Raw genomic sequence first — 72,089 nt, forward strand, 5'->3', positions numbered from 1 at the left:
ATGGTATCGATAAATAGTAAATTAGCCCTGGTATTGATTGGAGAGAGCTGGTATTGATAAATAGTAAATAGTGCTGGTTTTGATAAATGGTAAAAAGCCCAGGTATGGATCATTAGTATGTAGCCCTATATTGATAAATGGTAAATTGCCCTCATATTGATAATTAGTAAATAACCCTGGTATTGATAAGGGAGAACTGGACATAAGCAGGAGCCCCATTGGAAGTAATTTGATAGAATTCTAAGTAGCACAGTATTGACTAGTAATTCATCTGATATGATTTACATTTCTAAGTGGTTCTGTATTGGATAAGTAAATACATGGCCACACTGATGAACTACTTCTGTGTTGAACAGGTGATCGTGTTGAAGAAGAGTGAGGCTGAGATCACCTGATCACCATAACAACCATCAGAATGGAACTCATGGAATTCTAATATAGAACTGTGAGTCACAATGCTGTATGTTGTTACATTGTAGCTCCACCTGCTGGAACAATGGTGGCATTTGATCAAATGTGATCTATTAACTGATACATGTATTATTCTGATTGGAATGTGTTTTAATATAATGTGTGTTGTATTATTCATTCAGCAGCTGTCCTTTAACATCAGTCATATACTGGTCATATACTGTATAGCATTATGGTTGATACATTGTAAATGCCTTCACTTTTCATGTCTATACAGATCAACTGATAGGTGTTGTGGTTCAGGCATTATTGTTACAGGTTCAGTATAATGTTATACCATTACATGTTACAGAGATAGAAAACATACAGGAGAGGAGAATTCAATTATTATAATTATTTACTATATTTTCCCATTTTGGTCTCATTATGTTATTTTGTTTCAACGTAACTAATGTAGGGCTTTTGTTTTATTGTGTTTTGTGCAAAACCATTATTTTTCAATTAATCATCCTGGTAAGATATTGCTTTTGTCTTTGTAGCATATAGAATTAAATAAATGATTTTCTTCAATCATGTAGCCTGTTATTAATCTGTTCTGAATGACATCACAACCACTCTGTTTTTAATTTCATTCACTTCCCTTGAGTATCTTCTAAATCCTCCATTCCAGGTTCCCCCTACAGCCCCCAGGGCCTTTAGTATCTTCTGAATGCTCCATTCCAGGTTCCCCCTACAGCCCCCAGGGCCTTGAGTATCTTCTAAATGCTCCATTCCAGGTTCCCCCTACAGCCTCCAGGGCCTTGAGTTTCTTCTGAATGCTCCATTCCAGGTTCCCCCTACAGCCCCCAGGGCCTTGAGTTTCTTCTGAATGCTCCATTCCAGGTTCCCCCTACAGCCTCCAGGGCTTTGAGTTTCTTCTGAATGCTCCATTCCAGGTTCCCCCTACAGCCCCCAGGGCCTTGAGTTTCTTCTAAATGCTCCATTCCAGGTTCCCCCTACAGCCCCCAGGGCCTTACGATAAGCTGTAGACCACACTATATACCAAGAGAGTTCTCATCTATATTATTCATACTATTTACCACCACAGAACGAAGCTGGCACTAAGACCAACTCTATAAGGCCATAAGCAAAGGAGAAAATAGGAGCGCTCCTAGTGGTCTACACCTATTGGTTAAGGGCTGGTCATGTGACCATTTCACTGTGAGGTCTACACCTATTGGTTAAGGGCTGGTCATGTGACCATTTCACTGTAAAGTCTACACTTGTTTTATTCGGTGCATGTGACAAATAAAGTTTTTAGTCAGTTAAGAACAAATTCTTATTTACCATTACGGCCAACCAAAAGGCCTCCTGCGGATTAAAAATACAAATAAATTAAATAAAAATATAGGACAAGAAACACATCACGCCAAGAGAGACAACACAACACTACATAAAGAGAGACCTAAGACAACAACATAGCAAGGCAGCATCACATTATAACACAGCATGGTAGCAACACAACATGACAACATCTCTGATAAAATTAGTGTAATTTCTGCCATACTGCTCACATCAGCTAGACTACAACTGACAGTGAAAGTCACATTTTATATGATCAACATTCATAGGAAAATTTCACATCGCAAGTTTGTTGCAAGTTGAAATAATTACTACAGCCTACTTGTTGTCACATTTATTTCACGATTCCTATTTGTGCACGTCTGTTTTTAGGACATTTGACAAAGCCTGTCTGTATCAGGGCTTCCTAATATTCACTATTGTTCCAATATGTCCCGAGAGGCGCAGCGGTCTCAAGGCAGTGCTTGAGGCGTCACTACAGACACAGCCTGGAATCAAACCAGGGTATCACAGCCTGCCGTGATTGGGAGTCCCATAGGACTTTAAATTGGTCCAGCGTCGTCCGGGTTTAGCCGGAGTAGGTTGTCTTAATTGTTCTTAACTGACTTGCCAAGGTTACATTTAAAAAAAAATCTGAACAGTAGACAGAGCTAGATATCGCGAGATGACATGAAGTTAATGTCCATATCAGAACACTAGATGGAACTAGATATCGCGAGATGACATGAAGTTAATGTCCATATCAGAACACTAGATGGAGCTAGATATCGCGAGATGATATGCAACTAGAAGCACTGTAAGTGAAAGTGAAAGTAAAGTGTGAAACTCCACCACCCTTTTCCTCCGTTATTTCTGGAACAGACGTCGTGTTACATTCTGTTTGTTGCCAAATTAGCCTTTCAACTGTTTTGGTTTATGTTTCTAAACTCCTAATAGTTTTATTCACCAGTTACAAACAGCTTTACCTTGGAGACAGACTTGTTTTGTTCGTGAAATGAAGACTTTTCCGACCTCGGCGGTCTGGTGTTTTGGGATTCTGTTCATCAGTGTTTCATTGATAACGATAGGTAGGACACAACATTATTCCTTCATTGTTTAGCCTGTAGGCTGTTTTATTATCTGAACATAATATTAATATTATTAAATATTATTAAGAAAGAAACGGGGAGAATTCAAGTGCAGGATCAAAACCGAGTGCAGGAAATGTAGATGTCTTGTCGTTGAATCAGACGGGGCAGTTTGGGTGTGGTGCTGTAGGGTGGTGGTGCTATAGGGTGGTGTCCGTGGAAGACAGGACAGTTTGGGGTGTGGTGGTGCCTTAGGGTAGTGGTGCTGTAGGGTGGTGTCCGTGGAAGACAGGACAGTTTGGGGTGTGGTGGTGCTGTAGGGTGGTGGTGCTGTAGGGTGGTGTCTGTGACCGACAGGACAGTTTGGGGTGTGGTGGTGCTGTAGGGTGGTGGTGCTGTAGGGTGGTGGTGCTGTAGGGTGGTGGTGTTGTAGGGTGGTGGTGCTGTAGGGTGGTGTCTGTGACAGACAGGGCAGTTTGGGGTGTGGTGGTGCTTTAGGGTGGTGGTGCTGTAAGTTGGTGTCCGTGGAAGACAGGACAGTTTGGGGTGTGGGTGGTGCTGTAGGGTAGTGGTGCTGTAGGGTGGTGTCCGTGACCGTCAGGACAGTTTGGGGAGTGGTGGTGCTGTAGGGTGGTGGTGCTGTAGGGTGGTGTCCGTGACAGACAGGACAGTTTGGGTGTGGTGGTGCTGTAGGTTGGTGTCCGTGGAAGACATGACAGTTTGGGGTGTGGTGGTGCTGTAGGGTGGTGGTGCTGTAGGGTAGTGGTGTTGTAGGGTGGTGGTGCTGTAGGGTGGTGCTGTAAGGTGGTGGTGCTGTAGAGTGGTGTCTGTGACAGACAGGACAGTTTGGGGTGTGGTGGTGCTGTAGGGTGGTGGTGCTGTAGGGTGGTGTCTGTGACAGACAGTGCAGTTTGGGGTGTGGTGGTGCTGTAGGGTGGTGTCCGTGACAGACAGGACAGTTTGGGGTGTGGTGGTGCTGTAGGGTGGTGGTGCTGTAGGGTGGTGGTGCTGTAGGGTGGTGTCCGTGGAAGACAGGACAGTTTGGGGTGTGGTGGTGCTGTAGGGTGGTGGTGCTGTAGGGTGGTGTCTGTGACAGACAGGGCAGTTTGGGGTGTGGTGGTGCTGTAGGGTGGTGTCCGTGACAGACAGGACAGTTTGGGGTGTGGTGGTGCTGTAAGGTAGTGCTGTAGGGTGGTGGTGCTGTAGGGTGGTGGTGCTGTAAGGTGGTGGTGTTGTAGGGTGGTGTCCGTGACAGACAGGACAGTTTGGGGTGTGGTGGTGCTGTAAGGTGGTGCTGTAGGGTGGTGGTGTTGTAGGGTGGTGGTGCTGTAGGGTGGTGGTGCTGTAGGGTGGTGGTGCTGTAGGGTGGTGGTGCTGTAGAGTGGTGGTGCTGTAAGGTGGTGGTGCTGTTGGGTGGTGGTGCTGTAGGGTGGTGGTGCTGTAGGGTGGTGGAGCTGTAGGGTAGTGGAGCTGTAGGGTGGTGGTGCTGTAGGGTGGTGGAGCTGTAGGGTGGTGGTGCTGTAGGGTGGTGGTGCTGTAGGGTATTGGTGCTGTAGGGTGGTGGTGCTGTAAGGTGGTGCTGTAGGGTGGTGGTGCTGTAGGGTGGTGTCCGTATTTACACAATACTTCAATATGGCAGTGACTGTTTCATAGCAGGTTAGGATAATTAGTTTAATTAATTTAATGTTAGGAAAAGGGTTAGTGAACACCGAGGTAAAGACAGATTCAGGTCTGAATTGAAGAGATACAAAGAATTCAGATTGTAAAACGTCTTGTCTTTAGTCATAAATATGGCTGAAGCTAAGGTCTTTATATCAGTACCATTATAGATTAGGGTAATGACTATAGAGATAGGTCTTTATATCAGTACCATTATAGATTAGGGTAATGACTATAGAGATAGGTCTTTATATCAGTACCATTATAGATTAGGGTAATGACTATAGAGGTAGGTCTTTATATCAGTACCATTATAGATTAGGGTAATGACTATAGAGATAGGTCTTTATATCAGTACCATTATAGATTAGGGTAATGACTATAGAGATAGGTCTTTATATCAGTACCATTATAGATTAGGGTAATGACTATAGAGGTAGGTCTTTATATCAGTACCATTATAGATTAGGGTAATGACTATAGAGATAGGTCTTTATATCAGTACCATTATAGATTAGGGTAATGACTATAGAGATAGGTCTTTATATCAGTACCATTATAGATTAGGGTAATGACTATAGAGATAGGTCTTTATATCAGTACCATTATAGATTAGGGTAATGACTATAGAGATAGGTCTTTATATCAGTACCATTATAGATTAGGGTAATGACTATAGAGATAGGTCTTTATATCAGTACCATTATAGATTAGGGTAATGACTATAGAGATAGGTCTTTATATCAGTACCATTATAGATTAGGGTAATGACTATAGAGGTAGAGGACTCATCTTTATAGCTGTGACATTATATTGTCTGGTCAACTTCAAAACATACAGAATGCTGCAGGGTACTGACCAAGACCAGACAGAGAACACATTACACTGGTTTTAAAGTCTCTGTACTGTAAAACATACAGAATGCTGCAGGGTACTGACCAAGACCAGACAGAGAGAACACATTACACTGGTTTTAAAGTCTCTGTACTGTAAAACATACAGAATGCTGCAGGGTACTGACCAAGACCAGACAGAGAGAACACATCACACCGGTTTTAAGGTCTCTGCACTTACTGCCTGAGAGCGATTGGGCACCTCAATACATATCAGACATGTTTTTTTAGTTATGTACCCAGGTAGCACAAACATCTGGGCTGATTTCCTGTTACTACAGATCTAAAACCGCTCTGGTCTGGTAGCTGGGTCCGGTCTGAGTCCCAAATGAATTACTGTACAGACTAGGCCCTGGTCTGGTAGCTGGGTCCGGTCTGAGTCCCAAATGAATTACTGTACAGACTAGGCCCTGGTCTGGTAGCTGGGTCCGGTCTGAGTCCCAAATGAATGACTGTACAGACTAGGCCCTGGTCTGGTAGCTGGGTCCGGTCTGAGTCCCAAATGAATTACTGTACAGACTAGGCCCTGGTCTGGTAGCTGGGTCCGGTCTGAGTCCCAAATGAATGATTGTACAGACTAGGCCCTGGTCTGGTAGCTGGGTCCGGTCTCAGTCCCAAATGAATGACTGTACAGACTAGGCCCTGGTCTGGTAGCTGGGTCCGGTCTGAGTCCCAAATGAATGACTGTACAGAGTAGGCCGGAGTCATTCAGCCCAGATCTGGCAGCCTGCCATTTAAGGGCCAGATCAGCCCATCAATGCACCAAATCCACTTGATTCTACCTTCTCTTCCGCCACTAAAAATAATATATGAAATGTAGGTAGTGATATTTATATGAAATGTAGGTAGTAATATTTATATTAAATGTGCCACCCCTCAACAGGCATTATATATTAACAGTAGCATAGATGTATCCAAATAAATGTCACTAGAAAACAGATTAAACAAATGCAGCTACTTTGATGGGATTCTATCTGACATGACCATGTAAGCCGTAGTTTTCTAGCTAGCAAGCAAGGGATAAGAACGTAACCAGCCTGCATAGCAATCAAACCAATAGAACTAACTAACTGATAGAACTAACAACAAGTCTACCCCTAACAACTTAACTGATAGAACTAACAACCAGTCTGCTCCAATAGTAACCTAACTGATAGAATTAACAACCTAACTGATAGAACTAACAACCACTCTGCCTCTCTAACAACCAGTCTGCTTCTCTAACAACCTAACTGATAGAACTAACAACCAGTCTGCCTCTCTAACAACATTAACTGACAGAACTAACAACCAGTCTTCTTCTATAGCAACCTAACTGATAGATCTAACAACCAGTCTGCTTCTCTAGCAACCTAACTGATAGAACTAACAACCAGTCTGCTTCTAAAGCAACCTAACTGATACATCTAACAACCAGTCTGCTTCTCTAACAACCTAACTGATAGAACTAACAACCAGTCTGCTTCTCTAACAACCTAACTCACAGAACTAACAACCAGTCTTCTTCTATAGCAACCTAACTGATAGAACTAACAACCTAACTGATATAACTAACAACCTAACTGATAGATCTAACAACCAGTCTGCTTCTCTAACAACCTAAGTGATAGAACTAACAACCAGTCTGCTTCTCTAATAACCTAACTCATAGAACTAACAACCAGTCTGCCTCTCTAACAACCTAACTGATAGAACTAACAACCAGTCTTCTTCTATAGCAACCTAACTGATAGATCTAACAACCAGTCTGCTTCTCTAGCAACCTAACTGATAGAACTAACAACCAGTCTTCTTCTATAATAACCTAAATGATAGAACTAACAACCAGAATGCTTCTCTAACAACCTAACCGATAGAACTAACAATCAGTCTGCTTCTGTAGCAACCTAACTGATAGAACTAACAACCAGTCTTCCTAACAACTTAACTGATAGAACTAACAACCAGTCTGCTTCAATAGTAACCTAACTGATAGAACTAACAACCTAACTGATAGAACTAACAACCAGTCTGCTTCTCTAACAACCTAACTGATAGAACTAACAACCAGTCTGCCTCTCTAACAACCAGTCTGCTTCAATAGTAACCTAACAGAACTAACAACCAGTCTGCTTCTCTAACAACCAGTCTGCTTCTCTAACAACCTAACTGATAGAACTAACAACCAGTCTGCTTCTCTAACAACCTAACTGATAGAACTAACAACCAGTCTGCTTCTCTATCAACCTAACTGATGTAACTAACAACCAGTCTGCCTCTCTAACAACCAGTCTGCTTCAATAGTAACCTAACAGAACTAACAACCAGTCTGCTTCTCTAACAACCAGTCTGCTTCTCTAACAACCTAACTGATAGAACTAACAACCAGTCTGCTTCTGTAACAACCTAACTGATAGAACTAACAACCAGTCTGCCTCTCTAACAACCTAACTGATAGAACTAACAACCAGTCTGCTTCTCTAACAACCTAACTGATAGATCTAACAACCAGTCTGCTTCTCTAACAACCTAACTGATAGAACTAACAACCAGTCTGTTTCTCTAACAACCAGTCTGCTTCTCTAACAACCTAACTGATAGAACTAACAACCAGTCTGCCTCTCTAACAACCTAACTGATAGAACTAACAACCAGTCTGCTTCTCGAGCAACCTAACTGATAGAACTAACAACCAGTCTGTTTCTCTAACAACCTAACTGATAGAACTAACAACCAGTCTGCTTCTCTAACAACCTAACTGATAGAACTAACAACCAGTTTGCTTCTCCGAAAACCTAACTGACAGAACTAACAACCAGTCTGCTTCTCTAACAACCTAACTGATAGAACTAACAACCAGTCTGCCTCTCTAACAACCCAACTGATAGAACTAACAACCAGTCTGCCTCTAACAACCTAACTGATAGATCTAACAACCAGTCTGCTTCTCGAGCAACCTAACTGATAGAACTAACAACCAGTCTGTTTCTCTAACAACCTCGCTGATAGAACTAACAACCAGTCTGCTTCTCTAACAACCTAACTGACAGAACTAACAACCAGTCTGCTTCTCTAACAACCTAACTGATAGAACTAACAACCAGTCTGCCTCTCTAACAACCTAACTGATACAACTAACAACCAGTCTGCTTCTCTAATAACCCAACTGATAGAACTAACAACCTATCTGACAGAACTAACAACCAGTCTGCCTCTAACAACCTAACTGATAGAACTAACAACCAGTCTGCTTCTCTAACAACCTAACTGATAGAACTAACAACCAGTCTGCTACTCTAACAACCTAACTGATAGATCTAACAACCAGTCTGCTTCTCTAGCAACCTAACTGAGAGAACTAACAACCAGTCTTCTTCTACAGCAACCTAACTGATACATCTAACAACCAGTCTGCCTCTCTAACAACCTAACTGATAGAACTAACAACCAGTCTGCCTCTCTAACAACCTAACTGACAGAACTAACAACCAGTCTTCTTCTATAGCAACCTAACTGATAGATCTAACAACCAGTCTGCTTCTCTAGCAACCTAACTGAGAGAACTAACAACCAGTCTTCTTCTATAGCAACCTAACTGATACATCTAACAACCAGTCTGCTTCTCTAACAACCTAACTGATAGAACTAACAACCAGTCTGCTTCTCTAACAACCTAACTGATAGAACTAACAACCAGTCTGCCTCTCTAACAACCTAACTGATAGAACTAACAACCAGTCTGCCTCTCTAACAACCCAACTGATAGAACTAACAACCAGTCTGCTTCTCTAATAACCTAACTTTTAGAACTAACAACCAGCCTGCTTCTCTATCAACCTAACTGGTATAACTAACAACCAGTCTGCCTCTCTAACAACCTAACTGATAGAACTAACAACCAGTCTGCTTCTCGAGCAACCTAACTGATAGAACTAACAACCAGTCTGTTTCTCTAACAACCTAACTGATAGAACTAACAACCAGTCTGCTTCTCTAACAACCTAACTGATAGAACTAACAACCAGTCTGTTTCTCTAACAACCTCGCTGATAGAACTAACAACCAGTCTGCTTCTCTAACAACCTAACTGATAGAACTAACAACCAGTTTGCTTCTCCGAAAACCTAACTGACAGAACTAACAACCAGTCTGCTTCTCTAGCAACCTAACTGAGAGAACTAACAACCAGTCTTCTTCTACAGCAACCTAACTGATACATCTAACAACCAGTCTGCTTCTCTAACAACCTAACTGATAGAACTAACAACCAGTCTGCCTCTCTAACAACCTAACTGACAGAACTAACAACCAGTCTTCTTCTATAGCAACCTAACTGATAGATCTAACAACCAGTCTGCTTCTCTAGCAACCTAACTGAGAGAACTAACAACCAGTCTTCTTCTATAGCAACCTAACTGATACATCTAACAACCAGTCTGTTTCTCTAACAACCTAACTGATAGAACTAACAACCAGTCTGCTTCTCTAATAACCTAACTGATACAACTAACAACCAGTCTGCTTCTCTAATAACCCAACTGATAGAACTAACAACCTATCTGACAGAACTAACAACCAGTCTGCCTCTAACAACCTAACTGATAGAACTAACAACCAGACTGCTACTCTAACAACCTAACTGATAGATCTAACAACCAGTCTGCTTCTCTAGCAACCTAACTGAGAGAACTAACAACCAGTCTTCTTCTACAGCAACCTAACTGATACATCTAACAACCAGTCTGCTTCTCTAACAACCTAACTGATAGAACTAACAACCAGTCTGCCTCTCTAACAACCTAACTGACAGAACTAACAACCAGTCTTCTTCTATAGCAACCTAACTGATAGATCTAACAACCAGTCTGCTTCTCTAGCAACCTAACTGAGAGAACTAACAACCAGTCTTCTTCTATAGCAACCTAACTGATACATCTAACAACCAGTCTGTTTCTCTAACAACCTAACTGATAGAACTAACAACCAGTCTGCCTCTCTAACAACCTAACTGATAGAACTAACAACCAGTCTGCTTCTCTAACAACCTAACTGATAGATCTAACAACCAGTCTGCTTCTCTAACAACCTAACTTTTAGAACTAACAACCAGTCTGCTTCTCTATCAACCAGTCTGCTTCAATAGTAACCTAACAGAACTAACAACCAGTCTGCTTCTCTAACAACCAGTCTGCTTCTCTAACAACCTAACTGATAGAACTAACAACCAGTCTGCTTCTCTAACAACCTAACTGATAGAACTAACAACCAGTCTGCCTCTCTAACAACCTAACTGATAGAACTAACAACCAGTCTGCTTCTCTAACAACCTAACTGATAGATCTAACAACCAGTCTGCTTCTCTAACAACCTAACTGATAGAACTAACAACCAGTCTGCCTCTCTAACAACCTAACTGATAGAACTAACAACCAGTCTGCTTCTCGAGCAACCTAACTGATAGAACTAACAACCAGTCTGTTTCTCTAACAACCTAACTGATAGAACTAACAACCAGTCTGCTTCTCTAACAACCTAACTGATAGAACTAACAACCAGTCTGCTTCTCTAACAACCTAACTGATAGAACTAACAACCAGTCTGCCTCTCTAACAACCTAACTGATAGAACTAACAACCAGTCTGCCTCTCTAACAACCCAACTGATAGAACTAACAACCAGTCTGCCTCTAACAACCTAACTGATAGATCTAACAACCAGTCTGCTTCTCGAGCAACCTAACTGATAGAACTAACAACCAGTCTGTTTCTCTTAACAACCTAACTGATAGAACTAACAACCAGTCTGCTTCTCTAACAACCTAACTGATAGAACTAACAACCAGTTTGCTTCTCCGAAAACCTAACTGACAGAACTAACAACCAGTCTGCTTCTCTAACAACCTAACTGATAGAACTAACAACCAGTCTGCCTCTCTAACAACCTAACTGATACAACTAACAACCAGTCTGCTTCTCTAATAACCCAACTGATAGAACTAACAAACTATCTGACAGAACTAACAACCAGTCTGCCTCTAACAACCTAACTGATAGAACTAACAACCAGTCTGCTTCTCTAACAACCTAACTGATAGAACTAACAACCAGACTGCTACTCTAACAACCTAACTGATAGATCTAACAACCAGTCTGCTTCTCTAGCAACCTAACTGACAGAACTAACAACCAGTCTTCTTCTATAGCAACCTAACTGATAGATCTAACAACCAGTCTGCTTCTCTAGCAACCTAACTGAGAGAACTAACAACCAGTCTTCTTCTATAGCAACCTAACTGATACATCTAACAACCAGTCTGCTTCTCTAACAACCTAACTGATAGAACTAACAACCAGTCTGCTTCTCTTACAACCTAACTGATAGAACTAACAACCAGTCTTCTTCTATAGCAACCTAACTGATAGAACTAACAACCAGTCTTATTCTATAGCAACCTAACTGATAGAACTAACAACCAGTCTGCTTCTCTAACAACCTAACTGATAGAACTAACAACCAGTCTGCATCTCTAATAACCTAACTGATAGAACTAACAACCAGAATGCTTCTCTAACAACCTAACCGATAGAACTAACAATCAGTCTGCTTCTGTAGCAACCTAACTGATAGAACTAACAACAAGTCTGCTTCTCTAGCAACCTAACTGATAGAACTAACAACCAGTCTGCTTCTCTAACAACCTATCTGATAGAACTAACAACCAGTCTGCTTCTCTAACAACCTAAATGATAGAACTAACAACCAATCTGCTTCTCTATCAACCTAACTGATATAACTAACAACCAGTCTGCCTCTCTAACAACCAGTCTGCTTCAATAGTAACCTAACAGAACTAACAACCAGTCTGCTTCTCTAACAACCAGTCTGCTTCTCTAACAACCTAACTGATAGAACTAACAACCAGTCTGCTTCTCTAACAACCTAACTGATAGAACTAACAACCAGTCTGCCTCTCTAACAACCTAACTGATAGAACTAACAACCATTCTGCTTCTCTAACAACCTAACTGATAGATCTAACAACCAGTCTGCTTCTCTAACAACCTAACTGATAGAACTAACAACCAGTCTGCCTCTCTAACAACCTAACTGATAGAACTAACAACCAGTCTGCTTCTCGAGCAACCTAACTGATAGAACTAACAACCAGTCTGTTTCTCTAACAACCTAACTGATAGAACTAACAACTAGTCTGCTTCTCTAACAACCTAACTGATAGAACTAACAACCAGTCTGCCTCTAACAACCTAACTGATACAACTAACAACCAGTCTGCTTCTCTAATAACCCAACTGATAGAACTAACAACCTATCTGACAGAACTAACAACCAGTCTGCCTCTAACAACCTAACTGATAGAACTAACAACCAGTCTGCCTCTAACAACCTAACTGATAGAACTAACAACCAGTCTGCTTCTCTAACAACCTAACTGACAGAACTAACAACCAGTCTTCTTCTACAGCAACCTAACTGATACATCTAACAACCAGTCTGCTTCTCTAACAACCTAACTGATAGAACTAACAACCAGTCTGCCTCTCTAACAACCTAACTGACAGAACTAACAACCAGTCTTCTTCTATAGCAACCTAACTGATAGATCTAACAACCAGTCTGCTTCTCTAGCAACCTAACTGAGAGAACTAACAACCAGTCTTCTTCTATAGCAACCTAACTGATACATCTAACAACCAGTCTGCTTCTCTAACAACCTAACTGATGGAACTAACAACCAGTCTGCCTCTCTAACAACCTAACTGATTGAACTAACAACCAGTCTGCCTCTCTAACAACCTAACTGATAGAACTAACAACCAGTCTGCTTCTCTAACAACCTAACTGATAGATCTAACAACCAGTCTGCTTCTCTAACAACCTAACTTTTAGAACTAACAACCAGTCTGCTTCTCTATCAACCTAACTGATATAACTAACAACCAGTCTGCCTCTCTAACAACCAGTCTGCTTCAATAGTAACCTAACAGAACTAACAACCAGTCTGCTTCTCTAACAACCAGTCTGCTTCTCTAACAACCTAACTGATAGAACTAACAACCAGTCTGCTTCTCTAACAACCTAACTGATAGAACTAACAACCAGTCTGCCTCTCTAACAACCTAACTGATAGAACTAACAACCAGTCTGCTTCTCTAACAACCTAACTGATAGATCTAACAACCAGTCTGCTTCTCTAACAACCTAACTGATAGAACTAACAACCAGTCTGCCTCTCTAACAACCTAACTGATAGAACTAACAACCAGTCTGCTTCTCGAGCAACCTAACTGATAGAACTAACAACCAGTCTGTTTCTCTAACAACCTAACTGATAGAACTAACAACCAGTCTGCCTCTCTAACAACCTAACTGATAGAACTAACAACCAGTTTGCTTCTCCGAAAACCTAACTGACAGAACTAACAACCAGTCTGCTTCTCTAACAACCTAACTGATAGAACTAACAACCACTCTGCCTCTCTAACAACCCAACTGATAGAACTAACAACCAGTCTGCCTCTAACAACCTAACTGATAGATCTAACAACCAGTCTGCTTCTCGAGCAACCTAACTGATAGAACTAACAACCAGTCTGTTTCTCTAACAACCTAACTGATAGAACTAACAACCAGTCTGCTTCTCGAGCAACCTAACTGATAGAACTAACAACCAGTCTGTTTCTCTAACAACCTAACTGACAGAACTAACAACCAGTCTGCCTCTAACAACCTAACTGATAGAACTAACAACCAGTCTGCTTCTCTAACAACCTAACTGATAGAACTAACAACCAGTCTGCTACTCTAACAACCTAACTGATAGATCTAACAACCAGTCTGCTTCTCTAGCAACCTAACTGAGAGAACTAACAACCAGTCTTCTTCTACAGCAACCTAACTGATACATCTAACAACCAGTCTGCTTCTCTAACAACCTAACTGATAGAACTAACAACCAGTCTGCTTCTCTAGCAACCTAACTGAGAGAACTAACAACCAGTCTTCTTCTATAGCAACCTAACTGATACATCTAACAACCAGTCTGCTTCTCTAACAACCTAACTGATAGAACTAACAACCAGTCTGCTTCTCTTACAACCTAACTGATAGAACTAACAACCAGTCTTCTTCTATAGCAACCTAACTGATAGAACTAACAACCAGTCTTATTCTATTGCAACCTAACTGATAGAACTAACAACCAGTCTTCCTATCGAACAACCTAACCGATAGAACTAACAACCAGTCTGTTTCTCTAACAACCTAACTGATAGAACTAACAACCAGTCTGCTTCTCTAACAACCTAACTGATAGAACTAACAACCAGTCTGCTTCTCTAACAACCTAACTGATAGAACTAACAACCAGTCTGCTTCTCTAACAACCTAACTGATAGAACTAACAACCAGTCTGCTTCTCTAATAACCTAACTGATAGATCTAACAACCAGTCTGCTTCTCTAACAACCTAACTGATAGAACTAACAACCAGTCTGCATCTCTAATAACCTAACTGATAGAACTAACAACCAGAATGCTTCTCTAACAACCTAACCGATAGAACTAACAATCAGTCTGCTTCTGTAGCAACCTAACTGATAGAACTAACAACAAGTCTGCTTCTCTAGCAACCTATCTGATAGAACTAACAACCAGTCTGCTTCTCTAACAACCTAAATGATAGAACTAACAACCAATCTGCTTCTCTATCAACCTAACTGATATAACTAACAACCAGTCTGCCTCTCTAACAACCAGTCTGCTTCAATAGTAACCTAACAGAACTAACAACCAGTCTGCTTCTCTAACAACCAGTCTGCTTCTCTAACAACCTAACTGATAGAACTAACAACCAGTCTGCTTCTCTAACAACCTAACTGATAGAACTAACAACCAGTCTGCCTCTCTAACAACCTAACTGATAGAACTAACAACCAGTCTGCTTCTCTAACAACCTAACTGATAGATCTAACAACCAATCTGCTTCTCTAACAACCTAACTGATAGAACTAACAACCAGTCTGCCTCTCTAACAACCTAACTGATAGAACTAACAACCAGTCTGCTTCTCGAGCAACCTAACTGATAGAACTAACAACCAGTCTGTTTCTCTAACAACCTAACTGATAGAACTAACAACCAGTCTGCTTCTCTAACAACCTAACTGATAGAACTAACAACCAGTTTGCTTCTCCGAAAACCTAACTGACAGAACTAACAACCAGTCTACTTCTCTAACAACCTAACTGATAGAACTAACAACCAGTCTGCCTCTCTAACAACCCAACTGATAGAACTAACAACCAGTCTGCTTCTCTAGCAACCTAACTGATAGAACTAACAACCAGTCTGCCTCTAACAACCTAACTGATACAACTAACAACCAGTCTGCTTCTCTAATAACCCAACTGATAGAACTAACAACCTATCTGACAGAACTAACAACCAGTCTGCCTCTAACAACCTAACTGATAGAACTAACAACCAGTCTGCCTCTAACAACCTAACTGATAGAACTAACAACCAGTCTGCTTCTCTAACAACCTAACTGACAGAACTAACAACCAGTCTTCTTCTATAGCAACCTAACTGATAGATCTAACAACCAGTCTGCTTCTATAGCAACCTAACTGATAGAACTAACAACCAGTCTTATTCTATAGCAACCTAACTGATACATCTAACAACCAGTCTGCTTCTATAGCAACCTAACTGATACATCTAACAACCAGTCTGCTTCTATAGGAACCTAACTGATAGAACTAACAACCAGTCTTCCTATCTAACAACCTAACCAATAGAACTAACAACCAGTCTGCTTCTCTAACAACCTAACCGATAGAACTAACAATCAATCTGCTTCTGTAGCAACCTAACTGATAGAACTAACAACCAGTCTGCTTCTCTAACAACCTAACTGATAGAACTAACAACCAGTCTGCCTCTCTAACAACCTAACTGATAGAACTAACAACCAGTCTGCTTCTCTAACAACCCAACTGATAGAACTAACAACCTATCTGACAGTTAACATCCAGTCTGCCTCTAACAACCTAACTGAAGAACTAACAACCAGTCTGCTTCTCTCAACCTAACTGATAGAACTAACAACCAGTCTGCTTCTCTAACAACCTAACTGATAGAACTAACAACCAGTCTGCTTCTCTAACAACCTAACTGATAGAACTAACAACCAGTCTGCCTCTCTAACAACCTAACTGATAGAACTAACAACCAGTCTGCTTCTCTAACAACCTAACTGATAGATCTAACAACCAGTCTGCTTCTCTAACAACCTAACTGATAGAACTAACAACCAGTCTGCCTCTCTAACAACCTAACTGATAGAACTAACAACCAGTCTGCTTCTCGAGCAACCTAACTGATAGAACTAACAACCAGTCTGTTTCTCTAACAACCTAACTGATAGAACTAACAACCAGTCTGCCTCTCTAACAACCTAACTGATAGAACTAACAACCAGTTTGCTTCTCCGAAAACCTAACTGACAGAACTAACAACCAGTCTGCTTCTCTAACAACCTAACTGATAGAACTAACAACCACTCTGCCTCTCTAACAACCCAACTGATAGAACTAACAACCAGTCTGCCTCTAACAACCTAACTGATAGATCTAACAACCAGTCTGCTTCTCGAGCAACCTAACTGATAGAACTAACAACCAGTCTGTTTCTCTAACAACCTAACTGACAGAACTAACAACCAGTCTGCCTCTAACAACCTAACTGATAGAACTAACAACCAGTCTGCTTCTCTAACAACCTAACTGATAGAACTAACAACCTATCTGACAGAACTAACAACCAGTCTGCCTCTAACAACCTAACTGATAGAACTAACAACCAGTCTGCTTCTCTAACAACCTAACTGATAGAACTAACAACCAGTCTGCTACTCTAACAACCTAACTGATAGATCTAACAACCAGTCTGCTTCTCTCGCAACCTAACTGAGAGAACTAACAACCAGTCTTCTTCTACAGCAACCTAACTGATACATCTAACAACCAGTCTGCTTCTCTAACAACCTAACTGATAGAACTAACAACCAGTCTGCTTCTCTAGCAACCTAACTGAGAGAACTAACAACCAGTCTTCTTCTATAGCAACCTAACTGATACATCTAACAACCAGTCTGCTTCTCTAACAACCTAACTGATAGAACTAACAACCAGTCTGCTTCTCTTACAACCTAACTGATAGAACTAACAACCAGTCTTCTTCTATAGCAACCTAACTGATAGAACTAACAACCAGTCTTATTCTATTGCAACCTAACTGATAGAACTAACAACCAGTCTTCCTATCGAACAACCTAACCGATAGAACTAACAACCAGTCTGTTTCTCTAACAACCTAACTGATAGAACTAACAACCAGTCTGCTTCTCTAACAACCTAACTGATAGAACTAACAACCAGTCTGCTTCTCTAATAACCTAACTGATAGATCTAACAACCAGTCTGCTTCTCTAACAACCTAACTGATAGAACTAACAACCAGTCTTCTTCTATAGCAACCTAACTGATAGATCTAACAACCAGTCTGCTTCTCTAACAACCTAACTGATAGAACTAACAACCAGTCTGCTTCTCTAATAACCTAACTGATAGAACTAACAACCAGAATGCTTCTCTAACAACCTAACCGATAGAACTAACAATCAGTCTGCTTCTGTAGCAACCTAACTGATAGAACTAACAACCAGTCTGCTTCTCTAACAACCTATCTGATAGAACTAACAACCAGTCTGCTTCTCTAACAACCTAAATGATAGAACTAACAACCAATCTGCTTCTCTATCAACCTAACTGATATAACTAACAACCAGTCTGCCTCTCTAACAACCAGTCTGCTTCAATAGTAACCTAACAGAACTAACAACCAGTCTGCTTCTCTAACAACCAGTCTGCTTCTCTAACAACCTAACTGATAGAACTAACAACCAGTCTGCTTCTCTAACAACCTAACTGATAGAACTAACAACCAGTCTGCCTCTCTAACAACCTAACTGATAGAACTAACAACCAGTCTGCTTCTCTAACAACCTAACTGATAGATCTAACAACCAATCTGCTTCTCTAACAACCTAACTGATAGAACTAACAACCAGTCTGCCTCTCTAACAACCTAACTGATAGAACTAACAACCAGTCTGCTTCTCGAGCAACCTAACTGATAGAACTAACAACCAGTCTGTTTCTCTAACAACCTAACTGATAGAACTAACAACCAGTCTGCTTCTCTAACAACCTAACTGATAGAACTAACAACCAGTTTGCTTCTCCGAAAACCTAACTGACAGAACTAACAACCAGTCTACTTCTCTAACAACCTAACTGATAGAACTAACAACCAGTCTGCCTCTCTAACAACCCAACTGATAGAACTAACAACCAGTCTGCTTCTCTAGCAACCTAACTGATAGAACTAACAACCAGTCTGCCTCTAACAACCTAACTGATACAACTAACAACCAGTCTGCTTCTCTAATAACCCAACTGATAGAACTAACAACCTATCTGACAGAACTAACAACCAGTCTGCCTCTAACAACCTAACTGATAGAACTAACAACCAGTCTGCCTCTAACAACCTAACTGATAGAACTAACAACCAGTCTGCTTCTCTAACAACCTAACTGACAGAACTAACAACCAGTCTTCTTCTATAGCAACCTAACTGATAGAACTAACAACCAGTCTTATTCTATAGCAACCTAACTGATACATCTAACAACCAGTCTGCTTCTATAGCAACCTAACTGATACATCTAACAACCAGTCTGCTTCTATAGCAACCTAACTGATAGAACTAACAACCAGTCTTATTCTATAGCAACCTAACTGATAGAACTAACAACCAGTCTTCCTATCGAACAACCTAACCAATAGAACTAACAACCAGTCTGCTTCTCTAACAACCTAACCGATAGAACTAACAATCAATCTGCTTCTGTAGCAACCTAACTGATAGAACTAACAACCAGTCTGCTTCTCTAACAACCTAACTGATAGAACTAACAACCAGTCTGCCTCTCTAACAACCTAACTGATAGAACTAACAACCAGTCTGCTTCTCTAATAACCCAACTGATAGAACTAACAACCTATCTGACAGAATTAACATCCAGTCTGCCTCTAACAACCTAACTGATAGAACTAACAACCAGTCTGCTTCTCTAACAACCTAACTGATAGAACTAACAACCAGTCTGCTTCTCTAATAACCTAACTGATAGAACTAACAACCTAACTGATAGATCTAACAACCAGTCTTCTTCTATAGCAACCTACCTGATAGAACTAACAACCAGTCTTCTTCTATAGCAACCTAACTGATAGAACTAACAACCAGTCTTCCTATCGAACAACCTAACCGATAGAACTAACAACCAGTCTGCTTTTCTAACAACCTAACTGATAGAACTAACAACCAGAATGCTTCTCTAACAACCTAACCGATAGAACTAACAATCAGTCTGCTTCTGTAGCAACCTAACTGATAGAACTAACAACAAGTCTGCTTCTCTAGCAACCTAACTGATAGAACTAACAACCAGTCTGCTTCTCTATCAACCTAACTGATATAACTAACAACCAGTCTGCCTCTCTAACAACCAGTCTGCTTCAATAGTATCCTAACAGAACTAACAACCAGTCTGCTTCTCTAACAACCAGTCTGCTTCTCTAACAACCTAATTGATAGAACTAACAACCAGTCTGCTTCTCTAACAACCTAACTGATAGAACTAACAACCAGTCTGCCTCTCTAACAACCTAACTGATAGAACTAACAACCAGTCTGCTTCTCGAGCAACCTAACTCATAGAACTAACAACCAGACTGTTTCTCTAACAACCTAACTGATAGAACTAACAACCAGTCTGCTTCTCTAACAACCTAACTGATAGAACTAACAACCAGTCTGCTTCTCTAACAACCTAACTGATAGAACTAACAACCAGTCTGCCTCTCTAACAACCTAACTGATAGAACTAACAACCAGTCCTCCTCTAACAACCTAACTGATAGAACTAACAACCAGTTTGCTTCTCCGAAAACCTAACTGACAGAACTAACAACCAGTCTGCCTCTCTAACAACCTAACTGATAGAACTAACAACCAGTCTACCTCTCTAACAACCCAACTGATAGAACTAACAACCAGTCTACTTCTCTAGCAACCTAACTGATAGAACTAACAACCAGTCTGCCTCTAACAACGTAACTGATACAACTAACAACCAGTCTGCTTCTCTATTAACCCAACTGATAGAACTAACAACCTATCTGACAGAACTAACAACCAGTCTGCCTCTAACAACCTAACTGATAGAACTAACAACCAGTCTGCTTCTCTAACAACCTAACTGATAGAACTAACAACCAGTCTGCTACTCTAACAACCTAACTGATAGATCTAACAACCAGTCTGCTTCTCTAACAACCTAACTGATAGAACTAACAACCAGTCTGCTTCTCTAACAACCTAACCAATAGAACTAACAACCAGTCTGTTTCTCTAATAACCTAACTGATAGAACTAACAACCTAACTGATAGATCTAACAACCAGTCTTCTTCTATAGCAACCTAACTGATAGAACTAACAACCAGTCTTCCCATCGAACAACCTAACCGATAGAACTAACAACCAGTCTGCTTCTCTAACAACCTAACCGATAGAACTAACAATCAATCTGCTTCTGTAGCAACCTAACTGATAGAACTAACAACCAGTCTGTTTCTCTAACAACCTAACTGATAGAACTAACAACCAGTCTGCTTCTCTAACAACCTAACCAATAGAACTAACAATCAATCTGCTTCTGTAGCAACCTAACTGATAGAACTAACAACCAGTCTTCCTATCGAACAACCTAACCGATAGAACTAACAACCAGTCTGCTTCTCTAACAACCTAACTGATAGAACTAACAACCAGTCTGCCTCTCTAACAACCAGTCTGCTTCAATAGTATCCCAACAGATCTAACAACCAGTCTGCTTCTCTAACAACCAGTCTGCTTCTCTAACAACCTAACTGATAGAACTAACAACCAGTCTGCTTCTCTAACAACCTGACTGATAGAACTAACAACTAGTCTGCCTCTCTAACAACCTAACTGATAGAACTAACAACCAGTCTGCTTCTCGAGCAACCTAACTCATAGAACTAACAACCAGTCTGTTTCTCTAACAACCTAACTGATAGAACTAACAACCAGTCTGCTTCTCTAACAACCTAACTGATAGAACTAACAACCTAACTGATAGATCTAACAACCAGTCTTCTTCTATAGCAACCTAACTGATAGAACTAACAACCAGTCTTCCTATCGAACAACCTAACCGATAGAACTAACAACCAGTCTGCTTCTCTAACAACCTAACCGATAGAACTAACAATCAATCTGCTTCTGTAGCAACCTAACTGATAGAACTAACAACCAGTCTGTTTCTCTAACAACCCAACTGATAGAACTAACAACCAGTCTGCTTCTCTAACAACCTAACCGATAGAACTAACAACCAGTCTGCTTCTCTAACAACCTAACTGATAGAACTAACAACCAGAATGCTTCTCTAACAACCTAACCGATAGAACTAACAATCAGTCTGCTTCTGTAGCAACCTAACTGATAGAACTAACAATCAGTCTGCTTCTCTAACAACCTAACTGATAGAACTAACAACCAGTCTGCTTCTCTAATATCCCAACTGATAGAACTAACAACCTATCTGACAGAACTAACATCCAGTCTGCCTCTAACAACCTAACTGATAGAACTAACAACCAGTCTGCTTCTCTAATAACCTAACTGATAGAACTAACAACCTAACTGATAGATCTAACAACCAGTCTTCTTCTATAGCAACCTAACTGATAGAACTAACTACCAGTCTTCCTATCGAACAACCTAACCGATAGAACTAACAACCAGTCTGCTTCTCTAACAACCTAACTGATAGAACTAACAACCAGTCTGCTTCTCTAACAACCTAACTGATAGAACTAACAACCAGTCTGTTTCTCTAATAACCTAACTGATAGAACTAACAACCTAACTGATAGATCTAACAACCAGTCTTCTTCTATAGCAACCTAACTGATAGAACTAACAACCAGTCTTCCTATCGAACAACCTAACCGATAGAACTAACAACCAGTCTGCTTCTCTAAAACCTAACTGATAGAACTAACAACCAGTCTGCTTCTCTAACAACCTAACTGATAGAACTAACAACCAGTCTGTTTCTCTAATAACCTAACTGATAGAACTAACAACCTAACTGATAGATCTAACAACCAGTCTTCTTCTATAGCAACCTAACTGATAGAACTAACAACCAGTCTTCCTATCGAACAACCTAACCGATAGAACTAACAACCAGTCTGCTTCTCTAACAACCTAACCGATAGAACTAACAATCAATCTGCTTCTGTAGCAACCTAACTGATAGAACTAACAACCAGTCTGTTTCTCTAACAACCCAACTGATAGAACTAACAACCAGTCTGCTTCTCTAACAACCTAACCGATAGAACTAACAACCAGTCTGCTTCTCTAACAACCTAACTGATAGAACTAACAACCAGAATGCTTCTCTAACAACCTAACCGATAGAACTAACAATCAGTCTGCTTCTGTAGCAACCTAACTGATAGAACTAACAATCAGTCTGCTTCTCTAATAACCTAACTGATAGAACTAACAACCTATCTGACAGAATTAACATCCAGTCTGCCTCTAACAACCTAACTGATAGAACTAACAACCAGTCTGCTTCTCTAACAACCTAACTGATAGAACTAACAACCAGTCTGCTTCTCTAATAACCTAACTGATAGAACTAACAACCTAACTGATAGATCTAACAACCAGTCTTCTTCTATAGCAACCTACCTGATAGAACTAACAACCAGTCTTCTTCTATAGCAACCTAACTGATAGAACTAACAACCAGTCTTCCTATCGAACAACCTAACCGATAGAACTAACAACCAGTCTGCTTTTCTAACAACCTAACTGATAGAACTAACAACCAGAATGCTTCTCTAACAACCTAACCGATAGAACTAACAATCAGTCTGCTTCTGTAGCAACCTAACTGATAGAACTAACAACAAGTCTGCTTCTCTAGCAACCTAACTGATAGAACTAACAACCAGTCTGCTTCTCTATCAACCTAACTGATATAACTAACAACCAGTCTGCCTCTCTAACAACCAGTCTGCTTCAATAGTATCCTAACAGAACTAACAACCAGTCTGCTTCTCTAACAACCAGTCTGCTTCTCTAACAACCTAATTGATAGAACTAACAACCAGTCTGCTTCTCTAACAACCTAACTGATAGAACTAACAACCAGTCTGCCTCTCTAACAACCTAACTGATAGAACTAACAACCAGTCTGCTTCTCGAGCAACCTAACTCATAGAACTAACAACCAGACTGTTTCTCTAACAACCTAACTGATAGAACTAACAACCAGTCTGCTTCTCTAACAACCTAACTGATAGAACTAACAACCAGTCTGCTTCTCTAACAACCTAACTGATAGAACTAACAACCAGTCTGCCTCTCTAACAACCTAACTGATAGAACTAACAACCAGTCCTCCTCTAACAACCTAACTGATAGAACTAACAACCAGTTTGCTTCTCCGAAAACCTAACTGACAGAACTAACAACCAGTCTGCCTCTCTAACAACCTAACTGATAGAACTAACAACCAGTCTACCTCTCTAACAACCCAACTGATAGAACTAACAACCAGTCTACTTCTCTAGCAACCTAACTGATAGAACTAACAACCAGTCTGCCTCTAACAACGTAACTGATACAACTAACAACCAGTCTGCTTCTCTATTAACCCAACTGATAGAACTAACAACCTATCTGACAGAACTAACAACCAGTCTGCCTCTAACAACCTAACTGATAGAACTAACAACCAGTCTGCTACTCTAACAACCTAACTGATAGATCTAACAACCAGTCTGCTTCTCTAACAACCTAACTGATAGAACTAACAACCAGTCTGCTTCTCTAACAACCTAACCAATAGAACTAACAACCAGTCTGTTTCTCTAATAACCTAACTGATAGAACTAACAACCTAACTGATAGATCTAACAACCAGTCTTCTTCTATAGCAACCTAACTGATAGAACTAACAACCAGTCTTCCCATCGAACAACCTAACCGATAGAACTAACAACCAGTCTGCTTCTCTAACAACCTAACCGATAGAACTAACAATCAATCTGCTTCTGTAGCAACCTAACTGATAGAACTAACAACCAGTCTGTTTCTCTAACAACCTAACTGATAGAACTAACAACCAGTCTGCTTCTCTAACAACCTAACCAATAGAACTAACAATCAATCTGCTTCTGTAGCAACCTAACTGATAGAACTAACAACCAGTCTTCCTATCGAACAACCTAACCGATAGAACTAACAACCAGTCTGCTTCTCTAACAACCTAACTGATAGAACTAACAACCAGTCTGCCTCTCTAACAACCAGTCTGCTTCAATAGTATCCCAACAGATCTAACAACCAGTCTGCTTCTCTAACAACCAGTCTGCTTCTCTAACAACCTAACTGATAGAACTAACAACCAGTCTGCTTCTCTAACAACCTGACTGATAGAACTAACAACTAGTCTGCCTCTCTAACAACCTAACTGATAGAACTAACAACCAGTCTGCTTCTCGAGCAACCTAACTCATAGAACTAACAACCAGTCTGTTTCTCTAACAACCTAACTGATAGAACTAACAACCAGTCTGCTTCTCTAACAACCTAACTGATAGAACTAACAACCTAACTGATAGATCTAACAACCAGTCTTCTTCTATAGCAACCTAACTGATAGAACTAACAACCAGTCTTCCTATCGAACAACCTAACCGATAGAACTAACAACCAGTCTGCTTCTCTAACAACCTAACCGATAGAACTAACAATCAATCTGCTTCTGTAGCAACCTAACTGATAGAACTAACAACCAGTCTGTTTCTCTAACAACCCAACTGATAGAACTAACAACCAGTCTGCTTCTCTAACAACCTAACCGATAGAACTAACAACCAGTCTGCTTCTCTAACAACCTAACTGATAGAACTAACAACCAGAATGCTTCTCTAACAACCTAACCGATAGAACTAACAATCAGTCTGCTTCTGTAGCAACCTAACTGATAGAACTAACAATCAGTCTGCTTCTCTAACAACCTAACTGATAGAACTAACAACCAGTCTGCTTCTCTAATATCCCAACTGATAGAACTAACAACCTATCTGACAGAACTAACATCCAGTCTGCCTCTAACAACCTAACTGATAGAACTAACAACCAGTCTGCTTCTCTAATAACCTAACTGATAGAACTAACAACCTAACTGATAGATCTAACAACCAGTCTTCTTCTATAGCAACCTAACTGATAGAACTAACTACCAGTCTTCCTATCGAACAACCTAACCGATAGAACTAACAACCAGTCTGCTTCTCTAACAACCTAACTGATAGAACTAACAACCAGTCTGCTTCTCTAACAACCTAACTGATAGAACTAACAACCAGTCTGTTTCTCTAATAACCTAACTGATAGAACTAACAACCTAACTGATAGATCTAACAACCAGTCTTCTTCTATAGCAACCTAACTGATAGAACTAACAACCAGTCTTCCTATCGAACAACCTAACCGATAGAACTAACAACCAGTCTGCTTCTCTAAAAACCTAACTGATAGAACTAACAACCAGTCTGCTTCTCTAACAACCTAACTGATAGAACTAACAACCAGTCTGTTTCTCTAATAACCTAACTGATAGAACTAACAACCTAACTGATAGATCTAACAACCAGTCTTCTTCTATAGCAACCTAACTGATAGAACTAACAACCAGTCTTCCTATCGAACAACCTAACCGATAGAACTAACAACCAGTCTGCTTCTCTAACAACCTAACCGATAGAACTAACAATCAATCTGCTTCTGTAGCAACCTAACTGATAGAACTAACAACCAGTCTGTTTCTCTAACAACCCAACTGATAGAACTAACAACCAGTCTGCTTCTCTAACAACCTAACCGATAGAACTAACAACCAGTCTGCTTCTCTAACAACCTAACTGATAGAACTAACAACCAGAATGCTTCTCTAACAACCTAACCGATAGAACTAACAATCAGTCTGCTTCTGTAGCAACCTAACTGATAGAACTAACAATCAGTCTGCTTCTCTAACAACCTAACTGATAGAACTAACAACCAGTCTGCTTCTCTAATAACCCAACTGATAGAACTAACAACCTATCTGACAGAACTAACATCCAGTCTGCCTCTAACAACCTAACTGATAGAACTAACAACCAGTCTGCTTCTCTAATAACCTAACTGATAGAACTAACAACCTAACTGATAGATCTAACAACCAGTCTTCTTCTATAGCAACCTAACTGATAGAACTAACTACCAGTCTTCCTATCGAACAACCTAACCGATAGAACTAACAACCAGTCTGCTTCTCTAACAACCTAACTGATAGAACTAACAACCAGTCTGCTTCTCTAACAACCTAACTGATAGAACTAACAACCAGTCTGTTTCTCTAATAACCTAACTGATAGAACTAACAACCTAACTGATAGATCTAACAACCAGTCTTCTTCTATAGCAACCTAACTGATAGAACTAACAACCAGTCTTCCTATCGAACAACCTAACCGATAGAACTAACAACCAGTCTGCTTCTCTAAAAACCTAACTGATAGAACTAACAACCAGTCTGCTTCTCTAACAACCTAACTGATAGAACTAACAACCAGTCTGTTTCTCTAATAACCTAACTGATAGAACTAACAACCTAACTGATAGATCTAACAACCAGTCTTCTTCTATAGCAACCTAACTGATAGAACTAACAACCAGTCTTCCTATCGAACAACCTAACCGATAGAACTAACAACCAGTCTGCTTCTCTAACAACCTAACCGATAGAACTAACAATCAATCTGCTTCTGTAGCAACCTAACTGATAGAACTAACAACCAGTCTGTTTCTCTAACAACCTAACTGATAGAACTAACAACCAGTCTGCTTCTCTAACACCCTAACTGATAGATCTAACAACCAGTCTTCTTCTATAGCAACCTACCTGATAGAACTAACAACCAGTCTTCTTCTATAGCAACCTAACTGATAGAACTAACAACCAGTCTTCCTATCGAACAACCTAACCGATAGAACTAACAACCAGTCTGCTTCTCTAACAACCTAGCTGATAGAACTAACAACCAGAATGCTTCTCTAACAACCTAACCGATAGAACTAACAATCAGTCTGCTTCTGTAGCAACCTAACTGATAGAACTAACAACCAGTCTGCTTCTCTAACAACCTATCTGATAGAACTAACAACCAGTCTGCTTCTCTAACAACCTAACTGATAGAACTAACAACCAGTCTGCTTCTCTATCAACCTAACTGATATAACTAACAACCAGTCTGCCTCTCTAACAACCAGTCTGCTTCAATAGTATCCTAACAGAACTAACAACCAGTCTGCCTCTCTAACAACCAGTCTGCTTCTCTAACAACCTAATTGATAGAACTAACAACCAGTCTGCTTCTCTAACAACCTAACTGATAGAACTAACAACCAGTCTGCTTCTCGAGCAACCTAACTCATAGAACTAACAACCAGTCTGTTTCTCTAACAACCTAACTGATAGAACTAACAACCAGTCTGCTTCTCTAACAACCTAACTGATAGAACTAACAACCAGTCTGCCTCTCTAACAACCTAACTGATAGAACTAACAACCAGTCTGCCTCTCTAACAACCTAACGGATAGAACTAACAACCAGTCTGCTTCTCTAGCAACCTAACTGATAGAACTAACAACCAGTCTGCCTCTCTAACAACCTAACTGATAGAACTAACAACCAGTCCTCCTCTAACAACCTAACTGATAGAACTAACAACCAGTCTGCTTCTCTAACAACCTAACTGATAGAACTAACAACCAGTCTGCTTCTCTAACAACCTAACTGATAGAACTAACAACCAGTCTGCCTCTCTAACAACCTAACTGATAGAACTAACAACCAGTCTGCCTCTCTAACAACCTAACTGATAGAACTAACAACCAGTCTGTTTCTCTAACAACCTAACTGATAGAACTAACAACCAGTCTGCCTCTCTAACAACCCAACTGATAGAACTAACAACCAGTCTGCTTCTCTAGCAACCTAACTGATAGAACTAACAACCAGTCTGCCTCTCTAACAACCTAACTGATAGAACTAACAACCAGTCCTCCTCTAACAACCTAACTGATAGAACTAACAACCAGTCTGCTTCTCTAACAACCTAACTGATAGAACTAACAACCAGTCTGCTTCTCTAACAACCTAACTGATAGAACTAACAACCAGTCTGCCTCTCTAACAACCTAACTGATAGAACTAACAACCAGTTTGCTTCTCCGAAAACCTAACTGATAGAACTAACAACCAGTCTGCCTCTCTAACAACCTAACTGATAGAACTAACAACCAGTCCTCCTCTAACAACCTAACTGATAGAACTAACAACCAGTCTGCTTCTCTAACAACCTAACTGATAGAACTAACAACCAGTCTGCTTCTCTAACAACCTAACTGATAGAACTAACAACCAGTCTGCCTCTCTAACAACCTAACTGATAGAACTAACAACCAGTCTGCCTCTCTAACAACCTAACTGATAGAACTAACAACCAGTCTGTTTCTCTAACAACCTAACTGATAGAACTAACAACCAGTCTGCCTCTCTAACAACCCAACTGATAGAACTAACAACCAGTCTGCTTCTCTAGCAACCTAACTGATAGAACTAACAACCAGTCTGCCTCTCTAACAACCTAACTGATAGAACTAACAACCAGTCCTCCTCTAACAACCTAACTGATAGAACTAACAACCAGTCTGCTTCTCTAACAACCTAACTGATAGAACTAACAACCAGTCTGCTTCTCTAACAACCTAACTGATAGAACTAACAACCAGTCTGCCTCTCTAACAACCTAACTGATAGAACTAACAACCAGTTTGCTTCTCCGAAAACCTAACTGACAGAACTAACAACCAGTCTGCCTCTCTAACAACCTAACTGATAGAACTAACAACCAGTCTGCCTCTCTAACAACCCAACTGATAGAACTAACAACCAGTCTACTTCTCTAACAACCTAACTGATAGAACTAACAACCAGTCTGCTACTCTAACAACCTAACTGATAGATCTAACAACCAGTCTGCTTCTCTAGCAACCTAACTGAGAGAACTAACAACCAGTCTTCTTCTACAGCAACCTAACTGATACATCTAACAACCAGTCTGCTTCTCTAACAACCTAACTGATAGAACTAACTACCAGTCTGCCTCTCTACAACCTAACTGACAGAACTAACAACCAGTCTTCTTCTATAGCAACCTAACTGATAGATCTAACAACCAGTCTGCTTCTCTAGCAACCTAACTGAGAGAACTAACAACCAGTCTTCTTCTATAGCAACCTAACTGATACATCTAACAACCAGTCTGATTCTCTAACAACCTAACTGATAGAACTAACAACCAGTCTGTTTCTCTAATAACCTAACTGATAGAACTAACAACCTAACTGATAGATCTAACAACCAGTCTTCTTCTATAGCAACCTAACTGATAGAACTAACAACCAGTCTTATTCTATAGCAACCTAACTGATAGAACTAACAACCAGTCTTCCTATCGAACAACCTAACCGATAGAACTAACAACCAGTCTGCTTCTCTAACAACCTAACCGATAGAACTAACAATCAATCTGCTTCTTTAGCAACCTAACTGATAGAACTAACAACCAGTCTGTTTCTCTAACAACCTAACTGATAGAACTAACAACCAGTCTGCTTCTCTAACAACCTAACCGATAGAACTAACAATCAATCTGCTTCTGTAGCAACCTAACTGATAGAACTAACAACCAGTCTTCCTATCGAACAACCTAACCGATAGAACTAACAACCAGTCTGCTTCTCTAACAACCTAACTGATGGAACTAACAACCAGAATGCTTCTCTAACAACCTAACCGATATAACTAACAATCAGTCTGCTTCTCTAACAACCTATCTGATAGAACTAACAACCAGTCTGCTTCTCTATCAACCTAACTGATATAACTAACAACCAGTCTGCCTCTCTAACAACCAGTCTGCTTCAATAGTATCCTAACAGATCTAACAACCAGTCTGTTTCTCTAACAACCTAACTGATAGAACTAACAACCAGTCTGCTTCTCTAATAACCTAACTGATAGAACTAACAACCTAACTGATAGATCTAACAACCAGTCTTCTTCTATAGCAACCTAACTGATAGAACTAACAACCAGTCTTCCTATCGAACAACCTAACCGATAGAACTAACAACCAGTCTGCTTCTCTAACAACCTAACCGATAGAACTAACAATCAATCTGCTTCTGTAGCAACCTAACTGATAGAACTAACAACCAGTCTGTTCTCTAACAACCTAACTGATAGAACTAACAACCAGTCTGCCTCTCTAACAACCTAACTGATGGAACTAACAACCAGTTTGCTTCTCCGAAAACCTAACTGACAGAACTAACAACCAGTCTGCTTCTCTAACAACCTAACTGATAGAACTAACAACCAGTCTGCTTCTCTAACAACCTAACTGATAGAACTAACAACCAGACTGCCTCTCTAACAACCTAACTGATAGAACTAACAACCAGTCTGCTTCTCTAGCAACCTAACTGATAGAACTAACAACCAGTCTGCCTCTCTAACAATCTAACTGATAGAACTAACAACCAGTCTGCCTCTAACAACCTAACTGATACAACTAACAACCAGTCTGCTTCTCTAATAACCCAACTGATAGAACTAACAACCTATCTGACAGAACTAACATCCAGTCTGCCTCTAACAACCTAACTGATAGAACTAACAACCAGTCTGCTTCTCTAACAACCTAACTGATAGAACTAACAACCAGTCTGCTTCTATAGCAACCTAACTGATAGAACTAACTACCAGTCTTCCTATCGAACAACCTAACCGATAGAACTAACAACCAGTCTGCTTCTCTAACAACCTAACTGATAGAACTAACAACCAGTCTGCTTCTCTAACAACCTAACTGATAGAACTAACAACCAGTCTGCCTCTCTAACAACCTAACTGATAGAACTAACAACCAGTCTGCTTCTCTAATAACCCAACTGATAGAACTAACAACCTATCTGACAGAACTAACATCCAGTCTGCCTCTAACAACCTAACTGATAGAACTAACAACCAGTCTGCTTCTCTAATAACCTAACTGATAGAACTAACAACCTAACTGATAGATCTAACAACCAGTCTTCTTCTATAGCAACCTAACTGATAGAACTAACTACCAGTCTTCTTCTATAGCAACCTAACTGATAGAACTAACAACCAGTCTTCCTATCGAACAACCTAACCGATAGAACTAACAACCAGTCTGCCTCTCTAACAACCTAACTGATAGAACTAACAACCAGAATGCTTCTCTAACAACCTAACCGATAAAACTAACAATCAGTCTGCTTCTGTAGCAACCTAACTGATAGAACTAACAACAAGTCTGCTTCTCTAACAACCTAACTGATAGAACTAACAACCAGTCTGCCTCTCTAACAACCTATCTGATAGAACTAACAACCAGTCTGCTTCTCTAACAACCTAACTGATAGAACTAACAACCAGTCTGCTTCTCTAACAACCTATCTGATAGAACTAACAACCAGTCTGCTTCTCTAACAACCTAACTGATAGAACTAACAACCAGTCTGCCTCTCTAACAACCTAACTGATAGAACTAACAACCAGTCTGCTTCTCGAGCAACCTAACTCATAGAACTAACAACCAGTCTGTTTCTCTAACAACCTAACTGATAGAACTAACAACCAGTCTGCTTCTCTAACAGCCTAACTGATAGAACTAACAACCAGTCTGCTTCTCTAACAACCTAACTGATAGAACTAACAACCAGTCTGCCTCTCTAACAACCTAACTGATAGAACTAACAACCAGTCTGCCTCTAACAACCTAACTGATACAACTAACAACCAGTCTGCTTCTCTAATAACCCAACTGATAGAACTAACAACCTATCTGACAGAACTAACAACCATTCTGCCTCTAACAACCTAACTGATAGAACTAACAACCAGTCTGCTTCTTTAACAACCTAACTGATAGAACTATCAACCAGTCTGCTACTCTAACAACCTAACTGATAGATCTAACAATCAATCTGCTTCTGTAGCAACCTAACTGATAGAACTAACAACCAGTCTGCCTCTCTAACAACCTAACCGATAGAACTAACAATCAATCTGCTTCTGTAGCAACCTAACTGATAGAACTAACAACCAGTCTGTTTCTCTAACAACCTAACTGATAGAACTAACAACCAGTCTGCTTCTCTAACAACCTAACTGATGGAACTAACAACCAGTTTGCTTCTCCGAAAACCTAACTGACAGAACTAACAACCAGTCTGCTTCTCTAACAACCTAACTGATAGAACTAACAACCAGTCTGCCTCTCTAACAACCTAACTGATAGAACTAACAACCAGTCTGCTTCTCTAGCAACCTAACTGATAGAACTAACAACCAGTCTGCCTCTCTAACAATCTAACTGATAGAACTAACAACCAGTCTGCCTCTAACAACCTAACTGATACAACTAACAACCAGTCTGCTTCTCTAATAACCCAACTGATAGAACTAACAACCTATCTGACAGAACTAACATCCAGTCTGCCTCTAACAACCTAACTGATAGAACTAACAACCAGTCTGCTTCTCTAACAACCTAACTGATAGAACTAACAACCAGTCTGCTTCTCTAATAACCTAACTGATAGAACTAACAACCTAACTGATAGATCTAACAACCAGTCTTCTTCTATAGCAACCTAACTGATAGAACTAACAACCAGTCTGCTTCTCTAATAACCTAACTGATAGAACTAACAACCTAACTGATAGATCTAACAACCAGTCTTCTTCTATAGCAACCTAACTGATAGAACTAACAACCAGTCTTCTTCTATAGCAACCTAACTGATAGAACTAACAACCAGTCTTCCTATCGAACAACCTAACCGATAGAACTAACAACCAGTCTGCTTCTCTAACAACCTAACTGATAGAACTAACAACCAGAATGCTTCTCTAACAACCTAACCGATAGAACTAACAATCAGTCTGCTTCTGTAGCAACCTAACTGATAGAACTAACAACAAGTCTGCTTCTCTAGCAACCTAACTGATAGAACTAACAACCAGTCTGCTTCTCTAACAACCTATCTGATAGAACTAACAACCAGTCTGCTTCTCTAACAACCTAATTGATAGAACTAACAACCAGTCTGCTTCTCTATTACCCTAACTGATATAACTAACAACCAGTCTGCCTCTCTAACAACCAGTCTGCTTCAATAGTATCCTAACAGAACTAACAACCAGTCTGCTTCTCTAACAACCTAACTGATAGAACTAACAACTAGTCTGCTTCTCTAACAACCTAACTGATAGAACTAACAACCAGTCTGCCTCTCTAACAACCTAACTGATAGAACTAACAACCAGTCTGCTTCTCTAATAACCCAACTGATAGAACTAACAACCTATCTGACAGAACTAACATCCAGTCTGCCTCTAACAACCTAACTGATAGAACTAACAACCAGTCTGCTTCTCTAACAACCTAACTGATAGAACTAACAACCAGTCTGCTTCTCTAATAACCTAACTGATAGAACTAACAACCTAACTGATAGATCTAACAACCAGTCTTCTTCTATAGCAACCTAACTGATAGAACTAACTACCAGTCTTCTTCTATAGCAACCTAACTGATAGAACTAACAACCAGTCTGCTTCTCTAACAACCTAACTGATAGAACTAACAACCAGTCTGCTTCTCTAACAACCTATCTGATAGAACTAACAACCAGTCTGCTTCTCTAACAACCTAACTGATAGAACTAACAACCAGTCTGCCTCTCTAACAACCTAACTGATAGAACTAACAACCAGTCTGCTTCTCGAGCAACCTAACTCATAGAACTAACAACCAGTCTGTTTCTCTAACAACCTAACTGATAGAACTAACAACCAGTCTGCTTCTCTAACAGCCTAACTGATAGAACTAACAACCAGTCTGCTTCTCTAACAACCTAACTGATAGAACTAACAACCAGTCTGCCTCTCTAACAACCTAACTGATAGAACTAACAACCAGTCTGCCTCTAACAACCTAACTGATACAACTAACAACCAGTCTGCTTCTCTAATAACCCAACTGATAGAACTAACAACCTATCTGACAGAACTAACAACCATTCTGCCTCTAACAACCTAACTGATAGAACTAACAACCAGTCTGCTTCTTTAACAACCTAACTGATAGAACTATCAACCAGTCTGCTACTCTAACAACCTAACTGATAGATCTAACAATCAATCTGCTTCTGTAGCAACCTAACTGATAGAACTAACAACCAGTCTGCCTCTCTAACAACCTAACCGATAGAACTAACAATCAATCTGCTTCTGTAGCAACCTAACTGATAGAACTAACAACCAGTCTGTTTCTCTAACAACCTAACTGATAGAACTAACAACCAGTCTGCTTCTCTAACAACCTAACTGATGGAACTAACAACCAGTTTGCTTCTCCGAAAACCTAACTGACAGAACTAACAACCAGTCTGCTTCTCTAACAACCTAACTGATAGAACTAACAACCAGTCTGCCTCTCTAACAACCTAACTGATAGAACTAACAACCAGTCTGCTTCTCTAGCAACCTAACTGATAGAACTAACAACCAGTCTGCCTCTCTAACAATCTAACTGATAGAACTAACAACCAGTCTGCCTCTAACAACCTAACTGATACAACTAACAACCAGTCTGCTTCTCTAATAAACCAACTGATAGAACTAACAACCTATCTGACAGAACTAACATCCAGTCTGCCTCTAACAACCTAACTGATAGAACTAACAACCAGTCTGCTTCTCTAACAACCTAACTGATAGAACTAACAACCAGTCTGCTTCTCTAATAACCTAACTGATAGAACTAACAACCTAACTGATAGATCTAACAACCAGTCTTCTTCTATAGCAACCTAACTGATAGAACTAACAACCAGTCTGCTTCTCTAATAACCTAACTGATAGAACTAACAACCTAACTGATAGATCTAACAACCAGTCTTCTTCTATAGCAACCTAACTGATAGAACTAACAACCAGTCTTCTTCTATAGCAACCTAACTGATAGAACTAACAACCAGTCTTCCTATCGAACAACCTAACCGATAGAACTAACAACAAGTCTGCTTCTCTAGCAACCTAACTGATAGAACTAACAACCAGTCTGCTTCTCTAACAACCTATCTGATAGAACTAACAACCAGTCTGCTTCTCTAACAACCTAATTGATAGAACTAACAACCAGTCTGCTTCTCTATTACCCTAACTGATATAACTAACAACCAGTCTGCCTCTCTAACAACCAGTCTGCTTCAATAGTATCCTAACAGAACTAACAACCAGTCTGCTTCTCTAACAACCTAACTGATAGAACTAACAACTAGTCTGCTTCTCTAACAACCTAACTGATAGAACTAACAACCAGTCTGCCTCTCTAACAACCTAACTGATAGAACTAACAACCAGTCTGCTTCTCTAATAACCCAACTGATAGAACTAACAACCTATCTGACAGAACTAACATCCAGTCTGCCTCTAACAACCTAACTGATAGAACTAACAACCAGTCTGCTTCTCTAACAACCTAACTGATAGAACTAACAACCAGTCTGCTTCTCTAATAACCTAACTGATAGAACTAACAACCTAAGTGATAGATCTAACAACCAGTCTTCTTCTATAGCAACCTAACTGATAGAACTAACTACCAGTCTTCTTCTATAGCAACCTAACTGATAGAACTAACAACCAGTCTTCCTATCGAACAACCTAACCGATAGAACTAACAACCAGTCTGCTTCTCTAACAACCTAACTGATAGAACTAACAACCAGAATGCTTCTCTAACAACCTAACCGATAGAACTAACAATCAGTCTGCTTCTGTAGCAACCTAACTGATAGAACTAACAACAAGTCTGCTTCTCTAACAACCTAACTGATAGAACTAACAACCAGTCTGCCTCTCTAACAACCTATCTGATAGAACTAACAACCAGTCTGCTTCTCTAACAACCTAACTGATAGAACTAACAACCAGTCTGCTTCTCTAACAACCTAACTGATAGAACTAACAACCAGTCTGCTTCTCTAACAACCTATCTGATAGAATAACAACCAGTCTGCTTCTCTAACAACCTAACTGATAGAACTAACAACCAGTCTGCTTCTCTAACAACCTAACTGATAGAACTAACAACCAGTCTGCTTCTCGAGCAACCTAACTCATAGAACTAACAACCAGTCTGTTTCTCTAACAACCTAACTGATAGAACTAACAACCAGTCTGCTTCTCTAACAACCTAACTGATAGAACTAACAACCAGTCTTCCTATCGAACAACCTAACCGATAGAACTAACAACCAGTCTGCTTCTCTAACAACCTAACTGATAGAACTAACAACCAGAATGCTTCTCTAACAACCTAACTGATAGAACTAACAACCAGTCTTCTTCTATAGCAACCTAACTGATAGAACTAACAACCAGTCTTCCTATCGAACAACCTAATTGATAGAACTAACAACCAGTCTGCTTCTCTAACAGCCTAACTGATATAACTAACAACCAGTCTGCTTCTCTAACAACCTAACTGATAGAACTAACAACCTGTCTGCTTCTCTAATAACCCAACTGATAGAACTAACAACCTATCTGACAGAACTAACAACCATTCTGCCTCTAACAACCTAACTGATAGAACTAACAACCAGTCTGCCTCTCTAACAACCTAACTGATAGATCTAACAACCAGTCTGCTTCTCTAACAACCTAACTGATAGAACTAAGAACCTAACCGGTAGAACTAACAACCAATCTGCCTCTCTAGCAACCTAACTGATATAACTAACAACCTAACTGATATAACTAACAACCTATCTGACAGAACTAACAACCAGTCTGCCTCTATCAACCTAACTGATAGAACTAACAACCAGTCTGCTTCTCTAACAACCTAACTGATAGAACTAACAACCAGTCTGCTTCTCGAGCAACCTAACTCATAGAACTAACAACCAGTCTGTTTCTCTAACAACCTAACTCATAGAACTAACAACCAGTCTGCTTCTCTAACAACCTAACTGATAGAACTAACAACCAGTCTTCCTATCGAACAACCTAACCGATAGAACTAACAACCAGTCTGCTTCTCTAACAACCTAACTGATAGAACTAACAACCAGAATGCTTCTCTAACAACCTAACTGATAGAACTAACAACCAGTCTTCTTCTATAGCAACCTAACTGATAGAACTAACAACCAGTCTTCCTATCGAACAACCTAATTGATAGAACTAACAACCAGTCTGCTTCTCCAACAGCCTAACTGATATAACTAACAACCAGTCTGCTTCTCTAACAACCTAACTGATAGAACTAACAACCTGTCTGTTTCTCTAATAACCCAACTGATAGAACTAACAACCTATCTGACAGAACTAACAACCATTCTGCCTCTAACAACCTAACTGATAGAACTAACAACCAGTCTGCTTCTCTAACAACCTAACTGATAGATCTAACAACCAGTCTGCTTCTCTAGCAACCTAGCTGATAGAACTAAGAACCTAACCGGTAGAACTAACAACCAATCTGCCTCTCTAGCAACCTAACTGATATAACTAACAACCTAACTGATATAACTAACAACCTAACTGATATAACTAACAACCTATCTGACAGAACTAACAACCAGTCTGCCTCTATCAACCTAACTGATAGAACTAACAACCAGTCTGCTTCTCTAACAACCTAACTGATAGAACTAACAACCAGTCTGCTTCTCTAACAACCAGTCTGCCTCTAACAACCTAACAATATAACTAACAACCAGTCTGCTTCTCTAACAACCAGTCTGCCTCTAACAACCTAACTGATAGAACTAACAACCAGTCTGCTTCTCTAACAACCTAACTGATAGAACTAACAACCAGTCTGCTTCTCTAGCAACCTAACTTATAGAACTAACAACCAGTCTGCTTCTCTAGAAACCTAACTGATAGAACTAACAACCAGTCTGCTTCTCTAACAACCTAACTGAACGAACTAACAACCAGATGCAGTGGAAGGTATGCATTTATGAATATCAATGAAAACATGTCATTTTTACCAATAAATGCGTGCTTGTTTTCTTTGGCAACCATGGTATTAGCGGGATAAACGCCACCTCTCAGTACATTATCTGAAATTATTCAACTCTGGCTCTGTACATTATCTGGAACTAATCAACTCTGGCTCTGTACATTATCTGGAACTAATCAACTCTGGCTCTGTACATTATCTGGAACTATTCAACTCTGGCTCTGTACATTATCTGGAAATATTCAACTCTGGCTCTGTACATTATCTGGAACTATTCAACTCTGGCTCTGTACATTATCTGGAACTAATTAATTCTGGCTCTGTACATTATCTGGAACTAATCAACTCTGGCTCTGTACATTATCTGGAACTTTTCAACTCTGGCTCTGTACATTATCTGGAACTATTCAACTCTGGCTCTGTACATTATCTGGAACTATTCAACTCTGGCTCTGTACATTATCTAGAACTTATCAACTCTGGCTCTGTACATTATCTGGAACTAATCAATTTGTTCTCTGTACATTATCTGGAACTAATCAACTCTGGCTCTGTACATTATCTGGAACTAATCAATTTGGTCTCTGTACATTATCTGGAAATAATCAACTCTGGCTCTGTACATTATCTGGAACTATTCAACTCTGGCTCAGTACATTATCTGGAACTAATCAACTCTGGCTCTGTACATTATCTGGAACTAATCAACTCTGGCTCTGTACATTATCTGGAACTAATCAACTCTGGCTCTGTACATTATCTGGAACTAATCAATTTTGTCTCTCTACATTATCTGGAACTAATCAACTCTGGCTCTGTACATTATCTGGAACTAATCAACTCTGGCTCTGTACATTATCTGGAACTAATCAACTCTGGCTCTGTACATTATCTGGAACTAATCAACTCTGGCTCTGTACATTATCTGGAAATAATCAACTCTGGCTCTGTACATTATCTGGAACTAATCAACTCTGGCTGTGTACATTATCTGGAACTAATCAACTCTGGCTCTGTACATTATCTGGAACTAATCAACTCTGGCTCTGTACATTATCTGGAACTAATCAACTCTGGCTCTGTACATTATCTGGAACTATTCAACTCTGGCTCTGTACATTATCTGGAACTAATCAACTCTGGCTCTGTACATTATCTGGAACTAATCAACTCTGGCTCTGTACATTATCTGGAACTATTCAACTCTGGCTCTGTACATTATCTGGAACTAATCAACTCTGGCTCTGTACATTATCTGGAACTAATCAACTCTGGCTCTGTACATTATCTGGAAATAATCAACTCTGGCTCTGTACATTATCTGGAACTAATCAACTCTGGCTGTGTACATTATCTGGAACTAATCAACTCTGGCTCTGTACATTATCTGGAACTAATCAACTCTGGCTCTGTACATTATCTGGAACTAATCAACTCTGGCTCTGTACATTATCTGGAACTAATCAACTCTGGCTCTGTACATTATCTGGAACTAATCAACTCTGGCTCTGTACATTATCTGGAACTAATCAACTCTGGCTCTGTACATTATCTGGAACTATTCAACTCTGGCTCTGTACATTATCTGGAACTAATCAACTCGGGCTCTGTACATTATCTGGAACTAATCAAATCTGGCTCTGTACATTATCTGGAACTAATCAAGCAGTACCAAGTCCTCCATTATTCACAGATAATGTACCAATCCCCCCATTATCTCCAGATAATGTACCAAGTCCTCCATTATTTCCAGATAATGTACCAAGTCATCCATTGACTCCAGATAATGTACAAAGTCCTCCATTATCTCCAGATAATGTACCACACCCTCCATTATTTCCAGATAATGTATCAAGTCCTCCATTACTGTATATATTCATCCATTATCTCAGGATAATGTACCAATTCACCCATTATCTCCAGATAATGTACCAAGTCCTCCATTATCTCCAGATAATGTTCAAAGCGTCAGTGTTTATCCCTTACAGGCATGTGTGTATGTAAATGTGTCCATGTTTCTCTGGGTCTATCTGCCCTTTCCTTGCTCTGTTCTGTCCTCTCCTTTCTGCCTCCGTCTCTGTCTGCTGCTGCAGTCACCTTATGACAAACTCTCTCTCCATCTGTTGTCTTGGATGTGAAAGTGTTTCTCCTGTCAGCACCTCTATCTGTAGTCTTGGATTTGAAAGGGTTTCTCCTGTCAGCACCTCTATCTGTAGTCTTGGATGTGAAAGTGTTTCTCCTGTCAGCACCTCTATCTGTAGTCTTGGATGTGAAGGTGTTTCTCCTGTCAGCAGCTCTATCTGTAGTCTTGGATGTGAAAGTGTTTCTTCTGTCAGCACCTCTATCTGTAGTCTTGGATGTGAAAGTGTTTCTCCTGTCAGCAGCTCTATCTGTAGTCTTGGATGTGAAAGTGTTTCTCCTGTCAGCAGCTCTATCTGTAGTCTTGGATGTGAAAGTGTTTCTCCTGTCAGCAGCTCTATCTGTAGTCTTGGATGTGAAAGTGTTTCTCCTGTCAGCACCTCTATCTGTAGTCTTGGATTTGAAAGGGTTTCTCCTGTCAGCACCTCTATCTGTAGTCTTGGATGTGAAAGTGTTTCTCCTGTCAGCACCTCTATCTGTAGTCTTGGATGTGAAAGTGTTTCTCCTGTCAGCACCTTTGAATAACAGAACAAAAGAGCAAAATAAGTAGTTTCAACAATTAGTCAGATTGACACAAAAATCCTATGAATCCCAACCCAGACCTCCAATGGGAAGCACATCAACGGGACGAGGGGGGTGGTAACGGGACGAGGGGGGGTAATGGGATGGGGGTGTGGGTGGTAATGGGACGAGGGGTGGTGGTAATGGGACGAGGGGGTGTGCGTGGTAATGGGACGAGGGGGTGTGGGTGGTAATGGGACGAGGGGTGTGTGGGTGGTAATGGGACGAGGGGGTGGGTGGTAATGGAATGAGGGGGTGGTAATCGGACGAGGGGTGTATTGGTGGTAATGGGACGAGGGGGTGGTAATGGAACGAGGGGTGTGTGGGCGGTAATGGGATGGGGGTGGTAATGGGACGAGGGGGTTGTAATGGGACGAGGGTGTGTGGGTGGTAATAGGACGAGGGGGTGGGTGGTAATGGAATGAGGGGGGTGGTAATCGGACGAGGGTGTATTGGTGGTAATGGGACGAGGGGGTGGTAATGGAACGAGGGGTGTGTGGGCGGTAATGGGATGGGGGGTGGTAATGGGACGAGGGGGTTGTAATGGGACGAGGGGGTTGTGGGTGGTAATTGGACGAGGGGGTGGTAATGGGATCAGGGGGTGTGGGTGGTAATGAGACGAGGGGGTGTGGGTGGTAATGGGACGAGGGGGTGTGGGTGGTAATGAGACGAGGGGGTGTGGGTGGTAATGAGACGAGGGGGTGGGGTGGTAATGGGACGAGCGGGGTGTGGGTGGTAATGGGATGAGGGGGTGTGGGTGGTAATGGGACGAGGGGGTGTGGGTGGTAATGAGACGAGGGGGTGTGGGTGGTAATGAGACGAGGGGGTGTGGGTGGTAATGGGACGAGGGGGGTGTGGGTGGTAATGGGACGAGGGGGGTGTGGGTGGTTATGCACTGCTGTTTGATTTGCAGTCCTTGCTGTGAATTATAGTGCAGCATGTTGTGGGCTGTATGGAAGCTGGACAAAATGAATTGACAACCTAAATCATTTCTGTGTGTATACAGGTGACATCCATAAGGGATCATAGCTTTCACCTGGATTCACCTGGTCAGTCTGTCATGGAAAGAGCAGGTGTTCATAATGTTTTGTTAACTCAGTGTATAGTTTCTCATGGAAGCCTGCAGTACCCCAGTTGGCCTTCAACTTGAGTTACTTAAATGAGAGGGGGCAGCACTGAGATAGCCTGCATGTTATGTCTAATGGCAGCCTGCAGTACCCCGGTTGGCCTTCAACTTGAGTTACTTAATGAGAGGGGGCAGCACTGAGCTAGCCTGCATGTTATGTCTAATGGCATCCTGCAGTACCCCAGTTGGCCTTCAACTTGAGTTACTTAATGAGAGGGGGCAGCACTGAGCTAGCCTGTAACGTCACTTCCTGGAGGAGTTCAAACTGTCTACATAAATCTCCCACATGAGACACCATCTCAACTGACTTCAGTTGGCTTCAATTCACATAGGAATTAATGTCATGTGATTGAGGTCTTTGTCCATTCATATGGGCCAGAATCCATGGAAGAACAGGAAGTTACCAGTTGTCCTTGACTGTGTGTCATTTGTTTTTCTCCAGGGTCGTCTGAGGTTCAGGTTGTTGGACCGGCTGACCGAGTTGATGCCTTAGCTGGTGATGACATCATTCTACCATGTTCCCTGAAACCCAATATTAGTGCTAAGGACATGCTAGTGCAGTGGACAGGATTGTACCTGAAAACAAGAAACGTCCATCTTTATCGTCAAGGTCGAGACTCCAATGAGGATCAGTTTCCATCCTACAGGGGAAGGACATCAATGTTTCATGAAGAACTGAAGAACGGCAACGTCTCCTTAAAGCTGACCAGAGTTACTCTCTCTGATACTGGAAGATACAGGTGCCTCATTCCAACACTGACCAGCCAGGTGAAGGAAACCACCGTTCAACTCTTTGTTGGTGAGTCATGAATACTGGAGATGTGATCAGAGGTTGTATTGGTAAATCTGGCTAAATGATTGGCTGCTAAAATATCAACATGTCTTCCTCCCTCATCATTCCTTCCTCTGTTATAGATCATGTATTCAGCTGGTCTTCCTCCATGTATTCAGCCGGTCTTCCTCCCTCATCACGTATTCAGCCGGTCTTCCTCCCTCATCACGTATTCAGCTGGTCTTCCTCCCTCATCATGTATTCAGCTGGTCTTCCTCCCTCATCATGTATTCAGCTGGTCTTCCTCCCTCATCAGTCCTTCCTCTGTTATAGATCATGTATTCAGCTGGTCTTCCTCCCTCATCATGTATTCAGCTGGTCTTCCTCCCTCATCATGTATTCAGCTGGTCTTCCTCCCTCATCATTACTTCCTCTGTTATAGATCATGTATTCAGCTGGTCTTCCTCCCTTATCATGTATTCAGCTGGTCTTCCTCCCTTATCATGTATTCAGCTGGTCTTCCTCCCTCATCATGTATTCAGCTGGTCTTCCTCCCTCATCATGTATTCAGCTGGTCTTCCTCCCTCATCATGTATTCAGCTGGTCTTCCTCCCTCATCATGTATTCAGCTGGTCTTCCTCCATCATCAGTCCTTCCTCTGTTATAGATCATGTATTCAGCTGGTCTTCCTCCCTCATCATGTATTCAGCTGCTCAGCACACAGCCTTTACAACACACTCCTCACACGTCAAAACCTCCCACAGTCACACTGTCTGTGTCCCAATATTCCTACTACCTACTGTTGACTCACTGGTGGTGTCCCAATATTCCTACTGTTGACTCACTGCTGTGTCCTAATATTCCTACTACCTGCTGTTGACTCACTGGCTGTGTCCCAATATTCCTACTACATACTGTTGACTCACTGTCTGTGTACTAATATTCCTACTACCTACTGTTGACTCACTGGTGGTGTCCCAATATTCCTACTACCTACTGTAGTGTCCCAATATTCCTACTGTTGACTCACTGGTGGTGTCCCAATATTCCTACTACCTACTGTTGACTCACTGGTGGTGTCCCAATATTCCTTCTACCTACTGTAGTGTCCCAATATTCCTACTGTTGACTCACTGGTGGTGTCCCAATATTCCTACTACCTACTGTTGACTCACTCTGTGTCCCAATATTCCTACTACCTGCTGTTGACTCACTGGTGGTGTCCCAATATTCCTACTACCTACTGTTGACTCACTGGTGGTGTCCCAATATTCCTACAACCTACTGTTGACTCACTGGTGGTGTCCCAATATTCCTACAACCTACTGTTGACTCACTGGTGGTGTCCCAATATTCCTACAACCTACTGTTGACTCACTGTCTGTGTCCCAATATTCCTACTACCTACTGTTGACTCACTGTCTGTGTCCCAATATTCCTACTACCTACTGTTGACTCACTGTCTGTGTCCCAATATTCCTACTACCTACTGTTGACTCACTGTCTGTGTCCCAATATTCCTACTACCTGCTGTTGACTCACTGTCTGTGTCCCAATATTCCTACTACCTACTGTTGACTCACAGTAGTTACAATGTACTGATAGTCATACATTCTATAGAGAATGTAATATATAGTCAATAGCATTGTGCTGCTTTGCTAATTGATTTGTCCAAGGCTTTTTCACAGTGAATTATTGCTGCAGGGTTCTATTCTGTTCATGACTTCTGACCATCTTTCTGTTACTACTGGAGTGCTGCAAGGTTCTGTTAACTGGAGTGCTGCATGGTTCTGTTAATACTGGAGTGCTGCAGGGTTCTGTTAATACTGGAGTGCTGCAGGGTTATGTTAATACTGGAGTGCTGCAAGGTTCTGTTAACTGGAGTGCTGCATGGTTCTGTTAATACTGGAGTGCTGCAGGGTTCTGTTAATACTGGAGTGCTGCAGGGTTCTGTTAATACTGGAGTGCTGCAGGGTTCTGTTAATATTGGGTTGCTGCAGGGTTCTGTTAATACTGGAGTGCTGCAGGGTTCTGTTAATACTGGAGTGCTGCAGGGTTCTGTTAATACTGGAGTGCTGCAGGGTTCTGTTAATATTGGGGTGCTGCAGGGTTCTGTTAATACTGGAGTGCTGCAGGGTTCTGTTAATATTGGAGTGCTGCAGGGTTCTGTTCATACATTGCTGATGAAAGGTCCCTCTATATGCAGATGACACCATCTATAGCCCTGATCCCACACTAGATCAGGAAGTGTTTAATGTTGTTGACTAGGTATTTGTCAAATAGCAGGAAGTGTTTTTTTGTCCATCATCACTTCTTTCAGATCAAATTGGTCCAAATTGCAGAGAAAATCTAACTAATGGTATTGATCAAGATCAAGAAAGCAGCCTCAGATAAACACTTACCAAACAAGCATCATCACTACCTGCTCATCAACCCTGCCTCAGATAGTCAATTATCAAAACAAGCATCATCACTACCTGCTCATCAACCCTGCCTCAGATAGTCACTTATCAAAACAAGCCACTAGAGGTGATGTCATCATGTACGGATGTCTTTTAATCATCATTATAATAAATGGAAATACTCTACATGACCAAAGGTATGTGGACACCTGCTCATCTACCCTGCCTCAGATAGTCATTTATCAAAACATCTAACCAACACTAGACACTCTACCATGCTGCTGTTAGATTGGTAACCAACACTAGACACTCTACCATGCTGCTGGTAGATTGGTAACCAACACTAGACACTCTACCATGCTGCTGTTAGATTGGTAACCAACACTAGACACTCTACCATGCTGCTGTTAGATTGGTAACCAACACTAGACACTCTACCATGCTGCTGTTAGATTGGTAACCAACACTAGACACTCTACCATGCTACTGTTAGATTGGTAACCAACACTAGACACTCTACCATGCTGCTGTTAGATTGTTAACCAACACTAGACACTCTACCATGCTGCTGTTAGATTGGTAACCAACACTAGACACTCTACCATGCTGCTGTTAGATTGGTAAACAACCTTAGACACTCTACCATGCTGCTGGTAGATTGGTAACCAACACTAGACACTCTACCATGCTGCTGTTAGATTGGTAACCAACACATCCAGGTTGGTGCCACCCCCCCTTGGGTTGTGCCGTGGCGGAGATCTTTGTGAGCTTTCAGGATGGTAGGTTGGTGGTTGAAGATATCCCTCTAGTGGTGTGGGGGCTATGCTTTGGCAAAGTGGGGGGTGTTATATCCTGCCTGTTTGGCCCTGTCTGGGGGTATCATCGAATGGGGCCACAGTGTCTCCTGACCCCTCCAGTCTCAGCCTCCAGTATTTATGCTGCAGTAGTTTGTGTTGGGGGGCTAGGGTCAGTTTGTTATATCTGGAATACTTCTCCCGTCTTATCCGGTGTCCTGTGTGAATTTAAGTATGCTCTCTCTAATTCTCTCTTTCTCTCTCTCGGAGGACCTGAGCCCTAGGACCATGCCTCAGGTCTACCTGGTCTGATGACTCCTTGCTGTCCCCAGTCCACCTGGCCCTAGGAACATGCCTCAGGACTACCTGGTCTGATGACTCCTTGCTGTCCCCAGTCCACCTGGCCCTAGGACCATGCCTCAGGACTACCTGGCCTGATGACTCCTTGCTGTCCCCAGTCCACCTGGCCGTGCTGCTGCTCCAGTTTATTATTATATGACCCTGCTGGTCATCTATGAACATTTGAACATCTTCCTACTACCTGCTGTTGACTCACTGTTTGTGTCCCAATATTCCTACTACCTGCTGTTGACTCACTGTCTGTGTCCCAATATTCCTACTACCTGCTGTTGACTCACTGTCTGTGTCCCAATATTCCTACTACCTACTGTTGACTCACTGCTGTGTCCCAATATTCCTACTACTTGCTGTTGACTCACTGTCTGTGTCCCAATATTCCTACTACCTACTGTTAACTCACTGCTGTGTCCCAATATTCCTACTACCTGCTGGTGACTCACAATAGTTACTATGTACTGATAGTAATACATTCTGTTGCAATCTCCTGCTGGTCATCTATGAACATTTGAAAAACTTGACCATGTTCTGTTATAATCTTCACCCGGCAGAGCCAGAAGAGGACTGGTCACCCCTCAGAGCCTGGTTCCTCCGGTTTACACAGTATAGCCAGTAGAGGACTGGTCACCCCTCAGAGCCTGGTTCCTCTCTACCCAGTACAGCCAGAAGAGAACTGGTCACCCCTCAGAGCCTGGTTCCTCTGGTCTACCCAGTACAGCCAGTAGAGGACTGGTCACCCTCAGAGCCTGGTTCCTCTGGTCTACCCAGTACAGCCAGTAGAGGACTGGTCACCCCTCAGAGCCTGGTTCCTCCGGTCTACCCAGTACAGCCAGTCGAGTGCTGGTCACCCCTCAGAGCCTGGTTCCTCCGGTCTACCCAGTACAGCCAGTAGAGGACTTGTCACCCCTCAGAACCTGGTTCCTCTCTAGGTTTCTCCCTAGGTTCCTGCCTTTCTAGGGAGTTTTTCCTAGCCAACGTGCTTCTACACCTGCATTGCTTGCTGTTTTGGGTTTTAGGCTGGGTTTCTGTACAGCACTTTGAGATATCTGCTGATGTAAGAAGGGCTTTATAAATAAATTGGATTTGATCACTGTATATCAACATTAGACACTCTACCATGCTGCTGTTATATTGGTAACCAACACTAGACAACACTACACTACACACAACACTAGACTACGTTTAGTACTTTAATCATTCATTATACATGGCACATAAACTAATAATCACTATTTAGTTACGTTTCAGGGTGGGATTCTTTAATCATTACCTTTAAGCATATAATTCCCTTATCAATCCACCCTTATTGACTATATAATACACACTGATACATCAAACGCTATATGGAATCATAAATGTTATTCAAGATAAAACAAAACCAATACATGTATTTACATCAGATACTCATCAAGACTGTCCAATCATAACACTTATCTCCCTCACTAGCTTTAAGCACCAACTGTCAGAGCAGCTCTCAGATTACTGCACCTGTACATAGCCCAACTATAATTTAGCCCAAACAACTACCTCTTTCCCTACTGTATTTAATTTATTTATTTATTTTGCTCCTTTGCACCCCATTATTTTGATTTCTACTTTGCACATTCTTCCATTGCAAATCTACCATTCCAGTGTTTTACTTGCTATATTGTATTTACTTTGCCACCATGGCCTTTTTTTGCCTTTACCTCCCTTCTCACCTCATTTGCTCACATCGTATATAGACTTGTTTATACTGTATTATTGACTGTATGTTTGTTTTACTCCATGTGTAACTCTGTGTCGTTGTATCTGTCGAACTGCTTTGCTTTATCTTGGCCAGGTCGCAATTGTAAATGAGAACTTGTTCTCAACTTGCCAACCTGGTTAAATAAAGGTGAAAAAAAATAAATAATAATAATAACTCTTCTTTTTTAGGATTTTCATTATAATCTTCATTAAAGGAACAGTTTGATCTAAATATTGAAGATAGTCTCATCTAACATTGGAGCCATCTCCTAGGCCTGCAGGCCTGTATTCGTCATCCCACTGGTCGGAGCTCGGAATCGGTCCGTATCTCACCATCTGTTGCGTCATCGATCTCTCTAGAGTTCTGGTGATTAATCCTCTCACACATGGGACCAAACAGCATCCACACAACACCAACACAGTCATACAGGTGAAAGCAGCTCAGAACATGGTAATTCTAAAAAAAAAAATCATTTTCCAAACATGCTATCGAATCACCCAGTCAGTAAGGTATCCACCCCAGAGTTCACCGCTAACTCGTTAGCCAATGTGGTTAACCAGCCGGGGCCTTGGTCACTGATCCATCTGTGTGATTGAAAAATAAGCATACAGCAATGAACCCCAATCATTCTACATCCCCCGCCCTTTTCTGCCAATAACATATCGAGAGTCAGTCTATTTTGCCAGGTCATGAGGGAGGGAGGGGGCGGATAATTGGTCAGAGAACCCCTTCACTGCATCCCGGTTTCAGTCATGAATCTCTATTGATTATAATAGATGTAATTAATCCAATCCACATTTTTATTTGTTGTCAACTACCAAACGAGTGTAGTGGTAAAGCCTTCACCTAATTTGATCCATAGCTTTGTATTCATCTGGACCTTCCCTGAGGATGCCAATAGCATCCATCTAGACTCCCATCCTGGTCAAAACTCCTCCTGTGCCTACTTTAGCTTCCTATAACTGGCCTCTGATGACTCAAACTGGTTGGACCAATAACCCCGGGGCGCAAGTTCCTTGCCACCCTTTTGGTAGTGTCTATCGTATGCGTCCTTTGCTGGTACAAGCCCACCATACATCAGTTATAGGTGCTGTGAGATTAAGAATTTTCTCTTGTACTTCCAATCCTAAATCAGTCACATTAACGATTACCTTTCAGCCATTAAAATCATCTAAGTTCTCAGTGGCATTCTTGTATCTGTAACACTGGTCTTCATCAGGAGCTAAAGTGAACCGAGGTGGGTTGGCCGAGTACTTCAATCTGGACAACCCAAACCCTGTAAAGTTATCTGCTTCCCCAGGAAATGTGTTTAATGTTTACCTTAAATCCTACATCTTTGCCTTCTTTGACTCTTTGACTCCTTATTCTGTACGTCACTCAACAGTGTATTATATAGTTTATCTTTTACTTCTTATCAATGACAACGGCGTCATATAATTAGTACCGGAAGGTGGTGGATCTGGATGTATCAGAAAGGTTACCAAGACTATGATGCCTAATCTATAATCCCTAATCTTCCAAAATCCGCCAACCCTCTCCTGCCCTTAGTCGGTCTGCTAGGTACCACCCCATACTCACACTTCTAGGAGCACCCACAGTGATGAACGGTCGGGATAGGGAATCTTCGTTAAGGAGGTAACCCCCGGACCCTGTTAGTACTCGGTTCTTCTCCTAACTCTGTGTGTGATCAGCAGTGTTTATATGTGTACATACCTCTTTGGTAACGTGGACCCAAGTGACTCTCAGCTATTCTAATGGCAAAGGCGGTAGTCAACAGAACCTGGACCTTCCCAATGGGACTGCTTCCAGTCTTTTCTCCTCAGGGACTGGATCCACACCCAGTCTCTTGGTTGGATTGAGTGAATCACCTTCTCCTGTAATTCACCTGTCGGACACAAAATCTTGGACATACGGGTTTGGTCTTCTCATGTGTTCTGCTAGTATATCTTCAACTTCTATGTCTACCTATTCTGGTCTCCCTAACTCTGGCATTCTATTTGTTCTACCTGATTAGCTAAAATGTCATCCATTATTTATAGAAATAGATCCTAGTAAACCAACTCTAGGGATAAGATCTTGACCTAATATTTTAGCTACCATAATCGTGTCCACCAAGTAAGTTGGAAACGCTTCTACCCATTTGCTATACTTATCTATTATTGTTGAACATACCTTTTTCCCCTCACTTCAGAATAGTACAATGAAGTCCATTTCCAAATGTTGGAATGGATATTCTACGATCTTAAAAAAAAGGAGTTATCCCCTAGGCCACTAAGTCTTTCCTAACCTGCAATGTTTCCTAACCTGCTCTATCACCTGGTGTTTCCTAACCTGCTCTACCATCCTGCTACTAAGTCTTTCCTAACCTGCAGTGTTTCCTAACCTGTTCTATCACCTGGTGTTTCCTAACCTGCTCTATCACCTCTATCACCCCCCCAAGGTGCGGCTCCAACCGCACAACCTAAACCTATAGGGGACGGTCTGGGTGTGCATCTGTCCGCGGTGGCGGCTCTGGCGCTGGACTTGGACGTGGACCCCACTCCATCATTGTCTTTGTCCACCTCCTTAGCGTTCTTTGAGTGGCGAACCTTGCCGCCGACCTTGGCCTAGGAACCCTAACAAAGGGCCCCACTGGACTGAGGAAGCTCATGACCGAGGGGTAGCTCATGACCGAAGGGTAGCTCAGGACCGAGGGGTAGCTCTGGCTGATCCTGGCTGACTGGCGGATCCTGGCAGATTGGCGGCTCTGGCGGATCCTGGCAGACTGGCGGCTCTGGCGGATCCTGGCAGACTGGCGGGAGACTAGCAGCTCTGGACAGGCGGGAGACTCTAGCAGCTCTGGACAGGCGGGAGACTCTAGCAGCTCTGGACAGGCGGGAGACTCTAGCAGCTCTGGACAGGCGGGAGACTCTAGCAGCTCTGGACAGGCGGGAGACTCTAGCAGCTCTGGACAGGCGGGAGACTCTAGCAGCTCTGGACAGTCGAGGCACACTATAGGCCTGGTGCGTGGTGCCGGCACTGGTGGTACTGGGCCGAGGGCACGCACCTCAGGGCGAGTGCGGGGAGGAGAAACAGGGAGTACTGGGCTCTGGACATGCACAGGAAGCCTGGTGTGGGGGGCTGCCACCGGAGGGCTGGTGCGTGTAGGTGGCACTGGATAGACCAGACCGTGCAGGTGCACTGGAGCTCTTGAGCACCGAGCCTGCCCAACCTTACCTGGCTTGATGCCCACTCTAGCCCGGCCAATACGAGGAGCTGGTATGTACCGCACCGGGCTATGCACCTGCACTGGAGACACCGTGCGCTCTACAGCATAACACGGTGCCTGCCCGGTCTCTCTAGCCCCCCGGTAAGCACAGGAAGTTGGCCCAGGTCTCCTACCTGGCTTCGCCATACTCCCTGTGTGCCTCCCCCAATACATTTTTGGGGCTGACTCTCAGGCTTCCATCCACGCCGCGGTGTTCGTCTCTCCAACTCCATTCTCCTATAACCTTCCTTGCACTGCTCCAGCGAATCCCAGGCGGTCTCCCGCACTCTCCCTGGGTCGACCGCCCACCTGTTTATTTCCTCCCAAGTCGTATAGTCCATACTTCGCTGCTCCTAATGCCGCTGCCTGTCACCACGCCGCTTGGTCCTGTTGTGGTGGGTGATTCTGTTACGGTTTTCTTCCGTCGAAAGAGAGGAGGACCAAAATGCAGCGTGGTTATCTTTATACATCTTTTAATGAAAGATGGAAAAATGAACAATATAGAAAACAAGAAACGTGAAAAACCGAAACAGCCCTATTTTTTTAATTTTTTTTTTATTATTTATTATCTTCAATACCATTCATTCTTTACAACTCATAATTTTCATACATACTCAAATAATGGTATTTTAATTTAACTAATTTAACTAAACAAAAACCCCAAACAAAACCTCAGGGGAGCATCTTCCCTCCCCGTCACCCTACAAACTACCTTTCCCTATCTCCCCGTCCTTAATCTATCCCCTTACAAATCTAAATGACACCCAGCCCTAAACCCCCTTCCACCTCTCCCGAGCAGCATGCTGCCCCCACTTCCTCTCCTCCATCTTCATCCTCCCCCTCAAATCTCCTTCCACCCTCCTCACTATCCCTTCCACCCCCCAATATCTCCCTGTCTTCACCATGTTCTGCCTGGCTTCCCACAGTCCCCGTTTAAAGAGACTCATGAGAAGCCAGAGCAGAAACCTGTCCCTATCCGTCCCTCTCGCTCTCCCTACACCTCTCTCTAACCTGGCCCACGTCAATACAAAATCTCCCCTTACCAAACCTAACAACACCCGTGCCCTAGCCCATACTACTCCGGCAAAGGCACAGTCCCAAAAGACATGGCGCACAGTCTCCTCCCTGCCACAAGAGGATCTTGGACAGGTGGGGGATTGCACCAAACTATACCGGTACATGATGGAATGTACCGGCAAGCACTTATGGAGGCTCAACCAATTCAGGTCCTTGAGCCTGTTGTCCAGACCCCGCGCCTGCACTCCCTCCCAGACCACTTCCGAGATGCCCACTACAGGCGCAGGACTCCCTGCCTGCCTGACCTCCTCGTACAGGTGCCTGTGATCTAAACCTACTCGGGCAACTTCAACCTCAGGGTGCGCACGCAGCCACTTGGCCGCATGACCAAAGTGCCACGGCAGCTGTTCCGCCCGAGGACCCGTGTTAGACCACACCATTACGCTTCTCGCCTGATACGAGAAGAACACCCGCAAGAGGTAACCGGACGGGTGTATCACTGGATGAGCAAGCTCCGTTAACAAGAAAGAAACAAAAATTGCGTCCAGCTTGAGGGGGAAATGTGGTGCCCCCCTACCTCCCTCCCCGATGGGACAGAGCATGCGTGCCCTGGCGACCCACTCGCACCTGCCACTCCACATGAACTGAAACACAAGCCTCACTAGAGGCCTCACTAGAGGCCTCCTCAGACAAGCCGGCAATGGGTAGATGTACGCCAAATATAAAAGAGACGGCAACACATCCACCTTTAGGACCAGGACTTTGCCCATAAAAGACAAATACCTAGCCTTCCACATTGCTAGCTTCCTCTGTACCACTGCGATACGCATGTTCCAGTTTAGCGTCGCTGAGCCGGAGGTCTCAAAATGGACCCCGAGAATCCTCAGGGCCCCCTCACAGAGAGATAACCCCCCGGGCACATCCGTTCTACCGCGCCATCTACCGAAAAACTTGACGGAAGACTTTGCATGGTTCAGAACCGCTCCCGACGCTCGGGTGAAATCCCCAAAGATGGCAAGGGACCTTGTCAGGCACGAGTCCTTGCACAGCAGCAAGGAAGTGTCGTCGGCGTACTGCGTCATCTTAACACGCAACCCACCACTTCCAGGGATCAACAGGCCTTCCACCCCTGTGTCTGCCCTAATGGCAGCCCCCAGAGGCTCCATGTACAGAACGAAGAGGAGAGCCGAGATTGGGCACCCCTGCCTGACCCCAGACGAGAGGTCAAAAACGTCACCCAAGTGACTATTTACACTAACTCGGCACCCCGCTCCGACATATAATGTACGAATCCATCCTATGAACTTCTCCCCAAATCCTAATTGACCTAACACTCTGAATAAAAAGGATCTATTCACGCGATCAAAGGCTTTCGCCTGATCTAGCGCTGCTACCATTAAAGGCAGTCCTCTATCTTCAACCCAAGCGATGGAGTCCCTGATTAACTGTAGGTTCCATCTAATAGAGCGGCCCTCTACCCCGCACGTCTGATCCTCATGAACGACGTAGGGAAGGGCTGTGCGCAACCGGTCTGCTAAAACCTTTGCAAGTAGCTTGTAATCTACGCACAGCATGGTCAATGGCCGCCAGTTGCCAAGGTCTGTTACTTCCCCCTTCTTATATAAAAGTGACAGCACACCAACAGCCATTGATCCCCCCGGGACCCCGTCTCAAGGATGGCCTTCAAGACTTCGAGGACCACTGGTCCAAGTATACCCCAAAACTTGAGATAAAACTCAGCCGGCAGCCCATCCATCCCAGGCACCTTCCCTTTTCCCATCCTCCTAAGAGCGCTCTCAACCTCTTCTAGTGAAATCTGGGCCTCCATCACTTCTCTAATGTCCTCCGGCAACCGCCTGGACAAGTGTTCTAAAACACATTTCCCTGCTCTACATCTATTTCCCTTTCCTTAAATAAACCTTGGAAATGATCAGTTGTCACCCTGACCATATCCTCTGGTTCTCTAACTATACTACCATTTTCTTCCCTAACGCCATGCATTATCTTCCTACTCTGTCTGGCCCTAACCGACTTAAAGAACATAGCGGAACAAGTCTCATTGTGTTCTAGAAAGCCACTATGCGCACGCTCCAGGAAAGCTCGAGCCTTCCGCTCCTGCAACTCCCTGAGCTGCGCCTTTAGGGTAGCGGATCTCTCCCAGTCAAACGACCCGCCGAGGTTGCCTGCCTCATACTCGAGTTCAATTAACCTTTGGATACGATCCACCTCCCTCCTCTCCTCCCTTTTTTTCCTCTTGCAATACCCTATTATAAAAGCCCTAATCCTCACCTTAACTAATTCCCACCACTCTAACACCCCCTCGCACATGGACCGGAGGCCTTCAAGCCTCCAAAAGAAATCATAAAACCCGTCAACAAAAGCCGTCAGCACATCCCGATCTAACTTCCAGTACCCCCTACCAAAGAGGCAGACTGGCGACCCCACCTGCAGGAGCATCCCGTCGTGATCCGAAAAGAAAACAGGCAACAGCCGCCCAAAGACCTGGGTACAAAAATATAGTCGAGCCTCCGCTCAACCCCCCTGGAGTTGCGCCATGTAGGACCGGCCATTTTCGGAGTTGTGTGCAGACCACCATCAACCAGACCATGGCAAGCCATTAGCCTGGTAATGGCGCCTGCACTGCTATCCCCCCCTATTCCTAAATCTGTATTAAAATCCCCCCTATCACTAATTTCCTATTTGTGACACACAGGGGCGTCAGACAGTCCACCATCTCCCTCCTGTCTGCCACCACCTGTGGCCCATACACCACCACTAATCTAAATTTACAATCCCTTATCGTGACATCCACCCCTATAACCCTCCCCTGCATTACCACAAAAGAATCCTCCACTTTTACCTCCCTGTGCCCACACAAAATCCCTACCCCCGATGAGTGCACCCCCCCAATACCCCAAACCGACTCCCCCTTGTCCCACTCCCTCTTAAACCTACTAACATCCCCTCCATCCCTCAGGTGAACCTCCTGTAAAAAACAAAACTAACTAAAACTAAAAACCGCCCTCCTCTTAACAAAATCCCTTAAACCCCTTACATTTAAAGTAACAAAAGTAAAATTAGACCCCATGAAAGAATCAAATAGGTTAGGTTCTCTATTGGACCCGTTAGGTTCTCTATTGGACCTGTTAGGTTCTCTACTTGACCTGTTAGGTTCTCTATTGGACCTGTTAGGTTCTCTATTGGACCTGTTAGGTTCTCTACTTGACCTGTTAGGTTCTCTATTGGACCTGTTAGGTTCTCTATTGGACCTGTTAGGTTCTCTATTGGACCTGTTAGGTTCTCTATTGGACCTGTTAGGTTATCTCCTGGACCTGTTAGGTTCTCCAATGGACCTGTTAGGTTCTCTATTGGACCTGTAAGGTTCTCTATTGGACCTGTTAGGTTCCCTGTTAGGTTCTGTACTTGACCTGTGGTTCTCTATTGACCTGTTAGGTTCTCCACTCGACCTGTTAGGTTCACTACTGGACCTGTTAGGTTCACTACTGGAGCTGTTAGGTTCTGTACTGGACCTGTTATGTTCTCTACTTGACCTGTTAGGTTCTCTACTGGACCTGTTAGGTCCTCTCCTGGACCTGTTAGGTTCTCTAGTGGACCTGTTAGGTTCTCTAGTGGACCTGTTAGGTTCTCTCCTGGACCTGTTAGGTTCTCTAGTGGACCTGTTAGATTCTCTAGTGGACCTGTTAGGTTCTGTACTGGACCAGTTAGGTGACCAGTTAGGTTCTCTACTGGACCTGTTACGTTCACTATTGGACCAGTTAGATTCTCTACAGGACGTGTTAGGTTCTATACTGGACCTGTTAGCTTCTCTAGTGGACCTGTTAGGTTCTCTATTGAACCTGATAGGTTCTATACTGGACCATGAATACATCATGTTTTATCTACGGTCTACAGAGGATTTCAGAATAGAGAGGATGTAGTCTGTCTTCATGTTCTAGTACCCATAATACATCATGTTTTATCTGATGTTCAAATGTTCATAGATGACCAGCAGGGTGAAATAATAGTAATAATCCCAGTGGTTGTAGAGGGTGCAACAGCTCACCACCTCAGGAGTAAAGTTACCTTTTCATAGCCGATCATTGAGAGTATTTCCTCCTCTCCTGCTGTCTCTAGAGAGTTGAAACCAGCAGGTCTGGGACAGGTAGCACGTCCGGTGAACAGGTCAGGGTTCCACAGCCACAGGCAGAACAGTTGAAACTGGAGCAGCAGCACAACCAAGTGGACTGGGGACAGCAAGGAGTCATCAGGCCAGATTGTCCTGAGGCATGGTCCTAGGGCTCAGGTCCTCTGAGAGAAGAGAGAGAGGGAGTCCTCACTAATGCTCTTGTGTCTGAATGGAAGCAAGTCCCCACAGCAATGTTCCATCCTCTAGTGGAAAGCCTTCCCAGAATAGTGGTATGCCGTTATAGCAGCAAAGGGGGACCAACTCCCTATTAATGCCCACGATTTTGGAATGAGATGTTCAATGAGCAGGTGTCCACATACTTTTGGTCATGTAGTGTATAAATCTCATGATTCAATGATTATTTAATTTTCACTATCTCACTATCTTTATTTCATTTTTACACCAGATGGACTACAAGGAGAGCTGGGTAAGTAGTGTGTGCCTGTCTGTCTGTCTCTGTCTCTGTCTGTCTGTCCCAGTCTCTCTCTCTGTCTCTGTCTTCATGTTCTACTACCAATAATACATCATGTTTTATCTACTGTCTACAGAGGAGGTCAGAATAGAGAGGATGTAGTCTGTCTTCATGTTCTAGTACCCATAATACATCATGTTTTATCGACTGTCTACAGAGGAGGTCAGAATAGAGAGGATGTAGTCTGTCTTCATGTTCTAGTACCCATAATACATCATGTTTTATCTACTGTCTACAGAGGAGGTCAGAATAGAGAGGATGTAGTCTGTCTTCATGTTCTAGTACCCATAATACATCATGTTTTATCTTCTCTGTCTTCTGTCTACAGTGGAGGTCAGAAAACAGAATGGTGAGTTCTGTGTTAAAGTCTGTGTGCACATCTGCATGCGTGTATTTCTTTGATGTTGGTGAAACCACTTGTGTAACAGTTTATTAACACTATGTTAACAATTAAAACATATTAACATCATACAGTACATTCAGTCCCTAAAGGACTAACGAAACAGGACAGTTTGGTTATAACACAATGGATTCAGAGAGGGGAGGCGGAGGGGAAGAGACAAACGAATTGGTCTATCGTACATTGGTAAGCGAAATTTGCTCACAGAAATACAAATACTTGGCATTCTAAATACCAGAAAAGGATGTATTTACATGTAGCTGGCTTCGATAGTTGAGTTGAGGAGGTAAGACTCTGGTTTGCCCAGTAGAGATCACCATTTTCCTTTGTAGAGTTTCTGGAGACGTAGTGGTGGTGAGATGGTTAGAATGGATACTTCGACCTGTAGTTCTTAGAGTTGATCTGTTAGAGTAGATGCTTCCACGGTTGTCGGTATTCTCGTCCTAGACTACGTACGTTTTCAGCTGCAGACTGATAAAGTGACGGTGTTCTAGGATTTATCACTTCTTCTGCAGTGATCGATAGTTTCAGAGTTTATACCATTTCCAGCCATGTAGCCAACGCTCCACGCTGTCTGATCTTTTCAAAGTAGGGACCCCCGTCCTCACGTTTTCTGGTTTGTAAATTCTTAGCGAGTCCTTTTAAGCACTGGTCGGAAGGGCGGTTTCATAGCAATGACCCGCTCTTCTGACCTCATTAGGGGCGTGGCTTAGTTAGTGTACAACAGACATGAAAAACCATTATCTTATTAAAAGACTAAAATCACATTTCTGTCTTCACAAAAATGTTCCTATACTTAGTCATTTGTTTTATACAACAATTAGATGTAAACCTCATAACTGAGAAATGTACACTTCTCAGAGAATCTATCGTCCTTATTTACATCACAAAATTAAAATGAATTTGACATCTTTGAGCCCCACCCCGACATACTTTATTTCTGAAATATTGTTGAATTATCTACTTTTGGATGTGTTAAAACCAAGTATATAGAGTTGGTATTCAAATGTTTTTGTTAATTAAGAGAGACCTAGTAGAGACTGAAGCTACCGTCTCATTATGGAGGTATTTGACAGCCTCGAGGTTAGCCTAGCATCGTGCGAGACCTGGAGAGAAATGCTTGTGGAAGATTAACGAGTTCATGTGTCCATGGGATATCTGTGGCTGCTAAAGAGTACTGTCTGCAATGATAGCTGTGCTTGGATCTTGTGAGGACACCTGCACGGAAATGCTCTACTTCGCTGATGAAATATCTTCGTGTAGTGAGTAACCACAATGGTGGGGTGCTTCGAGACTTTATGTGTGTCGTCATTTTTCTGAGCTCCAACGCGCGTCAACAGGTTTAAGCAAGCTTGAAATAATTTGGACATGGGTTGTGCACGAAACATACGGGTTTATTATTTTATTTATTTTGATGAGGTGCATTGAAGAGGTGATAATACAGATCTTGAACCTGATGATCTGGTGGTCATTTACTGTTTCAGTTTCATTTAATGCATGGGAAACCATATCCTTATATAATAACACACATCTATCATCATTCTATCTGAAGTTAATCCCTAGTTGTCATTACCCTAGCGAGTTTACAACAGGGATTCTTATTGGAGATGTCCTTCTCTCCTAATATCCAATGCTGTTCAGATATCCGAAGGTAATATTGTGAGAGTCAAATTCGAGGCTAGTGAGAGGGTTACAGATGTTGGAGTGTTGGTGGGAATAATTATTTTGTTCTACAGAGAAATCCTTTTGCTCAGTACTGCTTGACCAGCAAAGAGAAAAGTCTCTGCAAGGAATTTACGACCTGTCGTTAAATCATAACCCTGCCCCCCCTAAAGTTAGGTTCTCTACTGGACCTGTTAGGTTCTGTACTGGACCTGTTAGGTTCTCTACTGGACCTGTTAGGTTCTCTATTGGACCTGTTAGGTTCTCTACTTGACCTGTTAGGTTCTCTAGTGGACCTGTTAGGTTCTCTACTGGACCTGTTAGGTTCTCTACTGGACCTGTTAGGTTCTCTACTGGACCTGTTAGGTTCTCTACTTGACCTGTTAGGTTCTCTACTTGACCTGTTATGTTCTCTACTTGACCTGTTAGGTTGTCTTTTGGACCTGTTAGGTTTTCTTTTGGACCTGTTAGGTTCTCTACTGGACCTGTTAGGTTCTCTACTGGACCTGTTAGGTTCTCTACTTGACCTGTTAGGTTCTCTATTGGACCTGTTAGGTTCTCCACTGGACCTGTTAGGTTCTCTAGTGGACCTGTTAGGTTCTCTACTGGACCTGTTAGGTTCTCTACTGGACCTGTTAGGTTCTCTACTGGACCTGTTAGGTTCTCCACTAGACCTGTTAGGTTCTCTATTGGACCTGTTAGGTTCTCTATTGGATCTGTTAGATTCTCTACTTGACCTGTTAGGTTCTCTGCTTGACCTGTTAGGTTCTCTATTGGACCTGTTAGGTTCTCTACTTGACCTTTTAGGTTCTCTACTTGACCTGTTAGGTTCTCTATTGGACCTGTTAGGTTCTCTATTGGACCTGTTAGGTTCTCTATTGGACCAGTTAGGTTCTCTATTGGACCTGTTAGGTTCTCTATTGGACCCGTTAGGTTCTCTATTGGACCTGTTAGGTTCTCTACTTGACCTGTTAGGTTCTCCAATGGACCTGTTAGGTTCTCTATTGGACCTGTAAGGTTCTCTATTGGACCTGTTAGGTTCTCTATTGGACCTGTTAGGTTCCGTACTTGACCTGTTAGGTTCTCTATTGGACCTGTTAGGTTCTCCACTCGACCTGTTAGGTTCACTACTGGACCTGTTAGGTTCACTACTGGAGCTGTTAGGTTCTGTACTGGACCTGTTATGTTCTCTACTTGACCTGTTAGGTTCTCTTTTGGACCTGTTAGGTTCTCTTTTGGACCTGTTAGGTTCTCTACTTGACCTGTTAGGTTCTCTACTTGACCTGTTAGGTTCTCTATTGGACCTGTTAGGTTCTCTTTTGGACCTGTTATGTTTTCTTTTGGACCTGTTAGGTTCTCTACTTGACCTGTTAGGTTCGCTACTTGACCTGTTAGGTTCTCTATTGGACCTGTTAGGTTCTCCACTGGACCTGTTAGGTTCTCTAGTGGACCTGTTAGGTTCTCTACTGGACATGTTAGGTTCTCAATTGGACATGTTAGGTTCTCTACTTGACCTGTTAGGTTCTCTACTTGACCTGTCAGGTTCTCTATTGGACCTGTTTGGTTCTCTATTGGATCTGTTAGATTCTCTACTTGACCTGTTAGGTTCTCTGCTTGACCTGTTAGGTTCTCTATTGGACCTGTTAGGTTCTCTACTTGACCTTTTAGGTTCTCTACTTGACCTGTTAGGTTCTCTATTGGACCTGTTAGGTTCTCTATTGGACCTGTTAGGTTCTCTATTGGACCAGTTAGGTTCTCTATTGGACCTGTTAGGTTCTCTATTGGACCCGTTAGGTTCTCTATTGGATCTGTTAGATTCTCTACTTGACCTGTTAGGTTCTCTGCTTGACCTGTTAGGTTCTCTATTGGACCTGTTAGGTTCTCTACTTGACCTTTTAGGTTCTCTACTTGACCTGTTAGGTTCTCTATTGGACCTGTTAGGTTCTCTACTGGACCTGTTAGGTTCTCTACTGGACCTGTTAGGTTCTCCACTAGACCTGTTAGGTTCTCTATTGGACCTGTTAGGTTCTCTATTGGATCTGTTAGATTCTCTACTTGACCTGTTAGGTTCTCTGCTTGACCTGTTAGGTTCTCTATTGGACCTGTTAGGTTCTCTACTTGACCTTTTAGGTTCTCTACTTGACCTGTTAGGTTCTCTACTTGACCTGTTAGGTTCTCTATTGGACCTGTTAGGTTCTCTATTGGACCAGTTAGGTTCTCTATTGGACCTGTTAGGTTCTCTATTGGACCTGTTAGGTTCTCTATTGGACCTGTTAGGTTCTCTATTGGACCTGTTAGTTTCCGTACTTGACCTGTTAGGTTCTCTATTGGACCTGTTAGGTTCTCCACTCGACCTGTTAGGTTCACTACTGGACCTGTTAGGTTCACTACTGGAGCTGTTAGGTTCTGTACTGGACCTGTTATGTTCTCTACTTGACCTGTTAGGTTGTCTTTTGGACCTGTTAGGTTCTCTTTTGGACCTGTTAGGTTCTCTACTTGACCTGTTAGGTTCTCTACTTGACCTGTTAGGTTCTCTACTTGACCTGTCAGGTTCTCTATTGGACCTGTTTGGTTCTCTATTGGATCTGTTAGATTCTCTACTTGACCTGTTAGGTTCTCTGCTTGACCTGTTAGGTTCTCTATTGGACCTGTTAGGTTCTCTACTTGACCTTTTAGGTTCTCTACTTGACCTGTTAGGTTCTCTATTGGACCTGTTAGGTTCTCTATTGGACCAGTTAGGTTCTCTATTGGACCTGTTAGGTTCTCTATTGGACCTGTTAGGTTCTCTATTGGACCCGTTAGGTTCTCTATTGGACCTGTTAGGTTCTCTACTTGACCTGTTAGGTTCTCTATTGGACCTGTTAGGTTCTCTATTGGACCTGTTAGGTTCTCTACTTGACCTGTTAGGTTCTCTATTGGACCTGTTAGGTTCTCTATTGGACCTGTTAGGTTCTCTATTGGACCTGTTAGGTTCTCTATTGGACCTGTTAGGTTCTCCAATGGACCTGTTAGGTTCTCTATTGGACCTGTAAGGTTCTCTATTGGACCTGTTAGGTTCTCTATTGGACCTGTTAGGTTCCGTACTTGACCTGTTAGGTTCTCTATTGGACCTGTTAGGTTCTCTGCTTGACCTGTTAGGTTCTCTATTGGACCTGTTAGGTTCTCTACTTGACCTTTTAGGTTCTCTACTTGACCTGTTAGGTTCTCTATTGGACCAGTTAGGTTCTCTATTGGACCTGTTAGGTTCTCTATTGGACCCATTAGGTTCTCTATTGGACCTGTTAGGTTCTCTACTTGACCTGTTAGGTTCTCTATTGGACCTGTTAGGTTCTCTATTGGACCTGTTAGGTTCTCTACTGGACCTGTTAGGTTCTCTATTGGACCTGTTAGGTTATCTCCTGGACCTGTTAGGTTCTCCAATGGACCTGTTAGGTTCTCTATTGGACCTGTAAGGTTCTCTACTTGACCTGTTAGGTTCTCTGCTTGACCTGTTAGGTTCTCTATTGGACCTGTTAGGTTCTCTACTTGACCTTTTAGGTTCTCTACTTGACCTGTTAGGTTCTCTATTGGACCTGTTAGGTTCTCTATTGGACCTGTTAGGTTCTCTATTGGACCAGTTAGGTTCTCTATTGGACCTGTTAGGTTCTCTATTGGACCCGTTAGGTTCTCTATTGGACCTGTAAGGTTCTCTATTGGACCTGTTAGGTTCTCTATTGGACCTGTTAGGTTCCGTACTTGACCTGTTAGGTTCTCTATTGGACCTGTTAGGTTCTCCACTCGACCTGTTAGGTTCACTACTGGACCTGTTAGGTTCTCTATTGGACCAGTTAGGTTCTCTATTGGACCTGTTAGGTTCTCTATTGGACCCGTTAGGTTCTCTATTGGATCTGTTTGATTCTCTACTTGACCTGTTAGGTTCTCTATTGGACCTGTTTGGTTCTCTGTTGGACCTGTTAGGTTCTCTATTTGACCTGTTAGGTTCTCTATTGGACCTGTTAGGTTCTCTATTGGACCTGTTAGGTTCTCTACTTGACCTGTTAGGTTCTCTATTGGACCTGTTAGGTTCTCTATTGGACCTGTTAGGTTCTCTATTGGACCTGTTAGGTTATCTCCTGGACCTGTTAGGTTCTCCAATGGACCTGTTAGGTTCTCTATTGGACCTGTAAGGTTCTCTACTTGACCTGTTAGGTTCTCTGCTTGACCTGTTAGGTTCTCTATTGGACCTGTTAGGTTCTCTACTTGACCTTTTAGGTTCTCTACTTGACCTGTTAGGTTCTCTATTGGACCTGTTAGGTTCTCTATTGGACCTGTTAGGTTCTCTATTGGACCAGTTAGGTTCTCTATTGGACCTGTTAGGTTCTCTATTGGACCCGTTAGGTTCTCTATTGGACCTGTAAGGTTCTCTATTGGACCTGTTAGGTTCTCTATTGGACCTGTTAGGTTCCGTACTTGACCTGTTAGGTTCTCTATTGGACCTGTTAGGTTCTCCACTCGACCTGTTAGGTTCACTACTGGACCTGTTAGGTTCTCTATTGGACCAGTTAGGTTCTCTATTGGACCTGTTAGGTTCTCTATTGGACCCGTTAGGTTCTCTATTGGATCTGTTTGATTCTCTACTTGACCTGTTAGGTTCTCTGCTTGACCTGTTAGGTTCTCTATTGGACCTGTTAGGTTCTCTACTTGACCTTTTAGGTTCTCTACTTGACCTGTTATGTTCTCTATTGGACCTGTTAGGTTCTCTACTGGACCTGTTAGGTTCTCTACTGGACCTGTTAGGTTCTCCACTAGACCTGTTAGGTTCTCTATTGGACCTGTTAGGTTCTCTATTGGATCTGTTAGATTCTCTACTTGACCTGTTAGGTTCTCTGCTTGACCTGTTAGGTTCTCTATTGGACCTGTTAGGTTCTCTACTTGACCTTTTAGGTTCTCTACTTGACCTGTTAGGTTCTCTATTGGACCTGTTAGGTTCTCTATTGGACCTGTTAGGTTCTCTATTGGACCAGTTAGGTTCTCTATTGGACCTGTTAGGTTCTCTATTGGACCCGTTAGGTTCTCTATTGGACCTGTTAGGTTCTCTACTTGACCTGTTAGGTTCTCCAATGGACCTGTTAGGTTCTCTATTGGACCTGTAAGGTTCTCTATTGGACCTGTTAGGTTCTCTATTGGACCTGTTAGGTTCCGTACTTGACCTGTTAGGTTCTCTATTGGACCTGTTAGGTTCTGTACTGGACCTGTTATGTTCTCTACTTGACCTGTTAGGTTCTCTTTTGGACCTGTTAGGTTCTCTTTTGGACCTGTTAGGTTCTACACTCGACCTGTTAGGTTCACTACTGGACCTGTTAGGTTCACTACTGGAGCTGTTAGGTTCTGTACTGGACCTGTTATGTTCTCTACTTGACCTGTTAGGTTCTCTTTTGGACCTGTTAGGTTCTCTTTTGGACCTGTTAGGTTCTCTATTGGACCTGTTAGGTTCTCTATTGGACCTGTTAGGTTCTCTATTGGACCAGTTAGGTTCTCTATTGGACCTGTTAGGTTCTCTATTGGACCCGTTAGGTTCTCTATTGGACCTGTTAGGTTCTCTATTGGACCTGTTAGGTTCTCTATTGGACCTGTTAGGTTCTCCACTCGACCTGTTAGGTTCACTACTGGACCTGTTAGGTTCTCTATTGGACCAGTTAGGTTCTCTATTGGACCTGTTAGGTTCTCTATTGGACCCGTTAGGTTCTCTATTGGATCTGTTTGATTCTCTACTTGACCTGTTAGGTTCTCTGCTTGACCTGTTAGGTTCTCTATTGGACCTGTTAGGTTCTCTACTTGACCTTTTAGGTTCTCTACTTGACCTGTTAGGTTCTCTATTGGACCTGTTAGGTTCTCTACTGGACCTGTTAGGTTCTCTACTGGACCTGTTAGGTTCTCCACTAGACCTGTTAGGTTCTCTATTGGACCTGTTAGGTTCTCTATTGGATCTGTTAGATTCTCTACTTGACCTGTTAGGTTCTCTGCTTGACCTGTTAGGTTCTCTATTGGACCTGTTAGGTTCTCTACTTGACCTTTTAGGTTCTCTACTTGACCTGTTAGGTTCTCTATTGGACCTGTTAGGTTCTCTATTGGACCTGTTAGGTTCTCTATTGGACCAGTTAGGTTCTCTATTGGACCTGTTAGGTTCTCTATTGGACCCGTTAGGTTCTCTATTGGACCTGTTAGGTTCTCTACTTGACCTGTTAGGTTCTCCAATGGACCTGTTAGGTTCTCTATTGGACCTGTTAGGTTCTCTATTGGACCAGTTAGGTTCTCTATTGGACCTGTTAGGTTCTCTATTGGACCTGTTAGGTTCTCTATTGGACCCGTTAGGTTCTCTATTGGACCTGTTAGGTTCTCTACTTGACCTGTTAGGTTCTCTATTGGACCTGTTAGGTTCTCTATTGGACCTGTTAGGTTCTCCACTCGACCTGTTAGGTTCACTACTGGACCTGTTAGGTTCACTACTGGAGCTGTTAGGTTCTGTACTGGACCTGTTATGTTCTCTACTTGACCTGTTAGGTTGTCTTTTGGACCTGTTAGGTTCTCTTTTGGACCTGTTAGGTTCTCTACTTGACCTGTTAGGTTCTCTACTTGACCTGTTAGGTTCTCTATTGGACCTGTTAGGTTCTCTTTTGGACCTGTTAGGTTTTCTTTTGGACCTGTTAGGTTCTCTACTTGACCTGTTAGGTTCTCTACTTGACCTGTTAGGTTCTCTATTGGACCTGTTAGGTTCTCCACTGGACCTGTTAGGTTCTCTACTTGACCTGTTAGGTTCTCTACTTGACCTGTCAGGTTCTCTATTGGACCTGTTTGGTTCTCTATTGGATCTGTTAGATTCTCTACTTGACCTGTTAGGTTCTCTGCTTGACCTGTTAGGTTCTCTATTGGACCTGTTAGGTTCTCTACTTGACCTTTTAGGTTCTCTACTTGACCTGTTAGGTTCTCTATTGGACCTGTTAGGTTCTCTATTGGACCTGTTAGGTTCTCTATTGGACCTGTTAGGTTCTCTATTGGACCTGTTAGGTTCTCTATTGGACCTGTTAGGTTCTCTATTGGACCTGTTAGGTTCTCTATTGGACCTGTTAGGTTCTCTACTTGACCTGTTAGGTTCTCTATTGGACCTGTTAGGTTCTCTATTGGACCTGTTAGGTTCTCTACTTGACCTGTTAGGTTCTCTATTGGACCTGTTAGGTTCTCTATTGGACCTGTTAGGTTCTCTATTGGACCTGTTAGGTTCTCTATTGGACCTGTTAGGTTCTCCAATGGACCTGTTAGGTTCTCTATTGGACCTGTAAGGTTCTCTATTGGACCTGTTAGGTTCTCTATTGGACCTGTTAGGTTCCGTACTTGACCTGTTAGGTTCTCTATTGGACCTGTTAGGTTCTCTGCTTGACCTGTTAGGTTCTCTATTGGACCTGTTAGGTTCTCTACTTGACCGTTTAGGTTCTCTACTTGACCTGTTAGGTTCTCTATTGGACCAGTTAGGTTCTCTATTGGACCTGTTAGGTTCTCTATTGGACCCGTTAGGTTCTCTATTGGACCTGTTAGGTTCTCTACTTGACCTGTTAGGTTCTCTATTGGACCTGTTAGGTTCTCTATTGGACCTGTTAGGTTCTCTACTTGACCTGTTAGGTTCTCTATTGGACCTGTTAGGTTCTCTATTGGACCTGTTAGGTTCTCTATTGGACCTGTTAGGTTATCTCCTGGACCTGTTAGGTTCTCCAATGGACCTGTTAGGTTCTCTATTGGACCTGTAAGGTTCTCTATTGGACCTGTTACGTTCTCTATTGGACCTGTTAGTTTCCGTACTTGACCTGTTAGGTTCTCTATTGGACCTGTTAGGTTCTCCACTCGACCTGTTAGGTTCACTACTGGACCTGTTAGGTTCACTACTGGAGCTGTTAGGTTCTGTACTGGACCTGTTATGTTCTCTACTTGACCTGTTAGGTTGTCTTTTGGACCTGTTAGGTTCTCTTTTGGACCTGTTAGGTTCTCTACTTGACCTGTTAGGTTCTCTACTTGACCTGTTAGGTTCTCTATTGGACCTGTTAGGTTCTCCACTGGACCTGTTAGGTTCTCTACTTGACCTGTTAGGTTCTCTACTTGACCTGTCAGGTTCTCTATTGGACCTGTTTGGTTCTCTATTGGATCTGTTAGATTCTCTACTTGACCTGTTAGGTTCTCTGCTTGACCTGTTAGGTTCTCTATTGGACCTGTTAGGTTCTCTACTTGACCTTTTAGGTTCTCTACTTGACCTGTTAGGTTCTCTATTGGACCTGTTAGGTTCTCTATTGGACCTGTTAGGTTCTCTATTGGACCCGTTAGGTTCTCTATTGGACCTGTTAGGTTCTCTACTTGACCTGTTAGGTTCTCTATTGGACCTGTTAGGTTCTCTATTGGACCTGTTAGGTTCTCTACTTGACCTGTTAGGTTCTCTATTGGACCTGTTAGGTTCTCTATTGGACCTGTTAGGTTCTCTATTGGACCTGTTAGGTTCTCTATTGGACCTGTTAGGTTCTCCAATGGACCTGTTAGGTTCTCTATTGGACCTGTAAGGTTCTCTATTGGACCTGTTAGGTTCTCTATTGGACCTGTTAGGTTCCGTACTTGACCTGTTAGGTTCTCTATTGGACCTGTTAGGTTCTCTGCTTGACCTGTTAGGTTCTCTATTGGACCTGTTAGGTTCTCTACTTGACCGTTTAGGTTCTCTACTTGACCTGTTAGGTTCTCTATTGGACCAGTTAGGTTCTCTATTGGACCTGTTAGGTTCTCTATTGGACCCGTTAGGTTCTCTATTGGACCTGTTAGGTTCTCTACTTGACCTGTTAGGTTCTCTATTGGACCTGTTAGGTTCTCTATTGGACCTGTTAGGTTCTCTACTTGACCTGTTAGGTTCTCTATTGGACCTGTTAGGTTCTCTATTGGACCTGTTAGGTTCTCTATTGGACCTGTTAGGTTATCTCCTGGACCTGTTAGGTTCTCCAATGGACCTGTTAGGTTCTCTATTGGACCTGTAAGGTTCTCTATTGGACCTGTTACGTTCTCTATTGGACCTGTTAGTTTCCGTACTTGACCTGTTAGGTTCTCTATTGACCTGTTAGGTTCTCCACTCGACCTGTTAGGTTCACTACTGGACCTGTTAGGTTCACTACTGGAGCTGTTAGGTTCTGTACTGGACCTGTTATGTTCTCTACTTGACCTGTTAGGTTGTCTTTTGGACCTGTTATGTTCTCTACTTGACCTGTTAGGTTGTCTTTTGGACCTGTTAGGTTCTCTTTGGACCTGTTAGGTTCTCTACTTGACCTGTTAGGTTCTCTACTTGACCTGTTAGGTTCTCTATTGGACCTGTTAGGTTCTCTTTTGGACCTGGTAGGTTTTCTTTTGGACCTGTTAGGTTCTCTACTTGACCTGTTAGGTTCTCTACTTGACCTGTTAGGTTCTCTAGTGGACCTGTTAGGTTCTCCACTGGACCTGTTAGGTTCTCTAGTGGACCTGTTAGGTTCTCTACTGGACCTGTTAGGTTCTCTATTGGACGTGTTAGGTTCTCTACTTGACCTGTTAGGTTCTCTACTTGACCTGTCAGGTTCTCTATTGGACCTGTTTGGTTCTCTATTGGATCTGTTAGATTCTCTACTTGACCTGTTAGGTTCTCTGCTTGACCTGTTAGGTTCTCTATTGGACCTGTTAGGTTCTCTACTTGACCTTTAGGTTCTCTACTTGACCTGTTAGGTTCTCTATTGGACCTGTTAGGTTCTCTATTGGACCTGTTAGGTTCTCTATTGGACCAGTTAGGTTCTCTATTGGACCTGTTAGGTTCTCTATTGGACCCGTTAGGTTCTCTATTGGACCTGTTAGGTTCTCTACTTGACCTGTTAGGTTCTCTATTGGACCTGTTAGGTTCTCTATTGGACCTGTTAGGTTCTCTACTTGACCTGTTAGGTTCTCTATTGGACCTGTTAGGTTCTCTATTGGACCTGTTAGGTTCTCTATTGGACCTGTTAGGTTCTCTATTGGACCAGTTAGGTTCTCTATTGGACATGTTAGGTTCTCTATTGGACCCGTTAGGTTCTCTATTGGATCTGTTAGATTCTCTACTTGACCTGTTAGGTTCTCTGCTTGACCTGTTAGGTTCTCTATTGGACCTGTTAGGTTATCTCCTGGACCTGTTAGGTTCTCCAATGGACCTGTTAGGTTCTCTATTGGACCTGTAAGGTTCTCTATTGGACCTGTTAGGTTCTCTATTGGACCTGTTAGTTTCCGTACTTGACCTGTTAGGTTCTCTATTGGACCTGTTAGATTCTCTACTTGACCTGTTAGGTTCTCTGCTTGACCTGTTAGGTTCTCTATTGGACCTGTTAGGTTCTCTACTTGACCTTTTAGGTTCTCTACTTGACCTGTTAGGTTCTCTATTGGACCTGTTAGGTTCTCTATTGGACCTGTTAGGTTCTCTATTGGACCTGTTAGGTTCTCTATTGGACCTGTTAGGTTCTCTATTGGACCCGTTAGGTTCTCTATTGGACCTGTTAGGTTCTCTACTTGACCTGTTAGGTTCTCCAATGGACCTGTTAGGTTCTCTATTGGACCTGTAAGGTTCTCTATTGGACCTGTTAGGTTCTCTATTGGACCTGTTAGGTTCCGTACTTGACCTGTTAGCTTCTCTATTGGACCTGTTAGGTTCTCCACTCGACCTGTTAGGTTCACTACTGGACCTGTTAGGTTCACTACTGAAGCTGTTAGGTTCTGTACTGGACCTGTTATGTTCTCTACTTGACCTGTTAGGTTCTCTTTTGGACCTGTTAGGTTCTCTTTTGGACCTGTTAGGTTCTCTATTGGACCTGTTAGGTTCTCTACTTGACCTGTTAGGTTCTCCAATGGACCTGTTAGGTTCTCTATTGGACCTGTAAGGTTCTCTATTGGACCTGTTAGGTTCTCTATTGGACCTGTTAGGTTCCGTACTTGACCTGTTAGGTTCTCTATTGGACCTGTTAGGTTCTCCACTCGACCTGTTAGGTTCACTACTGGACCTGTTAGGTTCACTACTGGAGCTGTTAGGTTCTGTACTGGACCTGTTATGTTCTCTACTTGACCTGTTAGGTTCTCTTTTGGACCTGTTAGGTTCTCTTTTGGACCTGTTAGGTTCTCTACTTGACCTGTTAGGTTCTCTACTTGACCTGTTAGGTTCTCTATTGGACCTGTTAGGTTCTCTTTTGGACCTGTTAGGTTTTCTTTTGGACCTGTTAGGTTCTCTACTTGACCTGTTAGGTTCTCCAATGGACCTGTTAGGTTCTCTATTGGACCTGTAAGGTTCTCTATTGGACCTGTTAGGTTCTCTATTGGACCTGTTAGGTTCCGTACTTGACCTGTTAGGTTCTCTATTGGACCTGTTAGGTTCTCTGCTTGACCTGTTAGGTTCTCTATTGGACCAGTTAGGTTCTCTATTGGACCTGTTAGGTTCTCTATTGGACCTGTTAGGTTCTCTATTGGACCCGTTAGGTTCTCTATTGGACCTGTTAGGTTCTCTACTTGACCTGTTAGGTTCTCTATTGGACCTGTTAGGTTCTCTACTTGACCTGTTAGGTTCTCTGCTTGACCTGTTAGGTTCTCTATTGGACCTGTTAGGTTCTCTATTGGACCTGTTAGGTTCTCTATTGGACCTGTTAGGTTCTCTATTGGACCTGTTAGGTTCTCCAATGGACCTGTTAGGTTCTCTATTGGACCTGTAAGGTTCTCTATTGGACCTGTTAGGTTCTCTATTGGACCTGTTAGGTTCCGTACTTGACCTGTTAGGTTCTCTATTGGACCTGTTAGGTTCTCTGCTTGACCTGTTAGGTTCTCTATTGGACCTGTTAGGTTCTCTACTTGACCGTTTAGGTTCTCTACTTGACCTGTTAGGTTCTCTATTGGACCAGTTAGGTTCTCTATTGGACCTGTTAGGTTCTCTATTGGACCCGTTAGGTTCTCTATTGGACCTGTTAGGTTCTCTACTTGACCTGTTAGGTTCTCTATTGGACCTGTTAGGTTCTCTATTGGACCTGTTAGGTTCTCTACTTGACCTGTTAGGTTCTCTATTGGACCTGCTAGGTTCTCTATTGGACCTGTTAGGTTCTCTATTGGACCTGTTAGGTTATCTCCTGGACCTGTTAGGTTCTCCAATGGACCTGTTAGGTTCTCTATTGGACCTGTAAGGTTCTCTATTGGACCTGTTACGTTCTCTATTGGACCTGTTAGTTTCCGTACTTGACCTGTTAGGTTCTCTATTGGACCTGTTAGGTTCTCCAATGGACCTGTTAGGTTCTCTATTGGACCTGTAAGGTTCTCTATTGGACCTGTTAGGTTCTCTATTGGACCTGTTAGGTTCCGTACTTGACCTGTTAGGTTCTCTATTGGACCTGT

General features: G+C 42.4%; 1 protein-coding gene across 1 annotated transcript; it reads left to right on the forward strand.

The window, feature by feature from the left end:
* The first annotated feature begins 2,565 nt into the window (after positions 1 to 2,565).
* Positions 2,566 to 46,915, forward strand: LOC112239595 (myelin-oligodendrocyte glycoprotein-like). Its single transcript, XM_042327981.1, has 3 exons — positions 2,566 to 2,819; positions 43,080 to 43,436; positions 46,876 to 46,915. Exons 1-3 carry the CDS (start codon positions 2,747 to 2,749, stop codon positions 46,887 to 46,889), a joined length of 444 nt encoding a protein of 147 aa, XP_042183915.1. The 5' UTR covers positions 2,566 to 2,746; the 3' UTR covers positions 46,890 to 46,915.
* The last annotated feature ends 25,174 nt before the right edge of the window (positions 46,916 to 72,089 follow it).

The sequence above is a fragment of the Oncorhynchus tshawytscha genome, linkage group LG10, assembly GCF_018296145.1.
Source record: "Oncorhynchus tshawytscha isolate Ot180627B linkage group LG10, Otsh_v2.0, whole genome shotgun sequence".
NCBI lineage: Eukaryota > Metazoa > Chordata > Actinopteri > Salmoniformes > Salmonidae > Oncorhynchus > Oncorhynchus tshawytscha.

Bases quoted from the DNA above. Each gene is read 5' to 3' on its own strand.
- LOC112239595 (XM_042327981.1), top strand. From the start codon at position 2,747: ATGAAGACTTTTCCGACCTCGGCGGTCTGGTGTTTTGGGATTCTGTTC. The intron at 2,820-43,079 runs GTAGGACACAAC...GTTTTTCTCCAG, and splicing joins TGTTTCATTGATAACGATAG to GGTCGTCTGAGGTTCAGGTT.